The following is a 72,089-nucleotide window of genomic DNA, read 5'->3' on the forward strand; positions in this document are numbered from 1 at the left end:
ATTTATAAAATTTATATTTTAATTAAACTATTTCTTGAAATTTTACATATGGGTCATTCTTTTACAACTCGGACATATTTTGGCAAAAAATGACATCATGATCTCCGATTTGGCTGAAACTTGCCTTACTTTGGCCTTGTTTGGATGCGTTCTCAACTTCAGCGGATTGAAATATTTTAAGTCTTTTAATTGCCGTAGATGCATTTTATTTTTTCCAACTTCTGCCATTATTTAAATGTTCTTACTTGCTTGTTCGCCTTCAAAACAGAAACTGAGGACTTGTCAGAGTTACTTAACATTTATACCTAATTTGATTCCAGTATCTTTATAAGATAGAACTATCTAAACTCTCCATATCGATTTATTTACAGTTTTTTTCCTACAACATTTCTTACCTGTGCAGAATATTTTTCCAACTGATTTAAAATGGAACTAATTTAAAATGGTTATACTTTATGTATAATTTAATATACATTTAATTTAGAAATAAAAAGCTAATATTTTTGTATAGTTTTTTTCGAAAATTGATTTAATGGTACCATGGTGCGTATGAGCAACGTGAAGAACACCTTATAAATTAATTTTTTTTAATTACTTCTAAAAGGAATATCACACTGGAAATATTAATTTTTTGAGTAGAATTTATATATTAATTTGAATCTAAAGTAAAAAAAGAAAATTTGTATGATGTATTCCTTTTGTTTTTTAATGAAAAATGATAATGATAAATAAATTTTTAAAAGTACTTCTAATTACAATATCGTCCAGAAATTTTATTACTAATCGAAATCAAAAATATTTTATAAGAACATATATAGTATATTCTTTGAAAATTCATTCAATGGAAATGTAGTACGCATGTGCTTGATCTGTCTTGAGAGAAAAAACATATTATTAAAAAATATCAAAAAATAATGGTAATGGTAAATAATGGTATTCGCAGTAAAATTTAAAACTAAATCTAAATAAAATATAAAAATGAAAGTTTGGGGTACATGTCTTGAGAAAATTTTTTGTTTGAAATTTAACGGTTAAGTACTTAAATATAAACTATTTTAATTGTTTAAACAATTTCTTAAAAGTTCTATCAATTATCTTTAAAACGCAGTTAATAAGTTTTTACCATTTATAGGACTTGAGATATATCCATTTATAAATGTGTTTACAATGCCAAGTCTCACAATCTCATATCTCCTTGGAAAAAAATCACGAAAGGAGCTCATAAAAAAACTTGAGTCATATCGGAGATAATGAGGTCATTTTTTGCCAAAATCCGTCCGGTTTGTAAAAGAATGACCCATATACTTGTTTCTGTGGCCCTTCAATCTGTACAGTGATTTGTATTTGCCGGCGATCGCATCTGGTCTAGACAACACTGTTGTAGACTATATAAGTGTCACATAAACTGAACTATAGGATTTTGTTTTCTTCAATCAAAATGAAGCTATTAAAATGAAAATATTTGTATAATGTATTCCAATACTTAATACCTAATTTCTTGCGCACTAAGTAAGGTCTACGTATTCATAACTTGATATATAAGCTAATAACTTCTCATATTTGTAGAATGTTAACAGCATGGAGTGGTGTTTATGTAGCATTTTTATTAAATGACCAGTTTTTTGGCGCTGATTATAATCAAATACGCTTTAAAATTTTATTTACAAATTTCTGAATATAAGGAGTTGAAATCAGGCATAGTCTTTTGTGCCCTTCCAAATCAGAATGTGGTCTTCGAAATATTTCAAATTGGATAATATTGTTCTTTTTGTATGCACTGAATACCCAAGAAATTATTTATGATGGAATTAATAAAAATTAATTTATAATTCTTCTTATGTTTATAAATTAATATGATAAATATCAATGTTAAGGCTGGTATTAGGCATATTACTTTAATAATTTCGATACCCATATTCCATAGTAGATAAATTCCATCATAACCTTTGGTATGTGTATATGTTTGTTTTTATAAAAAATTAAACAATGTTATTTTGTTAAATATGTATTAATTTAAAATATCCAAACAGAACGGTGTATATGTTCATATGTATATATCAAATCGGACACTATTCTTTATCGTTTGGTCTTATTAGTTAAACACAAACAAACAATATTGATGGGCAATAATGTATTTATATTTCCGATGAAGTAGAATTTATTTAAATTTGAATATAAAATTCTCACAACTAGTTTTGAATAAAAAAAATGGACGTTTAAGACGATATTCTCTTTTAATATCCTTCGCACGTGGAGTAAAAGACTCCAATGTCGGATCAGATAAGAACATACATAGGTGTATGATTATCTGTTGTAAAGCAAACTTTTTTTTTTGTTTTTGAATACGCGCTACTGTAGACTTTCAATATTGGGAAAGTTTCTAATTTTTTACCAGTTAAGACTATAAAGCCTAGTTAATTAGTGAAAACAATGTAATTTAATAATTGTGTATTAGTAACATAAATACATAATTTTGCTTTACCACATTTGTGGAAACGGTTGAATGGCATGAAGATCTCATGGCTTCTTAAATTATTGGTTATTTTAATAATATATATGTATATACGTACTGTTTTTTTTGAAAATATGGCGTAGCATTACTAGTATTTCGCATTGCCTTTAGCAAAAAATAGAATATTATCATATTATATTATGATATATTATATATGCTCATAAATATGGCTTTTTTTAGATAAGCGGTCAAACTGTAGCACTTTTATATAAATAATTTTGGATTGATGTCCATTATTTCGAAATGTTCATTCAATGGAAGTATTATTAGCTTATGATACACTTGATCGTATGGTGTATAATTTTTGCCAAAATTTACTTTTCTTAGTTCGTCGCGTTTGTAATTTGGACTAAAGATGATCTAGTTCATATAGATTACGGTTAATGTAGCAGTAAATGATAAAAACATTTGAAATATAAATAGAAAATACTTTTTTATTGCAACATTCGTTATTTGAAGATAAAATTTTTGGTATATTCATTGCGTAGAATAATTAATGCAAGCTCTTACAGTGATATATGGAGTATTCGTTGAACCAAGGATCTAGCGTATTGTCCAGACTAACAGGCAAAAATGCAGTATAAGCATTCAAACCCTCTACCACATTTTTTCATTTAAAATTTTTTTTTTTTTTTTTTATTTTTAACTATATATCTTTATTGAATCGCTTTAAATTAAAGCCTAACAATAAGTTTTAGAATCTTAAAGACTAATAACATTACATTACAAATTATTTTATATAAACATACTATAATGATACATATAATGATTTGTAAATTATTTCAAGGGGCCTCTGAATAAGTAGCCAGGGCTTATTTACCAGATATCACGGTGTATAAGTTGAATTAATCAGGATGATCATTAGGAAAGTAGGATGGCGGGTCTATCGTTCCGTTTTAGCCTAGAGGAAGTAGTCATATTAGCAAGAGGTCTAGCCAGCGGATTTATATGGTTTTCAAGATTAGAAATATGTTTCTGCCTTATTCTCTCGAATTCGACTTTAACCATCGGAATTCTTAAATCGAAATGTATGTTTTCATTTCTGATATACCAGGGTGCACCAGTTATCATTCTTAAGATCTTTGCTTGAGCTCTTTGCAGGATTTCTACATTTGACGAACAGGCATTGCCATATAGCTGTAAGCCATACATCCAGATTGGTTTAATAACTTGGTTGTATAACAAGACTTTGTACTCTAAACATAAGGGAGACTGATGACCGATTAACCAGCGAAGGCTTAAAGCTTTGAGCTTCATTTGAGTCCTTTTTGTTTCAATATGCTTCCGCCAAGTTAAGCGTTTGTCAAGGTGAATACCAAGGTATGTCACTGTTTCTGTTTGCGGAATTACTATTCCGTTGAGAGTGATAGTTGGTGATGAGGATCTGTTAAGAGAGAATATTGTATGACGACATTTTTGCTCATTGACTTTAATTCGCCATAGTGATAACCAGCTTTCAATGGAGTACAAATGATTTTGCAGTTGACTGGAAGCGATAGCGGCATTCTTATGTCGGCACAAAATAGCGGAATCGTCAGCAAATGTTGATATTACTAAATTGGTATTTGTAGGGATATCTGAAGTAAAGATAAGGTACAAGAATGGACCAAGAACGCTGCCTTGTGGAACTCCTGCAATTATTGGAAAGTCATTAGTTGTGTGCATATTGTACTTTACCTTAAAAGATCTGCCTATCAAGTATGATTGAAGTACTGCGTGTGAGTTTTGCGGGAGTACTTGTCGTATTTTGTGTAACAGGCCCTCATGCCATACTTTGTCGAACGCTTGTGCCACATCTAAAAAGACACCAGAGCAATATTCTCGATTTTCAAAAGCACTTCTTATTTCGTTAGTTATTCTGTTCACTTGCTAGATAGTACCATGTTTTTGACGAAATCCAAATTGATGGTTTGGGATCAAGTCTCTATCTTGGAGGAAAGGCATAAGTTTTGCAAGGAACACTTTCTCAAATAATTTTGACAGACAAGGCATCAAACTTATAGGTCTATATGATGCGGCTAGTGTTGAATCCTTTCCGGGCTTTTGAACCATTATAATTAACGCTCTTTTCCATTCCGTCGGGATATGTCCAAATTTTATTATGGCGTTAAAAATCTTTGTAATGAATGAGATTGCTACGAAGGGCAGATTTTTTAACATAATTGGAGTTATAGAATCATGTCCAGGTGCTTTTTTGCAGACAAGTTTTTCTTTGATGGTTACCTTGATATCGTTTGCGGAGATTTGTAAGTTGATAATATTATTGTTAATATGTTGAGCTGGTAAATTCAAATTATTGGAGGGATTTGGTTGAAAAATTTGACTGAGATGGTTAGCAAATACATTAGCTTTTTCTTCGTCGCTCCGCGCCCATTCACCGCTGAAGTTTCTTAACGGAGGCACTGCTTCGACAGGTGTTTTTATAGTTTGATCAGCCTTCCAGAGTGATCCTTTGTTAGTCGTGTTTGGGGACAGCTTCTTAATATATTCGTATTGTTTGTTTTCTTTGTCTCTTGCAAGAGCGGTCTTTAGTCGATTTACGGCTTCTTTTAATTTAGATTTGGTTGATGGGGATCTATTTTGTTGCCATTCTCGACGAAGTTTTCTTTTTTCGGCTAGAAGTCTTTCGATTTCACTGTTGCTAAAATGCTGCTTTCTTACCTGAGAAGGCAAATTTTGTGATGTAGAAATTTCGGCAGCTGAGGAAAGAATCATGTTGAATACTTGTACTGCATCATCCACCTGGTATTTGTTTTTAATTTTGTAATTGGTATGAACGTGAGTACTTATGTATTTCTTAAATTTCAGCCAGTTTGTTTTTTGAGTTGTAAGTCTTTGTGAACCTTGAATTAGTTGGGGTTCTTCATGAACTATTAGGAAGATTGGAGAATGATCCGATGATAATTCATAACTTGTGTACACCGAAATAAAGTCACGACGAATACCCTTCGTTACAGCGAAATCAATAAGATCTGGGATTTTGTTGTTGTCTGATGGCCAATACGTAGGATGCCCGGGTGATGCGACATCTAGTTTGTTGTTCTTGTTTGTTACCACGTTAAAGAGTTTTTGACCTTTAGGATTGCAGAGCCGAGAGCCCCAAAAAGTCATTTAAAATTAAATCTAATAAAAACAACAAGAAAACCTATGTAAACACAATTAAAATTATTGAATATCGTGCAGTGTTTCTTTTTTTTCCGACAAATGACTCTTAGGTACATGAATCATGAGTTTTTATAATTTCACAAAAAAAGTCGTTTTATGAGCATATCACATATTTTCGTACCTTTAAATTTTGATTATTGGTCCTAAAACTGCTAAACGCTGAACGATATGTGTTACTGTGTAGTTGAAATAAGGCTTGGTATATAGTCCAAGCGCTATTGTTAGTACCATTGTTAGTAGAGGTGTGCACTTGCAAAAATAGATATATAGATTTATTTTTAAATCACTGTTCAAAAACTTCATCGAAAAGCGACAAAGGGCCCTAGTAGTGATTACATTTCAATGACAACTCGAATGTTTAAACTTTTGTATTATATCTCTGTTAGTAACTCGATTATTTTTTTGACTGTTTACAAATTATTCACTTACGAACAAACAATGGAATATTATTATCATATTCCATTTTTTCAGAAGATTTTCACTCTATCTCATTTGAAGTCTCATCTGTAGTGGTGAAACTACACACAAAACCTACAGTTTTGATTAAAACTCTCTTGGTCAATGAAAAACTATTCAAATCTATTATTATTACGATTTTTGTTTTGTGTCAGGAACATAGGCTAGTTACAAAGAATTTCCAGTTATATCGATTTGAAGCTTTGTATCTAAGTTCCTTAAAGGATTTGTCGGTTTCATACAAGATTCTACGCCACGTGATTTGTGGTCGTCCCCGTCTTCGGAAACCTAGTGGATTCCACTTTAAAGTTGCGTGGCAGATTTCCTTATAAGGCTTCCTGAACGTATGACCTAGCCAATTGTACTTACGCCTTTTTATTTGGATGTTAATATCTTCTTGTTTTGTTAGGTGAAGTAGTTGAAGTAGTCCTTTGAAATTATGCTAGTCCACCAGATCTTAAGTGTATTGCACAGGCATCTATTAGTAAGTACTTGCAGCATTTGTTTGATTTCAGGACTGACTAGTCGTATTTCGGAGACATAGAGTAGTACAGACTTAACGCATGCGTTGTACACGTTGGTTTTTGTCGTAGTAGACAGTTCATTTGGGCGCCAGATATTGTCTAGACTAGCGAAAGCAGCACGGACTGTATTTATACTATGTTGAACTGCTTGTGCAGCGCTGATCGTAAAAGTAATTATGCTACCTAAGTAGCAGAAGTCCTATTATTACGATTCATATTCTATATTTTACAATTACTTTGGATTTTTATGCAGCTCTTGAAAATCCTTCACATATTTCGTTTACAAGACTTAAATATCCGCTTTTAAACAAACAGTTAATATTCCAACTTCAGTTTTTTGAAGAAGGAGATTCAGATCTTTTATTTACTATTTTGGTATGAAATTTACTTATCTCTTGGTACAAAGAATTAAAGTACTGCACTTTGCTAAATTTTCCATTGTTCCATTGTTAGAAATACGCCTCAACTTCAATTGGGTTATGTATAGAATGAATTGAAAGATATTCTTACGAAAGATATTAAATTATTTAAACGGTGTTGAAATGTTTGTTATATTTTTAACAATATAATTTATGAAAAATCATACATACTTACAGATTTTATAATATGCATCAATTTTTTTCGAATCGACCACAACGTTTGGTGCTTCATTAAAGAATATGAATGTTTTTTTACTCTGAACAAAATGAAAACTGTTTAATAATCTTCCATGTATAAAATTTTTAATTTTACGTTGACAATTGAACTTTAATAAAGGAAATTTTTATTGACTCAAGCGAGAAAAATGCATTGAAGCCACTCATGCATACTGCAACTGTTTTTCAAGGTGGAACCATATTAAAATTGTATATGAGATCTTGGGAATATAGCACATCCGCTTTAAAAATTGTATTCATTGTTCATTTTTTCATAAGAAATTGAAATCATTTACTTCGTAAAATGTCAATATAAATATGTATTCGTATTGATTGAGTCGCAATAAAGTCAATTTCCTGCTACTCTGCGCCTTATTGCATTCAACTTTGATGCGAATTGAACCAGGAACTGTTGCTACACCTGCTGCTGCAGCCTTTGCTGCTGGAACAACAGGCATTGTTTATACAAAATTGTATAATTTTACAGTTGCCAGCAAAAATAAGTAAAGCATCGTATTCCTTCAGTAAGGCTGTCGTAGCTGAAATGAGCCCTTTACTCTTTTATACACATACACATTATAAACAATACATATATATTATTTGGGTGAAACTTTCTTCATACATCTCCAAAGGATTTAAGTGGGTATATAGGCAAAAAGTTGCTTCTAATCTATTTATCTATAATTTTAATAACATTGTAGGTATTGGTAAGCATCTGCGGTTTTTTGCCACTAGGTGGTGTTGGTACCCATATATCTAGCAACACTAACCCGGTTATGTTAAAGTAACATGTCTTAGAAATGTAACATTTTTTGTGAAGTTCCATGAAATTCTGTCATTGGTTTATCAGAATCGACATGCAACTGACAAGAAATAGCACTAAACATAAACCCTTTTTTTTTTGTTTTTTTTTTATTTATTTGCGCCTAGTTAAAAACAAAAACTAATTAGCAATATTTTTACATCGAGGACATAAAATAATCGATATTAATTTTTATTTGTGTTAATACAGTAGAATGATTAGTTTATGAATGATTAATTTGTTAAATCAGCCTGTTTGGTTCTCTTAAGCCATCGTATGAGGTCGTCTGTTTGAGGGAGTGATGTGTTGCAGTGAACTTCAAGACTTTTTTATGTGCTTTAGTCTGAAGCGTGATTAGTTCAGGAACTGTCGGAACATCCAAGTCTCGATAAATGTTGTTGTGACGGACATATCATGGAGCATTGGTAAATGCTCTTAGGATGTTGTTTTGATATCGCTGGATTGCCTGCTTATATACCATTAACTTGTTTCCGATTGACAGTACTGAATGTCGTCCAAGTAGCCATTTAATTGAGTTGAACTTAAAATTAAGTTTTTGACAGTTTTTTTTTTGACATATTCACACCATCGAAGTCTCGCATCAAGATTCATGTCCAAGTATTTAGCTGTATTAGCGTATGGAATTTGTTGTTCGTCAATATACAGAGGTATGTATATTATTTGCTTATATGTGAACACAACATGTACAGTTTTCAGGGTATTTAGTTTTATTTTCCATTTATTAGTCCACTCTAGCATGTGGTTGAGAACGGCTTAAAGGTTCTTATTGCAATTGTTTTGATATATTCGAGGGATAGCATCAGTATTAGTGTTGTTTAGCGTGGGTACCTGCCTTGACGGCTTAAGACCCTGGTGTTTTATAAACACATGTATCAAGATAATGCGCCGATAAATACCCTATTGGAAATTCCAAGGAATTTCCGCTGGTACTAATAAAGTTATGTGTTCAAGACATATCTCTACCTCGGTATAGCACAAAGCCTACGAAAACCCGGTGATTGAATGATAAACAAATACTAATTATTCTACCCGCGTTAAATTGGGTATTAATTATAGCCACTATGAGTCCAACCTCAACTGATCAGCACAGCTGAAGTTGCGGGCCACTGACCCCCGTAGTATCAGATTTACAAATTTGGTCGATTTATACACTCCTGAATCGTGTCGGTATAGCGCCGGGATTTTAGTCGCCTCTTATGACACATACACCTACCTCCGGAATGTTCGAACGCCTTACCTGCGGGGGGAATCTTCCGCATGAAAGTAGCACTACATCATCTGCAAAATTTGAAATTGTAGTGTTATTAATTCTCGGAATACCGTGTGTATACAAAAGATGTAATAACGAGCCAAGGATGCTACCCTATCTCTCAGAAAGACACGATTCAAAAAAAAAAATGGCGTACTTCATTGGCAGAATCGTTCTTATTTCATAAAACAGACTTTTGTGCCACACTTTATCGTTTTGTTTTCAAATACTTTTCGATAATATTTGTTATTCTGTGAATCTGGCCAATTGTAGAATGTAGAGTTGGTATAACATTGTTTTCTGATTTGACAGAGTGTATGCTTTTTAAAATTGCTATTTCAAGTATCTTGGATATGATTGGCAATTATGATATAGGTCTACATGACGATATCTCTTGCGTAGGTTTTCCCGGCTTTAGGATTATAATTACTTCCAATATTTTCCACATAATTGGTACATGATTTAATTGAAGTGCAGCGTTTAGTATTTGCGTTAGCTTAAAGATACATGTGACAGATATCTGACGCAATATTTCAGTAGTAACCATATCAAATTCATATCAAATTCTTTAATTGAAGTCCAGAATTATTAATATCAAAACATATTGTCAGATGCGTACATCTAATAGGACCTGATGACTGACGATAGACTGACGTGCTGTCATTAATCATTTTCACCTTCCTAAACAAAGTAACAGTATTGCCAGATGGGTCCATCTAATAGGACCTGATGACTGACGATAGAGTCACGTGTTATCATTAAACATTTTCTCCTTTCTGATCAAAGTTACAGTATTGTCAGATGGGTCCATCTAATATGGCCTATTGGCTGACAATAGACTGACGTGCTATCATTTTTACCTTCCTGATCCATGTTACAGTATTGCCAGATGGGTCAATCTTATATGATCAAACCTGTATATATTAATGTATATATTATATACTAATATTTTATAAACTTATGCGTAATTATTTACTAGAGGACACCTATTTTCGAAGGATTTAATAAAAAATTGCATTTTTGGGCACGATTTGATATGCATGGCTAATATTTTTTTGTATATTTGCGATTATTTTTCTTTTAGAGAAAATATAAAAAAAATATATCAAAATTTAAGAGGAAAAATAATTGCATTTGTGCAATATTTTTAAAAATTGCTACAAAGGTTTAGGAAAATGTTACATGCAACAATTGATATGCGCTATTGTCGTCAGCAGGATAAACAAACAATGGTTGTAATTACTGGCAACTAACATGCACATATTCAATTCAAAAAATGTTGTCAATAAGAATAATAGTAGCATGTGAATCAGAACTATATTCAAAAGTTGCTGGATATGAACTTTGACGGCCTAATAAAGTCTTAAGTTTCGGTTTTATTGTGTTGTCACTAGTTTGCTGCTTTCCATGATTTTGCTTTTTTATTGTTTTTATTGTAAACAGCAAAATTGTTGTAAATTTATATAATAAATTTTTCACCAGTTTAAGTTTTTTTGTATTTAATTTAATTTTTAAATATAATTGTGGTGACAGAAAACTATTTTACTAATGATTTTTAAGTAGCAATGAATGAAAACCACAAAGTTTTATTTTTTAATTAATTGAATTTTTTGTTTTAAATGTAGCCAAATACTCATTATCAATGAACTTCGGCTAATACATATTATCAGTTTAGAACTTCGAACCTGTCTAATTTAAAGCAAGGGACTAGCACTCTTATTACCCAAACAAGCCAAATCCACACCCAACTTTCGTTGTTCAAATTTTAAGTTTGAGATTTCTTCATTCAGAGAAGTGATTTTCATTTAGAATACGCTTATAAGCCACTGTTGCCTTCAGACCGACAGAAAATATTGTGACAGTACTCCTTTTGAAGGAGTTACGGTTCCTCCACCGCCATCTCTTTTACAGACTCCTGTCTAAGCACGCAACTTTATCCGCAACCTACGACCTCAAAATATCTAGTGAGTAGCCTGGGGGTAGGGGTTTGAAGGAAGTAATCTTCTTCCGATTGTTTGGTTCGCGGGAGGTATTTTATTTCCCTCCTGCCACGCGATAACGAGAGGCATCCGCTATCCGCCACTTGCGACGCGTCTTCTGGGGGTTACAGCCTTCACCGAGTGGCTACTATATGTTTAAATAAAATTAGGTATATAATTAAAATAAATTTTCAACACAGAAAACCGTCGGTACTTTTTACATCACCTTATATGTATTGTAAATTTAACTTATACGAAAAAGTTACAAATTGACAATATCTTACGCAGACACATTATTATTATCCTACAAATATGGTATGTAATGTTTTTACATGCGCCTGACTTTATAAGTAAATTACAGAGAGCTATTAGGGTTCTTGACAGCATTATTTAGTAAACTCAATTCCTAATCAAAATTGATTTTAATCAAAAACTTAAATAATTTAAAACAATTTTTTGATATATGAAATAAAACTAAAAAAAAGTATTTGTTTATAGCGTAGATTAAAAATATATATAGGCGACGGGGCTGCGAGAAAAAACATATCCACTGTATATAAAAACTGTCTATTGATATTAAGTATTTATTTCTAAAAAACAGATAAACTATAATATTTAAATAAATATTTACCCATACACATTTTATATATAAGTATAAGTCTCATAAAACTATATGATAATAAAATAAAATGGTATCTGATATCGTATCAAATTGCATAGCCTTCGATGCATCACATTTTTTCTAAGTAACATAATTTTCTTTATAAGTAATGGTCCTTTTTCCAGGTTTCAATGGGTCAATAACTATGCGGTGCGTTTTAGTTTGCTTTATTAAATGACGTCTTTTATTTATATTTACTGTTTCTTGACTTATTTTTGGGGTGATGAATATTTGATGGGTGAGCAGTTTATCATATATGGATGGATGGCATAAGTGTAGTAATTCGTACGCAGAGTAGAGTTAACCAAATCTATGAATATATTTATCACATTTTGGAAATATATTTTTTAAAGTGATTTTTCAATTTATTGTAATACAAAAGAGTTTTTAGTAAGTAATATATTTTTAACTATAGAAATGTATGTGATGCCTATTTTTTCTTATACCCCATATTTAATTACACCACAGGATAAACCAGTCATACACAGCGTTTAGGTGTTGGACGAATTTTCTTTTTTTTTCTTAGTCTATACATATTTTTATCCGAAGCTAGCAGAAGAGTCTCATTTGCGTATAAGCAAATGTTTGACATTGATTTCAAATATATTGGATGAAAAGAGTATGTAAGTTAGGTAATTTACAGTAACTGTTTTTTAAGATATTTGTAGTTCCTGGATTAAAGTGTTTTTCGGAAAATCGATTCCTTGACGGTCCATATTTGGGTAAATATTGAAAATGAATAAAGGAACCCTTACATCCAAACAGTTTATCAGACTTCTAGGGTCAATGAGCTATATCCCGAAATATCATATACATTTTACACTTTCTCTTAATATAATTTGATGTTTTAATTCAAATATTTTTTTTTGAATTATTTTTAATATTAGTAAGCATTGAAAATTTCTAAAAGTTAAAGTTATCAAATTTTATATTTTTCGAATTAGTAAGTTTTTTTTAGCCAATCAGTTTGTTCAGAAATCGTCTTCAGTAAATTAGAAGACATCCGTATAATAAATTCCAAATTTCTTTTTTTTGGCATATATTCTCGTTCTTGTTCAATAAAATTTTCAATTGGATCAATAGAGCTGCTCAAACCTACAAGTTGGAATTATTCTGTATCAAGTAATCTCAATATATTATTACTACTTAGTCTTGTTTTTCAAGAGCAATTTGTCTAGTAAGTAGTTAGCATCTTAGTAAAATAATTAATTACTATTAATCAAAATTTCAGTACCCAACATTTTTTATGGTAAAAATCTGAAATGCAATACAAAGATTGAGTTAAAATTTGATGTTCTGAGTGTTACATCATAAGCAGTTTTTGAAATTTCATGAGAAATCTACAAAGTTATTCAACCTGTGGTTCCGAAATTTAAGGTAAATAAAACACACCTATTGAGATTTAAAAATTTCATATCAATATATTGTTTGGATCTTATTTCACCATTAAGTGTGAAATAATCATTTATTCAAATGTCCTCCAAAGATCATTTGCAATATTGCATCCTTTCAATTACCTATCTATACATAGTTGCCAATATTTTGGCTCTAGCAAGTCGTTGATGGATATTCGTTTTTTAAGTGTCGAGAATTTGAGGATTGTCTGAATAAACACGATCCTTTACATAGTCCTACAAAATAAAATTTTTTAACGTATCATGTTTTTACATCCATAACACCAATTTCACTCCAAAAAAGTGGTAATTAAGTGGTTATAGTGATTAGGATTTGTAGCCTATGTCACGTTTTCTGGTATGGTTTGGAAAACCATACTTATTATGCCACTTGTATATTTTTATTACTTTTAATGCAAATATTTTTCTTTGATGATATGTCTATAAAGTCAAAAATTTTCTTTAATTTTATTGACTCTGTTAAACGATTTATGTTATAAACTGGTAAGCCTTTAACTAAATACACGATGCCGTAAATCAGGGCTGTCCAAGCCAGATGCGATCGTAGGCAAATACAAATCACTATACAGATTAAAGGGTTGCAGAAACAAATATTTATTATAGCGTCATAGTTGTTTTGGAGAAAACTGTAGACATGCTTGTCGCAAGAGGCGACTAAAATCTCGGCGCTATGCTAACAGTTGTGCAAGAAGTGTACATGGTAGTAGGTGTGGTCCCAGTCTGTGACACTTGACCAGAGGTATAAATCTGGTACTACTGAGGTCAGTGGCCCGCAGCCTCGGCTATGCTGACTAGTTGAGGTTGGACTCGTAGTGGCTGTGGTTAATACCCAAACTTATGCGGGAATTTATTATTCATTCGGCGTGGAGTTGCGTATTCATCATCGGGTGTTGAGACCCAAAGATTATAAGAGGTTTTAGGTAAGCCTCACATCAAACCAAGGTGGAAGTTATGTCTTGCACACATTTCTTTATTGGCACAGGCGGAAATTGTTTGAATTTTCAATGGGGCGTTGATTGACGTCTAGTATTAATACGCGTGTTTTTGAACACCATAGTGTAAAGCCTCTACGGCATAGAACATTACGTAAAATAACAGTAATGATCTAGATGTTAAGTCAAAACTGCGAAACTGGACAAATCTTCAAAACTATTTTAAAAATTCGTTTTATTAAACTCACTATTGAAGTATTTATTTCTACCTATTAATTACAGATATCAATCTGAGAGTTGGTTGAACTACTTTTTAATCCATAATTCAAAAATTATTTGTGATAACAGGTAAGTAACAAAGTAAGAATGTTCTGGAGTTGAAAATACAACAAAATTTAATTTTTTTAAATATATATTTAATTTTATCTATCTTACTATTATGATTTTAAGTTGCCTTATAGCTCGTTGATTTCAAGTGAGTACTACTGGAGAATTGAACGTTATTATCCAAGTTTTTTTAAACACTGAATTCTATAGATAACATATATTATTTATGATAACAGGTAAGTAAGAGAGTAAGAATGTTCTGGAGTTGATAATATGTACAACAAAATTTAATTTTTTATATATATATTTAAATTTATCTATCTTACTATTATGATTTTAAGTTGCCTTATAGCTCGTTGATTTCAAGTGAGTACTACTGGAGAATTGAACGTTATCATCCAAGTTTTATTAAACACTGAATTCTAAACTACATATATGCTTTTCACTGTGAGTATTAAAAACATTTAAATTAAGCTCCATTATTTATTAAATTGGTTTTCCTCTTCAATTTATCACAGTAAAATGCTTGGAATCGTGATCACTTGAATTTAATTTTGTGAACTTTTGATTTAGAAATATGTCGGGTAAATTCACTAAAGCATTAGCGCGATTCGTTCTAAGGCTTAGTATTTTGAATAACAATGAAAGTATACCTGTAATCCAATATTTCATTCCATCAATAATTATTGGTATGGGCGTTTTCTTTCTTCTACGTTATATGCAAGCTTGGTTAAAAGAGGATAAAGATAAAGTATAAAGAAATTATTTATATTGTTTATTCATAAAAAAAGGATTCATTTATAGGTGAAGTCGCAAACTGCAGCTGATAATCTTGTAGAAGAAACCAAAACGAAACCCAAAAAACGTGGCTTGAAGAGATATGTTAAAAAAGTTAACAAGAAAGACATGGACGTGTTTAGCTCAAAATATGTTGACCGTAGTTAGTAGTTTTTTTACAATTTTATGTAAGTTAATAAAATACTTATTAGAGTTTTTTATCCAGGTTTATATCACACACGTAGATAAAATGTGGATTAGCACCATTTTTTTGAAAAGCCAAACTCTATTCGTAAGAATGATGTAAAGTAGTTAAAAAATAAAATATAACAAAAAGGAACTACATGGACCCAATTGGTGTTAAAAAAGCTGGGTAATTATAATTATAACAATTATAAAAAAAAAAATATTTATATTTATATAATATTCAAATTTTGTTGATATTTTGTTTTTTTTAGATTTCTTGAATATTGTAGCAAGAAGCTAAGATAATAAGAAACTAAAATGATCCACCGATACAAAAATTATATGTAAGAAGTAATATTATTTGATGTGATTATAAAGTACAAAGTACAATTCGAACATTTACATTTGTTTCAACAAAATTCAAGTCATAGAATGTGTATTACAACAGTTGTAACAAAAAAAAAACAAACAATTAAATAGTCACCAAACAAACAAAACCCAAACTCATTTTTTTACTTACATTAGTTAGACCAAAAATAAGGACCTGGACCAGTTACAGGATCGGGCTTCAAATAGCATTTTATGCTTCGCAAAAGGTTCTAGGTGGTTTTAAACCCTGAGGTTTTTATTATTTATATACGGCATCACAATGGGCCAATAGGCCTAAGTGGATCCACTAGGGATCACCGGTATAACCTAACCTAGACCATAAATAATTATATTTGCTGCAAAATAAATTTACCAAAAAAAAAGATAATTTTCAATACCTAACAAATTCCCACCACAGAGCATTTATCATAAAGAAGTTCGCGATTATATGCACTAATAATTCATTTAAGCAAAGAAGTAAAATATGAAGTCCTGCAGTATCTAGCTCAGGCCCTATGCTCCCCTTAGGAGAGAAGAACAGCAGTAAGTAAGTTAGTAAGTATCTAGCTAGGTGACTAACTAGAATAGTTTAACGAATGCATTCCAAAAATATTGTTTATGATTGCCAATACTTGCTGTCTTCTGCACGCAAAGATCAGGGGACAGGGGACGGAATGATACGTAGATTATTATAAAAAAATCTGATATCAATATTAACTATTAAAAAGTACATGATTATCAATTTAGTGTGAAAGATAGCTTAAGAGTGTAATTATTAAGAAAAAGTCTAATATATAGTAAGGTGAGGAATATGTTGATTAGCAAAATATATAAAAACCAGTTAAGGCCAATGTGAAGGAAGCTTGCCAGCTGAAATAAATGGGGAATATCTTAAATAAATTTCAGACGATTTTGATGCATCAGTTTTGAACCCATAATTTACTGATTTTAGGTCCTAAAGGGATCAATAGTCAATAGTTTTTTGCATACATCGATATAGTGATCATTCGATTGGTCGAAAAACTCCAAAGAGCTCAAACGAAAATCATCCGGAAAATAGTCAGTGTCGTCTAGTATACAAAAAACGCAAATATTCATAGAGTTCTTAGAATAAATACAATCACAGATATAATTGTAAGCAACACACAGAAGTACGCAATCAAACGCAGAGACCACCAAAACCAGTTGCAAGCAGTCTTACCTAAAGTTCTGGAACCCAGCGACTTAAAAGAAGTTATATAAACCGTGTTATTGAAGAATAACGCCCGACGTGGAAACAAAATTGTGCGAAACTTTGGCTAAGGACAACTAATTAACTAATTAACTTTTGGTATTAGGTACTGTTTGTTTACTGCTTCTCGAATCTTTATTCCGTACTTTTAAAGAGGAGTGATAACTATTTAATAGAGTAATGAGTAATTTATTTTACTTTTTTGAAATAGTGTTTTTCTGTACAAAACAGCACATTGTACGTAGCACTATCTAATCTCAGAATAATCTCTAGCCGCACGGGGCGATACGCAGATCTTATATCAGTTATCGAATAATCACGAAGCTTTTGAGGAATACTTAAATTAGTCAGTGAGAAGGGTGGGACTCTGCAGAAACCCCCAGCTGTGAAAGAGTAAAAGTACCCAGATGCATTAACTCGAAAAAGACTCGAATGAATATATATGTTTAATATATGATTTTAAAAAAAATATTTATATTAGTGTATATATATATATATATATTATATATATAATATATATATATATAATATCTGTAATTACAGAGAATTTTGTACAAATTCATTTTTGAACATCGAACAAGTATATCTCAAATTTTGTATATGTTGTGAATAGTTAAAAGTAAATTAGTACTTTATTTGCAAAAATTATTTTATTGAAATTAATAGCAAAAACTAAAGCATTATATATAATAACATTTTTAGAAAATAACCTGAAACGTTTTTACATAATTCTGAGTTTTATATTTTATATAGTTCTTCTCTTATCTATTCTGAACTTTTAGAGAAATACATGTTAATTAAACTCTTATATATTCTTTGAAAGATTATAAAAGAGTTATTATTACAATACACATTCTTAATAAATAATTGCAGATGTGCCTTAAAATGAGTTATCTTGTTCTCCCATAGCCCAACAATAGTAATTACTGTACCTTGCACATTAACAATCTATTTTTCAACTGCACTACACTGCGTATACTTATTTTACTCTCGACTCAATGAAGAAAGTGAATGATTTATTATCTTTAATATAGAATGGACTTATCCACTTCACTGGTACACTTCTATGTCAAAGTGCTAATAAGATTTTTGCTTCCAGTCGCGGTATATATTTGTATTCTAAAATGTGATGGGTTCTCAGTCTTCATCGAGATTCCAACTTTATTGAAGACTTTTTTATGCATATACAGTGTTGTGCATAACAAAAGCAACCAAAATTTGCCCATCAAATAAATAAGTTTTTTGTCTACTTTTTACTTTTCATTCAAAAACTTAAATACAGAGTTTTATTTGTTATTGTATTAGCTATTATAAAAAAACAACAAAATCTACAATTCTAAATAACGGGTTAAATAATTCACAAAAATAATGAGATATTGCGAAATGCGGCTGTGCAGAACAATAGCAACTTTATTTATTATATTAAATTTTTGTATTATTTTTCTAAATTTTGTATAAAGCCCTTTGCTTTTTATTACTTGGGCACTTCTACGGGTCATAGGTGATATTAAATTGTTAATAAAACTATTTGGAATTTCATACCATTCCTCTTTCATGACCTCAAACATTTGGAAACTTTTCCACCTCCAAGGCGACGTTTGAGAATACCAAAATGTTCTCAATTGAATTAATATCAGGTGTTTGGGCTAGCTAATCTAAAATTTGAATTCCATTTTTCAAAATCCATTCTCTTATCAGCTTTAAGGTGTGTTTTGGGTGGTTATCGTACTGATATACCCGTCGGAGTGACATTTCTCATCCGCCATGGGGTACCATATGGCTTTCTAAAATTTTTTTGTACACATGTTGGGCTATTATTTGATGAATTTCATGAAAAGGTCCAAGTCTAAATCCTGAGAAGCACGCCCAAATCATTACTGACCCATCCCCATGCTTCACCGTCGCATGCCAGTTACGCGGCTATTATTTGATGAATTTCATGAAAAGGCCCAAGTCTAAATCCTGAAAGGAACGCTCAAATTATTACTGACCCATCCCCATGCTTCACCGTCGCATGCCAGTTACGCGGATATAAACGTTTTTTTTTCGCGACGTACTGTGCACATCCTATCAGATTTAGAGATATTTAATTTCGATTTATTGCTGAGAAAAACTGTTTTCCATTTAACAAGTATTCAATTTTAGTGATATCGTTCAAAATTAATATTAATATTATTTCATATTAATATTAATTAGAGCAAAACAAAAAATCTAGTTCTATTGCAAATGCTATTTAGGTAACCTTGGTTTTTTGACTGGTCTGTAACTTTTGAAACCTGCTTCAAGAGTACGCTTGCGTACTATATTTGAGTCCACATATAGTTTAAGCTCATCTACGATCTTTTTAAACGCAATGAATGCTTTTTTTTTGTAATTCATATGATGTTTCGATCAATTCTATGAGTACTCTAACAAGGCGCTTCACCCAAATAAACCGTTTTAACGGTATTTTGTCAAATTATATTTTTTTAAAAGCTGCGAAACAATTAACTAATTAATTTTAAATATTTTGGCTATTTCATTTGAGCACTGCCATTTAAATATTTTTCAATTCTTGCTTCTTTAAACTTCAAAGTATACTTGTCTCGAGCCATGATAAAACGTACTTCCATTAACTGATTTAATATTGAACTATTCTGTGTTTATGTTCTAATTTGCTTAAAAACATATATCACAGCATAAAAATGCAAAAAATCAAAAAAATATCTTGCTAGAATGCACTTTGGTCATAGATCTAGCATTGATATTGTCTCAATTGCTATTGTTCTGCACAGCCGCATTTCGCAATATTTTATTATTTGTGTGAATTAATTAACCCGTTATGAAGAATTGTAGATTTTGTTGTTTTTTTATAATAGCTAATACAATAACAAATAAAACTGTGTATTTAGATTTTTGAATGAAAAGTAAAAAGTAGACAAAAAACTTATTTATTTGATGGGCAAATTTTGGTTGCTTTTGTTATGCACAACACTGTATATGTCAATAGAGAAAAATAGTTTATTCTTACTGACGTTGTAGTAGAACTTTAAACCAAGCACAGTTAAAACAAAGGAAGTATATTGAAAATTATATGAAATCATATTTTAATCTTTTGCACAATGAAAGGATGTAAAATAATAGAAGGAAAAAGGTGTAGTGCTTTAGAAATATGTATATCTAAATTTAAGTTGCTTTTAGTAATAGAGCGCAACTTACAATGTATTTGTTTATACAACTACAGAGTTGCTTTTTTATAACTGTTATTGGTGCTAAATACACTGGATTGCTATTTGGAAATTATGCTTGGTATATTAATTTCTGTTGAGATTATACAGATGGATTTCTAATTTTTAAAATTTGAAAAGTTGAACTGTAATTGGGTAAAGAGTTTAAAAATATATGTATGACAATCCACATTATTAACAAAATTATCTTCCATGACATTATCCTTAAGATTGTCGTTGGAGAGCAACGGCATTATTACCGATTATACAAAAAACAGCGCAGATCAACTATATTGCGAATGCTTATTTTTATTCAATCACAGATACTATGCAAGACATCGATGCATCCAATCTGCAAGACATTTACTCAAAATGTCGTCGAAGATAATTCATTTTTTTCCTTCAAAATTGTCTTTAAAGATTGACATATATTTGAATCGTTTAATATCTTTCAGTTATATTTCTATGCCATTGCGGTATAGAAATCTATGACAAAGCCGCTCGTTTAATAAAAAGTACGGTTAAAATGGCTAATATTACATTTGCTATTAGTGGAAGAAAAGGCTCTTGTTCAAGGTTTCTTTTTCGTTTTCATTAAAGTCTTATTTAATATAGTAAGTTTATAGACTGTAACTACATCCGTCTATGTGAGAGGTTTTGGCTACGAAAGGATGACTGCAGCTATCCAAAGCGAAGTGGGCGCATGTAGCCTATATATCAACTTGGAGTAAGAATTGACAAGAATATTTCTGATATCATTTTTATTATTTTTGAACTCAATACTTTTTGAGTTGGTGTATTGGCAAAAAAAAAAAAACGTTCGTTAGCTTGACTTTCTGTTAAATTTTGTACTTTTTTTTAGGTTCATTTTTTTACTTCTCAGCAATATAATTTATTCTCAAAATAATAATTTAATTTATGATTGTCTTTGATTATATCCAGGTATGAATATGGTTTTTTAAGGTCTATGCGAATATGTTCAAAATTTTGACTTGTAAGACTTAGGAAAGTTTATTCAATTATATTGAAGACTAAAACCATTTCATTATTCAAGTAGTATCTATTTTACACTCAATATTAAAAATTATTGTCTTGGAATTATGTGCAAGAATAAAAAATTATTGCTGTGATTTACACTTGAAACTCAATAAACTTTATAAACACTATCAGCATAAGCACATTAGAAGCGTACTTAAGTACCCACGCACTTAAGTTTATGCACGTGTGAATGCGCTTATCTATTTATCAGGAATCTCAGCACAAAACTTATTCTCACACTGAAGGAAGACGAAAGACGAAAGACAAACGCCATATTTCATAGCCTTTTCTAGCATTTCTCTCCCTACTCCTGACAATGCCGTAGACAACTATAATCGTAACGAGTTGAAGTGAAGAAAAACGCGATTTTACTTTTGTCAAGCACGTCACATAAGATTTTCGTAATTTGAAAATTGCACTTTATTCCCAGCTTATTTGTTTTCGATTCATTTTATTGTTTGTTTCATTTTCATACTATATTTAATTCAACTTTTTATCTCCTTATCTGATGGCCCACACACGTGCCCCCACACTTCGTATCTGCGAGTGCTTGGAAGAGGAGCTATTCCATATAAAATCAATTTGAATAGTTGAGATTTTCGCCTTCACTTGCAAGAGCTCCTCTGCATGTGTGTATTTGTACGGATGTGTCACATTTGAATTTCTGAAATGGAAGTGATGCACGAGTCCTTCACATCGGAATTGCACAGCTTTCCAACCAAACATATGGTACTTAAGTTCCCACTATAAGTAAGTAAGAGCAATTTAACGAGGTAAGGAGAAAAAGAACGAAACATTAAATTTAAATATTTGATGTAAAGTTGATTTTTACTTAAGGACGAAAATTACACTTGATAAAAAAATGATTCCATAAAACAATGTTTAATAGTTCATTTAACGAATATTGATGCGTTTAAATATATATAGTTAAGATAGATATTACAAAAATACTTTTAAATGTTTAGCTTGAATAATCTCAACAAATATCATTGAAGTTTATTGAAGTTTATCTGGTGTAGAGAACGAATTAGTTGATAACATGGCCAATGCTGGCTCTGCTAAACATGGCCTTTTTCGATGTTACCTCAGAAGTACTTTGTTGGGTCAATGACTTTGAGGGTTGTGTGCACTAAGAAAGATGATGTAAAATGGAAACTTGTGAGATGACAAAATGCTTTTGTCAAAGAATCTAAAAAAAAACTATCATAATGACTATAGTAGTTAAAGATAAAAACATCAGAAAACCGATAATTGTCACCACAGGTCACAACACGGGTAGAAAATATATAGTCCCAGTAAGAATCAGCGCACATCCGACATGTCAATATTATCTTGAGGACATCAAAAGTGTTCTATACTTTGACTACTGTTGCACAGCATTAGGATGTCCTAAGCATAAGCAATGTTCATGACTTGTCCCACTTAATATTTTTACATTCCTTAAAAAAAACTAAGAAATTTAATGTAAATTAGCTTATTTTCTCCATTTCAATCATTCGTTATTTCTTTCTGGTTCTTTTCTTTCTATTTTTTATAATTTTTTCGTTTTTGTTCAAGTGACTGAATAGTTTTATTTTTATCCAGCACTAAATTCAAGTAGAAGAGAACTAATCTCACACCTACAAATGTATATATATAGAATATATGACCTAACAATCTTCATTAGTGAAGATCAAGTTCATTTTATCAGTAATTGTCACATTTTTTTGACTGGGATCTAGTAGTTTGCTTGTTTATTATGAGATTGAAGAGAGTGGGTCTGCGACTAATAATTCACGGAAATGACATGCAGTCACGTTCGCTTTTACGATATTCCATTGAGGTCAACGTCGTGTATTATTGATTTAATTATCGTCAACTATCGTGCATATAGTAAGGCTGGCGACGCTTTTATATGTACATACTATTCTAAGAACTGTGTCATGTTTCCATTCTTTTAGAACACTGTGACTTATACTGTACTTAGATATATCGGTTTTGCCACCTTTGTAGTACAAAATAACATTTACTATAAATTTGGTATACTGGGATTGACTTATCTGCAGAATTCGAGCATAAATATTTCTATAAACTTGGTAGCCCACCTGGTAAATAACTTGCCAACTGATGGAAGAAAAAACTTCAATATGGATTATTTGCTAAGGCTTTTGATGATGTGGATTTGTCAATACTTGAAACAGTGTTTTGTAGTCAGCCAAATTTTTATTAAATTACTAAAATATTTGTTGTTGTCTTTTCATTTCCATTCGAATCCTTCTTCCCAAAATATTATTTATTATTTTCAATTCAAACATAACTTTCTTCATATACATTAAATTTAATATTAATTAATTCATATATTAACAAGTCCAAGTAAACAAGTCCAAGTATTTTTAGAGTACAATTTGAAAAATCTATTGAATAGTGATACTTATTGCTTTTTCTTAGTAATGATTGGTTCATATTCTGGTTGGGTTGTTTTGGTTTTAGTGTAACAGAATTTTTTTTATTAATTTTGCTTTTTCCTTACCAGATAATTTACGCTGCTCATCATCTTGGTCCTCAAATTTAGCATTATTTATCCTTTGCGCAACATTCGATTCAATTCGCAAAGTTTGGTGAAGTAAGAGCGAAGCCAAAAATCCTTTAGGCGATTTAATTGAATTTAGTCCAATTTAGCCGAACTCGCACGCGCCATAAATATGCTTTTTATGTATCAAAACTATGATTTAATTTATATAAATTTTTTTTTATTGGTGTGTCTTTATTTTATATGATTTTACATTTTACATTAGTTGTTTACTAAATTTATCGGTAATTGTTTTTTCTTCACCTTAAATTTGACCTTTTCTCTTTATATGAAAATCTTGAACGACTGAACTTCTGGTTTCTGTGGATTAAATCAAAAATTATTATGGATTATTTAGAACAATAAGTTTTTAATATAGAATAAAAATAATGAAGTTTATTTTGAAGATGTTAAGTACTATAATAACTTCTTAAATTGAAAATACTTACTCCAGTATGTTTTAACAGTCCAAAAAACCAAAAAACACTTTAGTTGTTTTAAATTTTTCTGATCTAGACATTGAGAATAAAAGCGAAACTCATTGTCTCCATAATATATATGATTTTATTTTAACAATTTCTTATTTAAGAAGGTGGGAATTTGTTCAATATGTAATGATAGTTTCAGATTATTTATTTATTTAAAATATAAACAAATTTTGTACTTACTAACCTACGATTGATGGAGTCTATTTTCATTATTAATTTGAAGCATTTGATTGTATTTGTCTATCTCCCACTCTCGAAAAGTCCTGATTCTCGTATTGGGAGGAGACATATTAGGCGTTTGAATACTTGTGAGATTAAAATCTTCTTCGTTAATAACAGTTGTTTGACCTTCAATTGATCGAAGATCATTTATTTGGTCTACCTGAAAGCATTTAAAAAAGACATCTTTATGACGACATCAGTAACTATTTGCTATATTATTTCATAAAAAGTGTTTTTAAAATTACCTCTTTCCATGCAGTCCATTTCTTTAACAGAATGAAACATAATATTGCAACCAACCAAAGTGCACTCAGAGAGATTATAACAGATTGAATTTTATCAATAGGATTTTCATTCGCATCTTCAAGTGGATCCATTTCCTTCACGTCAATAGTTGGAGCCATGTTTTTTGTTTTTAATTGTGCTGACGTTAATAAAAGAACTAATAAAAAAAAGTAATGACTAAAGTTAAATGCTCAAGGAGGTTTATTGTCTTTAATAGATTAAGTAATATTGGCGAATGTATAAAATCTCTATAGTATCAGGTTTTCAGATGTTAATTTTGTTTTTGGTAATAATGACAGCTGATTTTTTATTGTGTATAAGTATTTATATATTCTGCATTTTGATCTAATACCATTTGTCTTTTTTTTGGCAGTAAATCATACCACATTCATTAAACGTTGTGTTATTGTGATAAAAATCTGAGTGCAGTCTTTCTTGACGTCCAAATTTAAGGTTAAGGTCATAAACCTTTCTATTGTAAAATTCCCGAATTGATGTAATCTTTTAAACAACTCAGTTCTTTGTGCAAATTTTTATGTAAATTGTTTTGTTAAAAAACACACATTTCTGAAGTATATAGGAATGTAGGTGAATTGCAAGAAGTTTAAATGTGAATGAATTAGAAACGTACCCTATTTCTTATATTTAATGAAAGTACTTTGGCGTATAAACAAAGACACAGAAGTACTGTGGCATCCGAAAAACCACACGAAAGATATGATGGCAGAAGAATTTACGTCAATGGTTCAATAAAAGACTAAGATCACTTTTTTGAAAATCTGTAGTTAAAGTCAAAGTCGCAATTATCTTAGCTAACGTTGAAGCGTACAAGGCACCTAGAAGAAGAAGAATGAAAGTAGGTCGGGTATTTAATAATCAGCCGGCCGCATTGATGATTGTAATATGTGGTAGATTTCTTTGTTAGAGATGATGCAGATCATAAGGCTGAATTTGTGTAAGCCGGAACACTGTCACAACACGTCTTTTAGTTTAATTTTTTCGAAACTTAGCGCACACTACCACAAGTTTCAATATATACGATATAATGTATTGTTAAAACCTATCAAGTTCTTCTACCCAGTTGTAGTATATTTTAGTAAAAGTTGTGGAATTTCTTTATTTAGATTATGTAAACCTTCACCTAGTTGCTAAATAATATGTTAATCTCTATTTAGATTAAAATTGGAAGTGACAGAGGTTCCATTAAATACGCGCTGAGTCTCGATAGTTTACCATCATGATCGTGCCCTGTTACATTCTCATGATGAGTATATTTAAAAAAATATATATTACAATAGAGTAAAGTAGACTTACCAAATTTAGCATAAAGATAGTTACTAAGCACTGAAAAATTTCAATCTGTTTTTCCTAATGATTTCTTTTGTTTTTGTGTTAATAAAAAAATAAAATAAAGACCAACATATTGCCCAGATTTAATTCTTAAAACTAAATCCATAATTAATATTTTATAATTTATTATAAAAAATAACTTCATTTCAAATAAATCGATGCATATCTGTTAAAATATGTTAAATTCAACAATAAATAATTTTGAAATAATTGAAATAATTAATTTCAACCACAATAATGCTCCAAATTACAAAAATTTATGGATATAATCAAAATTTAAGAATCTATTCACTTTAGCTCGATGTGGCTACGTTTTGCCTTCACCTTGAGTATGGCTTTAAAACGGGTGAAAAATGAAATGGATGCTGCACGAATATGATCTTCCGGTATTTTGGCTCATTCCTGAACAATGACTGTTTTCAGCGTATCCATACTGACATATTTTTTAATCCTCACCTTGCTTTTCAAAGTGGCCTAGATCGTATAGTCCATCGGATTTGCATCTGACGAACGAAGTATAGAATAAAATTCTCTAACCTTTCTTGGTTCATATGAGCACCGTCTCATAGATACCAAGTCTTGTTGGATGTCCATGGTCTACGACCTAAATGTTTGCCATAGGCACGGCTCTAAAACAACTTCCAAAATATTTTTCCGATAATAAATCAGTTAGTTAATAATAAACAGTTCGAGTTTATGAACTGTTCAATGGAGAAATTTTTTTCATCAGGGAACACAATGTTTGGAATTTCGCCACTTTCATGCTAGCGTAAAAGACGTAAGATCTTGTGTCTTTTGAAACTTGTAAGGCACTAGCTTGTTACCTTGAGTTCATTTTGGAATATGTGTCGGATCCTTCGCTGGGATATATACCGTTATTTTGCCATTTCATTACCACTGCGATGTGGATTTATTATAAGTGAAGCCATTCGCTTCACTTTTCAAACCATTTACGGTGATGTAGCTGTTTTTTTCGTTCGCCTATTCTATTATAATGATTTATAGTACGATACAAAAAAATAGCTGATGCCTCAAGAAGGAATATTCTAACCTGAGATTTAATTAAAATCTGTTTAAATCCACCAAATTATTTTTCTGAACGTATAAATGATAGATAAAAATATTAAAATTAAATAAGATTTGAAAGTGTCTTTGAATATGTGCTTTGACCGGAAGTTTTAAAAAATGAGTTGTGCTTGTTTGTTAGCAAATGACAACATTTCTGATAGACATCGCTTTATACTAAGTAACGGCGACATCATATGGATACATATTTTTCTTAGCTGTTTGCAGTACTCTTTTACTAACCCGTTTGATTCAAACTAAATTATGAGTTCCCTACGGGGGGTAATTGTAAAATGAGGATTAATGTGTTACAAATGATCTGCTACTCTAATCAGTTTTCTGCAGTAACGCCACGCCAAGAAGTTACGTATTCATACGATTGCTTATTAGATAAGTAAAGCAACGATAAGATACTTTGATAGCAACATTTTTAAGTACATTTTTAGGAGTACCATATAGTTTGCGGATTGGACCTTAGTAACCACGGTGATCATTTATGCATTTCAAAATTTATGATGTTATAATATTTTTATGATTATTAGTGTTTCTAATAGTTATAACTCATGTTTGCGCTGTCTTATAGCACTAACATTATCGAGTGCTGTAAATATGACGTTTATATTTCCATTATTTCTCTAATAGTTTAGGTACAACAATTTCAATGAGACCATTTTTAAATCAGAGATGGAAGCAAAGAAAAAGTTGTCAGCGACAGTGGAATCAGATAAGTTTTGAATATTAAACTAATCATGTATTGGCTTAATTGTTTATTAAATACTACATTGAAGAAAATAAACTAATTTTCAAAAATATAGGTTATATAAATATTATTCGAGATAATTTCCAAATAGAAATTATTTTACAATTCTAATTTATAATTTATATCAGATTAAGTAAGGTTATATCGACTATACCAAGGGATCCACATAGATCTACAGGCCCATTGTGTTATCGAATAATTAAAAATTCAGGAGTGAGAATCTCTTAGAACCTTTGGCAAAGCTTATAATACTATTCAAGAGGAATCAAACTTCGATTAAGTGTGCCTAGATGTATTTAAAAGAAAATTATCTGTCGTAAAATTAGATTATATATACACATTTTTCATATGTTATTAAATTTGATATCATTTCATTTTACAAGGATATATTTTTGCGCAATATATAAAAATTTTAAATTTTGATTTAATTGTTGTGAAAATTAAATCTTTTAGTATAAAAGATTTAGAATTACTATCAAATTCTAGAAATAGTTGATTTTAGCCGAATAAATCAGAATTTAAGGATTCGTATTATGGTGAGTTGATGTATTTATTGGTAATCAATCGATAAATTCTTTCTCTTTAATTGTTTATTCGAAAATTGAATGTTATACAATCACATAAATCACAATATGTTAGAAATAATGTTTTTGAAGTTTTCCCTGCCTTTAGCAGTATGTACTAAATCTCTAATCGTTCTTAACCCAGTTCAGTGTCGGATGTTCCTCAGTCAATACATTTGATTTTTTCTCATGCCCCATTTGCCTTCGATTCTGGCTTCCACAATCAATTGCAGCAATTTATATTATATGACCAATTTGGACTCGGATGATATGGCCAAAATACCTTGTTTTTCTTATTTTGATAGGAGTTCTCCATCTTTTCTTAATCTTGTTAGAACTTCTTCATTGGATACTTTGTCAGTCCAAGGAATCTTCAGAGTTTATCTGTAGCACCACATTTTAAAATCTTTGTTTCTGTTCATTGTTAGGATTTTTAAAGTTTAGGAGTCCTAGCCATAGAGTAGAATGTACCAGACATAGCATTTAACGTAGCGTAAATTGATGTTGATGTTGCTGTTGCATACCACTTTTTTGAATTTTGCGGAAAGGGTTTCTAGCGATCTATATTTCTTGGTCTGATGTCCACTCTTAATTTAGCCAGCAACCAAAGTATTTAAACTGAGGTTGTTATGTAGTCGTTTTTTACTGATGACCATGTACTTGGTGGTTTTGATATTCTATAAATTAATCTATAGTAAGTATTGAAATTCATTTTTCATTTTTGAAATGCAATTTTAAAATATTTTCCATTTATTCGACTATTACCATACCAGCATTTCACATTCTTCACTTGTCTTCCAAAAATCTTTGTCTTTGACGTTTTGTATCTGAGAAATGATTGAAAAATTTTTTTTTTAATAAAAGACATATTCGTTTGATTTTCGAATCTCAAAGTTAGCATTGAAAATGAATTTTGATAGATATAAAATTTATTTTATCAAATAGATTTGTATCGAATTCTATCACTAAATTTCTTTAACGAACTAAATATTTCAAATATATTTCTTTTCATCAAGTAGATTTATTTCGGATTCTGTTACTAAATTGCAATAGTCAGAAAAATATATTTATTGAAAGGATTTAGGTATAGAACCAAAAACCGGTGAGTGATTTAATAAATAAATTGTATTTGTGTAATTTAGTTCGTGAAAATTATTTTTCATGTGTATTATAATTAGTCCCATTATCTAATTATAATTAAATAAAATAACATTTAATATCGTATCTGGTTTTATATAGCTTTTCTACATGCGGTGATTGTGAACGCCTAATTTCACGTGACAAATTTCAGGGTTTCTATATGGCAGTAACCTTGTGGTGTGGTATAGATTATCTTTAATGACATATAGTACTTAGGGAGTTTTTAGCTCTCGATGTGTATTATTGTAAACATTATTGATTGTGACCTTCAAATAAGTTATGCTTACTAAGTCTCCATTCCGCATTTCCAGATTGGAATATGAACAGAGACATAAAGAAATTAGTTATCAAATTGAAAGATAATTAATGGAATAATATTAAGTATGTGAGTTACAATATTTAAAGAGACTGTATTTCAAATACTGGTAGTTCGAATCGATTCACTACATTTCTGTTTCATTTCTAAAATGAGATATTATTAGGCTAGTCAACAGCTTTAATTTGTTTGCATTAACTTAAGAAACTTTCCATAAATGTGATTATAAATCTTAAACTTCAATAAATTGGAAGTATTCTCTCTTCAGTAATCTTTATATATATGTTATAGTTAGATTAGTTAGCAATTCGTCTAATTTGAAATTAACAATTTCGTGGTTCTGGAAGTAAACGGCTGCATTGTGCATGAATCATGTGTGTTTGTAGCCTGTTAGGTCACTAGTTGTGAAAAGTGGCCTAACTAGCAATGGCAAAGAATTATAGTATGTAAGAGTGGCACCACTGATAATAAGTGCCAGCCTTATGTCTTCTTTTTATTTATATTATTACTATAACTATTATTATCATTATTATTGTACTATTATTAATATTACTATTACTAGTATTATTTTACTATTACTATATAATCATTAGCACCTCTACCCTATACCTTTATACTTTTACTACATTTACCTGTAGTAGTTGACCTACTGACGAGGCTATGTTTGTTCAGTTTTTTGACCCTATATTTTGATGAGCCAACGGTAGTGCCTATGCGAAAGTGTACGTGGACTGCAAACATAATACCGTTTTCAAATATATGTTGATATTTTCTTTAGTTTCACATAACATGTTTTCCCCTGACACAAATAAACGCGTACGATGGATACTTTATTTATTTATTCATTTAGATATTTATTTTTATAGTTATTTATATATTTATTCATTTATTTGTTGACTTATTTATATAAGTTATTTTAGTAATTTTATTTTTGTCATTTATTTAGTTATATTTACATTAATTGCGTCACGTTATTGTATGGGAATAGCATAAACCATTATATTTTAAAGAGTGGTAGGGCTAAGTATATCTACGATGCTAATTTCCAGTGGCTAGCCACCACTGTTGTTTAGATGTTGTCATTGAACAACTTACAGAGGGCATAACTTTGTAACCATAATATGGTTATGAAACCATGACAGTGATAAAGCTCCAGAAACTGGAGATTTGAGCACAAAGAAAAAGTATACAGAGGGGCATGGCTTTATAACCATGATACGGTCATGAGGCCGTGACAGTGACAAAGCTTCAGAAGCTGGTGTGTTGAGTACAAAGAAAAAGGAATCGGAAGATTTCGTTTGAATTTGTATTTGAATATTTTGTTTCAATATCACCAATAGATGTGAAAAACAATATTTTTTAAATGTTATTGACGAAACAACTTACAGTAGTGAGTCCTTACGAGTTAACTATTCATAAGGAGTTGGAAAATGTTGACAGTAACTGTTATCTTCAATTTCATGCTTACAAAAAATGAAATTATTAACTTTATTGATCAAATATAACAGATAGTATTACGTCTCTGAAATTTTCATAAAAAGATGGGCATATCACATCTCTAAATCAAATGCCACACCGTATATCACCAAAAATATATAATAAAAGTATTATTTTTTAAATATAAATCCCAATTTCCTGTCTTATAATTATAATTCTAAATTGTTACAGTGCTTGCTGAATTTTGGTGTGAAAACCTGTATTAAGTTTTAAAAGATTACGATCTCTGGAAAACAAAATACTGTAGGTCAAGTTCAAATCTATAGTCTCTCAACTGTAAGTATTAAAACCATAAAACTTTTTATACTTCCTAATTAAATAAGTAGAGAATTTTATTGCAGATATAAATTAAACTCAATTGTTAAATCGTCCTCCCTTTTCAGTTTATTAAAGCAGAATGGGCGGATACTTTGTTAACGCCTTAGCAAAATTTGTGTTAAAAAAAATTGAAAGCGAACCGTCAACGCCATTATTCTATTACATTTTTCCATCAGTAATCATTGGTATAGCTATATACATATTCATCACAAGTATAAAATCCTGGACCAGTGATGACAAAGTATAAACAAACTATCTAGATTGTTAATTCATATAAAAAAATATCTTTTTAGGTTAAAACACAAGCAGCTGCTAGTGATCACTCAATGAAAAATAACATCACAAAGACTAGAAAACGTGGTTTAAAGAGGTGTCGGAAAAAAAGTAAAAAAAATAACTCGGAAATAATGAAGTCTAAATATATTGACCGTAGTAAGTAATTTCTTTATAAATTCATAAAAATTGATGAAAAACTGATTAAACTATCTTATGAAGATTTACATAATTCGACCAGATAGAAAGTGGAACTAGTACTGACCTCGGAAAAACGCGCAATGGTTGAATGTATATATTGTGTGAATATTCAGTGCAGTTGTTCTCAATGAATATTTTCCATATGAATAATAAACCAATCTTTTAATTAGCCTTCATGCAAATGATACACCAAAGAAAGTTCTAGACCAATAAGTTAAAGAGATATAGGGAAACAGAAATTGATGTAATTGATTGACATTAATGTTAAAATAAATTTTTGTTAAATAAGCTGGGTAAATTATAATTATAATAATCACTAAAAACTGAAATGTATTTGTTTTTAAATTTGTTTTCTTTTTTAGATTTTGAAACTATGACGAAAAGCCAAGGAATTAAGAAATTTAAATAAGTGATGTGACACGTAATCTAAACGTGGCAAATATTGTAAATAAATCTTAAGTCATTATCTATGACAAAAAAAAAGATGATGTGATGATTCTGCCAGTAATAATAACTGATTTTTTTCTTAATTTTATTTAAATACTAAATTATAACGTTAAATAATTTTAACTAAACAAGGTCACATCATGGGTGGTCCGCGAGATGGTTAATAATGACCCGTGAGTCAAAGTCAACAGGTATGGATACATAACTTGTTGTGTGTCTACTGAAATCTCACCTCTTAGGAAATAAGCACGAAAAATTTCCAAGTAATAATATACCTATTTTATAGCCTATATAATATACTTATGGGTCATTTTTTTACAAAGCGGACACCCTTTCGGCCTTATCATCACCGATTAGATTGAAATTTTTTTTTATGAGCTCTTTTTGTAAAATAGAAAACCCGTTTGTCGGGAATAAGTTTTAAAGTTTTTTTAAAGGAATTATGAACTCGTGGGATCTTAAAAATTGGAATTATAGACATGTTTTTATATAGTCATGTTTAAGTAATATTCGTAAATGGTTCGAAAAGTGAAGCGAATGGCTTGACTTAAACTAAATCCATGTCGTAGTGGTAAATGACAAAATAACGGTATATACCGCAGTGAAGGATCCGACACATATTCCAAAATGAGCTCAAGATAAGAAATAAGTGCCTTACAAGTTCACTAATTTGGCACAAGATCTTATATCAAAGTAACAAAAAGAGCAAAGAAGTTGTTAAGCTTGCTTGAACGTGGCGAATTTCCAAACATTGTATTCTCTAATGAAAAAAATTTCTCCATTGAACAGTTTATAAACTCTCAAAACGGTATTGTTTACTTAACTGAATGCATTGCCCTTTACTGCCATTTGAGACTATGAATGGTCACCCGAAGTAATTTTTCATATCAAATAATGGTATGGGCACCTGTGACCGCCGATAGACGCTCTTCAATCGTTTTCGTCGAGCCTGTTGTCAAAGTCAATGTGATTTATTATCGGGACATTGCTTAAGAGTTGTTGGACGTTCCAACAAGACTCAGCACCGATCTCGGTCTCATAAAGCTCGTGTGAACCAAGAATGGTTAAAAAATCAAAAAACATTTCACATTTTATTTCGTCTACACAATGGCTTTCGAGTTCACCAGATGCAAATCCGATGGACTATACGTTCTATACCTTTTTAAAGAGCAAGGTGAGAACTAAAAAATATGGGCTAAAATACCGAAAGATCACATTCGAGAAAGATGCAATTCATTTTTCAACCATTTAAAGGTCACAGTCAAGACAAAAGGTAGCCACATCGAACTAGACTGAATGGATATTAAAAATATGATTATTTCCAAAATTTTATGTGATATGAATCATTAAAAATAGTTTCACACAAAAAAGGATATGGTCGCTTGAATAGGTAACACTTCAATTCTCTAACCTTGTACTATTGGAATTATTTAAATTTGGGATATAATAAATTATTTATTATTATTCATATGAATAATAGAAGAAAAAACAATTTAAAGATTTTCACATACTAACTAGATAGTAAAGCACGTAATATCATTTTAGATATAAGCCAGAGGCAACATTTTAATTAAATGCCAGTGACCGTGAGCAACACGTGTGCGTTTTCCCAAGTAAGTTGGGTTAAGCCCCGAATTCGGAAATACTAAAAAGTTCATTGCAATAATTTACTGCAGGCCAATGGAAAAGTTTTTTACTGCATACTGGCGCAGTTTAAACCTGAAGCAATTGCTCCAGAGGTTAAACTGTATGCAATGTCATTTAAAGTTGTTGCTAACAAAACTTTGGCAGTAACCCCAATTTGGAATAATCTTGAAACTAAAAATATTTAGAAATATACTTAGGCAAAAAATTTTCTTTATATGCAATGAGTTACAACCTTTTTGTTGTTTGCGAATTATTCAAGATATAATTGCTGAAAACTAAGAAGATATACTGCACACAGTGAAACAATATTTCACTCATTATCCTTTAATAGTCTAAGCATATTTACTAATGATTTCTTCATAACTACATACAATTTAAGGTTTGGCATTGGTTTCTCTTAGCGCAAAAGTGTGTATATTCACACATATTTATTTATAAGGAAGCTGGCGTAAAAAGATGTGTAAATTTATGTATCTAAGTTTGTCTATATCTTGTGTGTAGTGGCTGCATATATTGATAAAGCACAATGATAAAGCACACGAGATATAAAGTTATTTTAGTCGACTGCACCTTCAACTGGTTTAGATGGTGTAACAATATTTGCACTTAACTTTAGGCAATTAGTTAAACGAATGTGCATAAGGACCCACGTAATATTATACATACATCTTCTCCTATATATACTTCTATTCATACATAATAGATGTAATCGGGAATGTTTAGGCGATGTTGATTTGCATAAATTTATATTGTGCGCTTAGTTTAATATTGGGCGACTTAATATTCACAAAGTTTAACAGATATAGTAAGCTGATTAAGTTCTTATCAGCAGTACACACCACATACATATAGTATGTTTATAGTGTAAACATAATACCATACATTTTTCTTACAAAATTAGGAAAAACTAAAAGCTTAATGTCTTATATAGCTCATAAGTTATTTCTTATTTCATCAAAAACTCTTCCGCGTAACTGTGTGGGTATACAGGTCGGCCCAATCAAGTGGAAGGCAACACTCCATACATATTTTATCCAATAACTCCTAATGTTTTTGGCTTAGTTTATTGGAAAACAACTGGTGGTTACTGTTTAAGTCCCAAAAGTGAACCTTCTACGGCTTCTTTTTTGAGTATTTCCTGTATATTTTTTTCCCATATGTTTTACGGAGCAAACATTAAGACCAATATTTTTTAATTCGTGCCAAAATATTCCAAAATGAAGCAGTGCGCCCTTGTCGTTTCTTATTTAATACAAAGCTTTTATACTATTACATTTACACTGTCACCGACAACATATCTTTTCAATAAAACTGATAATTGAAATATTGAGAAACCCTGTTTATTAAGGCAAGGAATGATTTGAGAATGTTATAAGATATAAATATTATAAATATTTTTAATACACATATGTGTCTTACAATTCAGAGGAACTTACTTTAACTTTCTAAAGTGACTTTTTCGAAATATCTATTTGTAGACAATAGACATTTGTCTACTGAGTCGATTGGTAGCTAAATTTCGTATAATGAAACTTGATAAATAAGTGCACTAGTTTGAATGATCTGCTATATGTTAGCACTATTTGTATCAGCAATAATTATGACAACTCAGCAGCACAATTTTTTCAATTAAACGTTTAGCCAAAATCGTTGCAATATTAAATATTTGTTAAAAATATTACTAATTATTGAATAAATAAAAATTATATTAAATTTATATAGTAAATTAACTGTATAAAGCGTTTTAACAGCATTTTCTTATTTGATCGATAAACTTCTACTGCTCAAACGCAATAGACAAATTTATTTATTTATAGTAAAAAATTTTTTATCGGTTTGCAGTTCACAATACCAAAATTTGGTTTTGTCTATCAACGATAGAAAGTTTTTTATTGTCTATCGACAATAGACAAAACACAATAGGCACTCAAGTAAGTTAATAAATTCAAAATGATTACAGGCTAGTTAAAAATTAATACTCTATAGTAAATCTTCACAGAAGATAGTAGGCAGTTTTTTTTATAACATATGTATGTACCTTAAAATGAAACTCAAAAAATAGAGTTGTGTAATTGTCAATTTAAAAAAAAATTTGTTTCGGAAAGCCGATTGTATATTTTTCTGAATCAGGAGATCAAGTGAGTTTTGTCGAAATTATGTAGTAGTATTTTTACAGATTAATTAATTTTTATTCAATATTTTATGATACTACTTATCATATTGTTTGGAATTATTTGGTTATTATAATTTGGATTATCGTTGTTTTCAAACCAACACAATTTTTTCAAATGGGACTTCTTATTGGAACATGTATTTGTGAAATTAGAAAGTATGTGCGGTTTTAGGAATGTTTTTGAATAATTTTTATTTATTAGTTTTAGACATTTTGAGTTTTTCGGGGTGCCTCGTATTTCCATTGGTATATAACTTCTGTGGTTTATGGTGGTAAAAATTTATTCAACTGATTTTAAGCGGCTCATCAGTCAAACAATTTTGCATCAATAATAGTTTTGTAGAGCTTGTAAGTTATCAAGGTCCCAGGATGTAGCATAAGAAGTCAAAGATAAGGATATTATTTTCAGATAGAAAATGTTATTTCAGACGAGAATCAGAATTTCTCATTAGTATGTACAACACAAAGGACCTATCTTTGTCTTTGATTCTAGAGCTCATTTTTTATATTCTTTGTTCATTTACTTTTGTTCCTAAAAGAATATTTACATATTGGATACTACATTCAAATACCTATATAAAATAAAAATTATACTTCTTTAAACTAATATGAATATAACTTGAAGTAATACGATTATAGAAACTAAATATCAGTGGCATTCTTTGACATAAAGTTCAATAAATGGACAAATTTTTGTGTGCTTTGTTTTATAATGCTATATGCTGGAAATTCTGGAGAACTTCCTTTCGATATTTATCTTGAAAGTATTTTAATTTGGGATACTTATCTAAAACATTGTTACTGAGTTCTTTCTGTGCTGAAATTTTTAAAGATGGAAAGACTTAACGATATGCAGGCAATTGTATGCCATCTGGTTACTTTTCACTAAATGAAAATCCATTATTTTTATTGAGATGCCCCGTAGAGATATCAGTCTTGTGGTAGGTTTGTTTACAGGTCACTGCAAACTAAGAAACCATGCTAGAAGATTGAATGTCCCTGTCAATTGCATCTGTCGCAGCTGTGGAGAAGACGCTGCTCTGTCTTTGCTCAGCTCATGCACGGCGGCGACTCAGCACTTCAGGAGCATCGTTTCTTGAGGATCTTGATCAATTACAAGACCTGTCAGTAAACAGCATTTTGAGCTTCGCCGAAGGTTTTAGGTGGTTTTAAACCATAAATTTTCTTTATATGCTGTAATATAGAAGACCAATAGGCCTAAGTGGATCACCTAGGGATCGTCGGTATAACCTCACCTAACCTACTTAAAACATATATTTACATAATTTAATGACTATTGCTAACTTTTGTGGTTTTGAATTTACTTAACTTGCTCCTATAGTACTTAGCATTTACGTTGACACGATGGCTATATCGATGTGAATCGAATTCATCATAGTTATTCACAAGTAGCTCTAATTTCAAATAGTTTGCTTAATTTTTTTTTTAATTTTCTTCTTGATTCTTGATTCTTCTTCTTCTTGAGTTAGTGCTATTACGCACTTTTACTCTATAATGGCTGGGAGGGCTTATCTCTACCCCACACTAGACTTTAACTAAGCTAAAAAAAAAAAATCATATCATTTATTTGTCTTTCAGTTGATGACGGATCTTAAATCAGCATATCTTCCTGAGAGTCCAGAAGTGGACTTGAGGATTGTTAGGGCGGGGTTAATTAGCGTATCAACTTTAGTGAATAATTTTAAAGCTCTGTCTCTGATATATTTTTTCACTGAATCAATCCTAAGATCTCTATGTATATCTGTTGATCTAATATACCATGGAATCTTAAACAGTTTTCTTAAAGCCAGGTTTTGAGCTATCTGTAATTGCTTTAAGGTAGTATTTGAGGCTTTGCAATATGTAACACATCCGTACAGTAGTGCAGGTCTAATTACTTGCGTATAAAGTAACTTTCCGTTTTTAAAGTTGAAGTGATAATTATTAAATAGCGGCTTTAATAAATGTAGAATCTTAGAGCAGCTATTCCGTTTGTATTTCAAATGTTTAAGTCAATTGCACCGTTTGTCAAAAGTGACCCCCAGATATTTTATGTAATCCTCCCACTGTATCTCCGTATCGCAAACACTCACTCTTGGAGGATGCTGTCTTCTTTTTCGAGTTATAAATATAGCCTTGATTTTGTCATTATTAATTTTAATCTTCCATTTTTGGAAGTATTCTACCATAAGGTCTATATTTCCCTGTTAAGTGTTGCTTACATTTATGGCATCCCGATCCGAGTAGATCAAGCACGTGTCATAAGTGCATTTGTCATAAATTAATAATTCTTATATGTAATATAATAATAATAGTTTGAATTTTAACTTAGTTTACATAAAAACTTAAATTTAAAGTACATATTTCAAATAATTTTTTTTAATTAAATTATTTCTTTTCTATAGTAAACACCAGCTTTTGGTTTCATACTTCAACACATTAAAGATACAAGTTGCATATTGTCTAATAATGCTTCGAAGTAGTGTATCACCTGGTCAGCCTCAGGCAATAAATGCAAAATTTTTGAATCGTATTAAAAAGGACTTGGAGGAACTTAAACTTTCACCACTTCAAAACATCACTGTAAATGTGCTCGATGACAACCTTACTACATTAGAAGCCGTTATGAATGGAGAAAAGCGTACTGTTTATGAAGGTGGTATATTTAAACTCAGCATTAATCTGCCTCCGCAATATCCGTCTAAAGCACCGCTGATTCACTTCGAGACGGCTATTTATCATTGTAATGTAAGCAGTACTGGTTACATATGTCTTGACAAGCTTCATAAAGATTGGCAGCCATTATGCACTCTTTCTCAGATACTCTTGGCTATATACGATATGATGCACGATTGTAATCCAGCTACCGCAGTCAACCCCATAATTGCAGATCTGTATTTGTACAGTCGGGACGTTCATGATAAATATGCACGGAAGTGGACTAAGTTATATGCCGGAGAAAAGAGCAAAGCGCTGCAATTATCTGTGCTGTGTCGCAGTGACTTGGGCGGCAAACTTTATGATCGTTGCATATGCAAGTTCTAGTGTGATTAAGCGATTAAAGAGTGTGGTATATATGATGCAACGCTGATCAAGAGGTTCAAAATAATTTATATATTTTCGTTATTTTAAAATTTTGGGCTACAATTGTTTATAAACAACATTTCTTTTTATATAATTTTTTATTTTAAAGTTTATGGTTGATTTTAAATTATGCCTTCAATTGTGTTTTGAATCATATTTAAAATTTTGTATTCTATTTTTTTATGAGCATTATTTGCAATATTATTAAACAAAAAAATTTGCTTCGTTTTATTTGCTTGTTTTATTTAGAAGAATTCATAAAAAATATTAGTTCGTCATTAAACTATACAGAGTTCTGTTGGTTACATATAAAAATTTTTAATCAAAATAGAATCGTAAGATCAAGGGCTACTTGGCCCATCAATTCCAAATATAGAACCTCTGACTTAATTTGTAAAAACAAATCTGAGGTGTCTAGGCTAATATTTGTGTTTACGGGACACTGGTCCATAGGACGACAAGGAGCTAGACTCGGCCTTCCCTGTGGTACCTCTTGCAGTGCGTGTCTACTAGCTCTTGAAGAAATGACACCAGAACACCTGATGTGTTTTTGTCCAGGTCTAGCCAGAATTAGGTTTAAGCTTCTGGGGGCCCCTTCTTCAACTCACTTAGCGATATCTCCAGCATTAGCATTAGCCAGATTCTTACCTTTGTTAATGCCTCTGGCTGGTTCTAGTTTGACCCTCTATCTACTACTCACTATTACAAGGTTTTTTCGTGGATTCAAAACGGCTTTCCTTTTTCTTTTAGCTAATTGGGTAGGATTCGTCCTCCCTCCACCACAACTAACTAACTAGAATCGTAAGATGTTTATATTTGTATTGAGTCTCTACTAATTTCATAAATGTTAATGAGGAAATTTACAAAAATGCTTAAAACACTACAAAAACCTGAAAAGAATAGATGAAGACACTATTACTTGATCAATATTTCTGTTATAGGGTTATTATTAAAATCATTGTGCTTAAAAGTTTTCAGTTAATCTCTTTACCATAATTTGGGCCTTATTGTTTAGGTGATGCAGTCTTATAGCAAAGTAAAATGATGAAATATTATATTTAACACTTCGTTCAACAATGTGTGTGACTGACACATAAATGGCACTAATAGTAAATAAATATTTTTTTTCGAAAGTGGCAACCTTTTTAGGCTTACTGTCAAAATCATATGTTAATACGACCATTTGTTTACAAGTTACAGTTCAAAGCAATTCCGTGTGCTGATTTATCATTGTTTTTTAATGAAAAAAAATACTCTTCAATGCCAGGAATGGCTTGAAAAACATTATTCGGACTCCATCAAAAAGAAGCATTTGTCATTGGTATGCCGAATTCAAACGTGATCGTACAGACACCGATGACATTCCATCTAATGGACGGCCAAATGACGCTGTTATTCCGGAAAACGTTGAAAAAACACTAAAAATGATCACACTATTACGTTTGAATTCCATTTTAAATATCTTTTGTTCTATCAAACGTAAATGCAAACGCTTGTGGTAACTAGTAAACAATATAAGCAGCTATCAAATTTGATACCCTGTCATCGATTTAGATCTCATTAAAAATTTGTACCATCCATTGGACAGTACCCAGTTGCTTGGATGTCAAGAACGTTTAATGATAATGTTATCAAAATATGAGTTAATAAAGAATGAGGAAACATTAATAAGTTGTCGCAGTAAAATTTATATTTTTGACTTAATTTTCCATTAAGTCTGTATGGTCTATAATGTCTATATGGTCTAAAATTGATTCATAATATTTCCTTTATTATAAGGTCGGAAATATAATAATGTATCATAAACATGGTATTGCTTCCAAAATTTTCATTAGATCATGTTCACATACAGTATGTGTCTTATCTATAGTTATAAATCTACACAGACACTGTTTTGGACCACCCGCAAATGTTCACTTATTCGTGAACGGAGAAAAAATACGTCTGAATATATTTCTATACGCAAATACTCCACCAAAAGATAATCACTAGATTGTTGATTTTATTCACCATATATTTTTGAGTTATATACGATACTCTAGAAACCTTACTTAAATAATTCCATACGATTGTGAAGAATCTTCATATTGCTGCTTAAGGCTTCGTATTGATTCAAAATTATTCAAAAAGCTAAGTGGTATAAACTGATAAAAAAATATAAAAATATATATTAATGTCTAAAAATTTAGCTTTTAAATTGCACTTAATTTCTAACTGCAGTTATTATCGACTTTTAAGTATATGAATATAATGATCTCGAAAAATCATATTATTTAGAAGATTTAAAGAATTGAATTAGTGCTGCAGCAGTGTACAGAGCTTAAAGGCGACTACATCGAAAAACACATTTATAAAATGAGTAAAAATTTAACTTCTTTCTTTTACCACTTACTTATCAAATACCCTTCGTAGTTTTTCTAGAGTTACAACATGAAATTGAAGTTCTTAAGATAAATGTGTTGATTTTAAATCAAAAATCTTTATTTAATATTTCGGATAATATATTAAGAAAACAGAGTAAAAGTTATACGGATTAAATAAAATAAATTAATTAATCAAATAAATTAATTTTGTGTATTTAAAGCGAATGCACTGCTCAATAAATGAAGTTCCATTGAGCATAAGTAAAACTTTAATTTATTTATTAATTATTAATTAATGGGCATTATTGAGTTAAGTAAACCGAAGTCAGTAACAAAATTTATTGATTGCGAATGTTCGGAAGGTATTTAAGCAATGGAGCAAAAGTGCTGGAAACTTCGATTAAATATTAAAGTGAATTTATTTGCGAAATGCGTTCAAATTGCGGTTGCTACGAATATTTATAAACTGAGTTTTTACAAAATTGCATAAATTTTCCACAACTCATAATAGGTAATTTTTATAGGTGAAAGCTTAAGCCAAGTGTTGAGTATGGGCTTATGCCTCTGAAACTATATTATCTAACAGATTTGAATGGACCACATCAGATGTGATTCAAGTACAAATGCAGTAGTTTTTTCATTCAACATAAGCACTTGTCATAAATCAATTCGCATTATGCAAAACTGCACGCCAATGTGCAATTAGTCAATTTCCGCTTTGTTCTTCCATTTTTTAAAACAGCCCACTTCCGCCTGTAAATAACAAAAGGATGTAAAACAAATTTAGAACACTGAAAAAGTATTTCAATATTGCGTAGGCCAGGCATTAATAGATTAAATAGAAATCGCAAATATGAGGAAAAAATATTCAAAACATTTTTCAACCTGTTTAAGTGACTTCTACATAAAACCAGATGTTTTGCTAGTACGAATCTAAGTGAATATTCAATATTTTATAGCATCCACTAACAAATAACTAAAGCCATCAAATATCATAAAATTTCTATATTTCTTTCGTTTATCAAGCTTAGTTACAGTATATGAAAAGGATGGAGGGAGTAAACCTAAGAAAAAAGTTTATTATCCCGCTTGTATGCTGAGTTGTCTAAAGACTATGAAAGAAAAACTGAGGAATAAGTCACTACAATGCAGTACATTAAGAAGCTAAACCCTTATCTTGTGCAGAACACCAGTAAAAGTTCTTCTCGTTCGCCGCAAATCAGGTAAATTGGTCAGTAATCCAGTGAGGCATACTTATAACTGTTCTTTTTTTAAACGAAATAAGAGAAGATATATATAACACACAAAAGAAGAAATCGGAAGTTGTATGTAAACTTACTGAACATCCATCTATCCATCTGTCCATCCGTCCATCTATCCACTTATTTGTCTTACTGCCATATTTTTAATTGTAGAATAATTTTTACTTAACAAATTGCCATTGTTTTTTATGATAATTAAAAAATGTGCCAATATTATAGAAATCCTATCAGTGCCTCGAGATGTAATTCACATTAGATTCTTACTTCATATCCTATCAGAGACACAAAGAAATTGATTGCTCGATTAGGAAAGCAAATAAAATCATCTGAGGAAATGACGTAAAATATGCTAATAGTTCTTTTCCACATTTCTTTTTATTTAAAAGGTTAGTAGAAAAAGGGATCATAAATTATTTGTACCACGACGGTTTATTGGTCGAATAATGTATTAATGTGAAACGCAAATTTTTTTATTTTTCTATAATAATAATATTATAGAATATTATTATTATAATATTTTCTTCAACTATCTTACTTTATCCTAACACAAACTATTAAATGAAAATAAGAACAAGGATGTACTTTTTTTTACTTAAATTAACTATAACACATAGCAGTAGAGAAAGAGTCTACAAACTGTGCCTACAAATCTAATTTTTCAACATTTTCTTAAATAAAATTTCATTTTAAATCTATAAACTTTTTCTATTTTTCTATTCAATTAACAAAAAGAAAAAATTCACTAATAAACTGTCTTCCCAATACTTTAACACCTAAATAGAGTAACGTAGCTCGTAGGATGTCTTAATATATTTTTATTGCACGTAATATCATACCTTATGCTGATATAGATGGTAAAAATTTGTAATTCTCACATTAGCTTTCTTTATTTTGAAGTATATTACTACATACGGCAAATAAGAGAAATGTCTGATTTCAATATGAATTGAATTGTTATAATATCAAATAAAGTTTCTTTGTATTAATACCATTTAGAAGTAATTCTATTAGATTTTATTGAACAGAAGTGATTTGTAGTAATCTGTCTTCCTAACATTTGACTATAGCTCTCATGTGGTGCCTTAACATATTTTTAGTGCGTGCAAAAGCATGACTTATGCTATTATTGATGGTAAAAATTTATAATTCTCATTAGCTTTATTTATTTTGAAATATATTATCGCAACTCCGTGAAGTGGAGAGATATCTGATTTTAATATATTGTAATATCAAACGTTGTTCGTGAATTTCCAAACATTTATTTATATTTGTACATATTATTATTTATTTGATTTGTACATATTATTTATGATGTAATTTAGATTTGAAGAAACGATTTTGTATGACTTCGATACATACAGAAAAATCGCCGAGTATATATTATATTTTGTTCTGAATTTTTGGTTTTGTCTGTTATCCTAAGTTATTCTATGTTAGCAAGTTTTTGTAAGCCTAATCAGATTAAGTCGAATAACGGATTTAATTAATTCAGTATATCATAATGAGTTCACTCAATTCAAGTTATTATCGAAATTAGGATTTATATCTGAATTTTTATCTGTATGAGGTGTTATTTAAACTAAGAATAGCCAAATGGAACAGTTTTGATTGATTTATTTAATTTCTTGATTATACCAATCATATTTTTTAACCGTATTTTTAATTGTAGAATAATTTTTATTTAACAAATTATCATTGTTAAAATAACTATATATAACTAACTATTGTAATATCAAACGTTGTTCTCGAAGTTGCAAACATTTATTTAAAAGTGGTTTGTGCATATTATGTATGATGTAACCACGGTTGCCACTTGAAAATTTTTTCTTGTACCAAAATTGGTTTAAAAAGGTACCATTTCTGTAAAAAAAGGTCCAAAATTTTTTTTAACCTTTTTGTTTTTTCGTTCTGTGTTTTTCATAGTGTTATAAATGAATAAAATATAAAATAGTGCAAAGTTGCATTTATAAAAAAAATTAATTGAAAATATCCACAATAAAGTAGGGTCGTCAAAAATTTACCATTTTTTGAACATGAGTTCCAAACGAAAAAAAGTACCAATTTTGGTACTAAAGTACCATAAATGGCAACCGTGGATGTAACGTTAATTTGAAGAAACGATTTTGTACAAGTAGCCTTTTTTATTGAGATAAGAATTTAAATAGTTTAAGTATTATGATGCGCTCGGCAATTTTCCAACAAATAAGTACGTAGTGGAACTCAAAGGAATTGATTATGTTTGAAAGTTATCTTATTCTTTTATGTTGCATTTATTGCACAATATCTGCAGTTATCAAATCGAAACAAATGGACTTTCTTGCTCTGTTTTTTTTTTTTTGATGCCTTTTGTGACTTGGTCTTTATTTATCCAGACGATTGTTACATTCCCATTGTCTCTCATGGGATTTAATTGACACTGAAATAGATTCTCTATCTTCTGGTCTAAGCATATTTGTTTGGTAATTAAGCATGCTGAACTGTCCGCCCTTTAATATTCAGTTATTCTGGATAAACGATTTAGTCCAATTTGTCTAAGGTCAATGTCTTTGTAATTAGTTTTGGTATTCACAATTGAGAAAATCTGTCTCTGTAGTTTTCGGGAGCTTTACTCATTAAAAGCTACAGATGTTCGATACCTTTTTCAATGAAAATTACATACTTCTTTTGGCAACAAAGGATCCCTATTTTATTTTCCCGTAATTGTAACTCTATTTGAAAGAGTTACAAAGAGTTGAATTTTTGAAAGATTTTCGCTTAATCTTCACCTTTCTCCTAGAGTAATTATTGTGGGTATATCTCGTGCACTAGACCAGTATAAAACAAATAATCAGGGAGAGGGAGAATTTTTTGGCGCTGGTGTACTGGAAAGATTTCTCTAAACTCAGACAAAGCAAAACATTGATGAAAGCATACTCCTACAAAAACATTCTTAAATTCTCAAAAGGTAATTTAAGGTTGCTGACGCGTTTCATCACGGGTCATTTTGGCCTGAATTATTACCTATATAAACTTTAATTATCTGCTAATCCAGAATGCAGATTGTGTCTTGAAGATGAGGTGACAACTATGCATATTCTTTGTGATTGTCCAGCTTTAACAGTGCACAGAAGAACTTGTTTTATGTGGAATTTTTGTCGCCAGTACTGATTGATTAAGAGCTCTTCTCCAGATTTAGTTTTGGAAAGCCTAACAGACCTTTGTGTAATGAAGAGTGAATTTGGTACAATAGGTCGCTTTTGTATGCAGTACCGGCTGTTGGGCAATTTCACAAAAGCAGTTTAAAAATAAAAAAATATATAAGTAAGATTTGTTGTATTAGGAGCTGTATCTAATATTCTGACTTGGCTACGGTTAAATGATTAGTCTTTTAAGGCCAAGCCTAGATGATTAGATTACTGATAAGGCCATGTTTAAATGATTGTTCTGTGTTAGTGATTAGATTAGGTGTAGATTGTTATTATGTATAACTGATTGGGTGATTGTTACGGACAAGGGCAGTCTGAAATGATGAAGGATGTTGGGTTAGCAATTATGTAGTTGCTAATTTCTCTAGAGACCTTATTTTGGTTGTTTGAATGCTACTAGTTTTAGCGATTATCTGGTTGATGGATTCTTTATTTTGTTTAATCTGATACTTCACTATCTTTATTTGCTTTCATTTCTCAGCTTAATATACTGATTGAACTTACGGGATATCCTAACCATTTACATTTTCGAAGCTTAAGTTATTGCGTATGATACACCGCTGCTTTGCTTTACTTAAAGGTTGAACGGTGCCCTGAAGTTTTGAGCGAAGACTTTTGTTGAGGCTGTTGTTTTTGTTTAAAGTTCCTATGGTAATTATTTGGATCTGTAAGTGAGCACACTAAAAAATAACTCATGGTTATTTATGCTACTGCAAAGGTGTCATGCGAGGGTTGCCATAAACCTTTATGGAAAGGAGTGGATAAACAACAACAACTCGATATTGCGAGAGTCCCTGAACAATATGAGTATAGCTCTAGTGTCTGGGACTATAGCTCGTTAATGCAAGACGATTAGGTCACCTGATGTACTTTATTCTCATTTGAATTGAATTGCTTAAGTAAAAATTTTTAATTAGTAGAGTATTTCTTTAGAGATTAAATTTAAAATATGGAATTCATAAGCAAGACTAAAAAAAAGGCGAGGTTTGTCCTTAGTAGTTTTATCTCTGACGCAACTCGTCGTCTTTAAGGTTAGCAGCTGGATGATAGACAAAGCTTTAAATACAATTGATAAATATGGAAATTGCATCAGTCAACGTCAAAAGAGCATGTTTTTGTATTGAAGTTGAAAGGTGTGTATGTATATAAATTGAAGTCAATGTATTTTATGGTCTTATGAAATTTAATACTTTCCTACAATCAAATGTTTTTATATCCAGAATAGTCAATTGTGCAATTTTATATTTTTACATTAAAACCAAAATATGCATCCAGAAATAAAACATAAAATTAATGTTTATTTTTAAAGATAAAAATATGTATTCAGAAACATTACATAAAAAAAAATATCTACTTTCTGAATAGAACCTTAATATTTTTTCTTTTTGATTTTGGTTTAACGACACGCTCAGATTTTTCTCTGGACAATTAAGTGCTTAGCAATATCTGAGGGAGTCTGCCTCAATTTTATTAAGTAAAATTTATCTTGTTTAGATTATTCTTGTGATTCACAAAAAGAATGATTTTCGATTAGACTATTAATTCATATAAGCATATCTCTGGACTGTACTGCTATGCACTACTATGAGAGATAAATGTAGGTACCTAATTAGTGAAACACAAAAGCACTCAAATTCGTCAATTGATCAATTGACTCAATGACTAAGCTATTGGGTCCCTTTTTATGAACTCTTCATTGATGAAATAAGCTAACGGCTGTCCTAAATATTTTATAAAGTACTACGGCATAAATGGAAGTAGGTTTATTTCACGTTTCTTGTTAAAAATTTGCACACCTGGAAACTATGATATCATTAATCATTAACAAAATTGTTTTGCTTATGTAGTAAAGTTCTGTAGATACATTTTTAGTTAAAATTACGCATTTTTGATGCTCCTGTGAGCGAGTACACTCAGAAAAATATGCTCTAACCACATACCAGTTAAATTTACCTGATCATTTTGTTAAAGAAATTTTAGCTCATGTGGTAAAGAAGACAAGAAACCCAACATGTGGCATGGTTGAACCAACATGATGCGAGTAAGTAAGAATATTTAAACCTGAAACTTAGTTAAAGTCAGGTCAAATCAACTAAATTATTTTTCTGAGTGTATCAACGACGTAACAAAAACAAAACATTTGCAAATTTCATATCGCATTTAACAGACTAATAGTTGTGAAGCAAATATGACACATATATTCTGAACATAAATATTTACATATATGTGTATCTAAATGCGTATTTCCGTTTTGTGTAAAAGATAACGTCTTTCCATACCTTAAAGTAAAATACTTTCGACAAGCTATGGCATATCACTTGTGCGCATACTTGCGATTTTATATACACAATCCAGTGTATCTATCCGAACATGTATTTTATGTTATAAGATGAAAGGAGTGGAAGTGCTGTAAGTTTGGGTGTAAATGAGGTAAGCACTTTTACATATTTTCTTTTCAGGTTTTATGATTTTCATTTGTTTTCTATTGTAAAACGAAATTTGTTTAAATTTATTAGCGTGTTCAAGATGTTCCGTTGAATCCATACAATTAAGAATATGACAAATGAATATTAATTAATGGTACAAATCCATACAGAGACCTATATATGCATATTATATATGCCCAAGTACAAAAACTTTCGGAGCATTTTAAATGAACGCAATAACATACGTATGTTTCGAAATGTGAGATGTGAATTTCATAGAATAGGTTTCATTAAGTATTTTACATTTTTTCATATTAAACTCTAAAATTATGAAATTTGAGTTAAATAAAGTTTATAATATTACCCAAATGTTCCATATTTCTTACCATTGTTTATATTTAATTCAAAAATTACTATTAAAATTTTCAGAATAAAATTATATATGTACTTTTATCATATATAATTTATTGATTAGCATTGTTCATGGTGATATAAGGTGATATAAAATTTATCTTATTTTCATTTTTGTAGACAAAAAAAAGCGGACAATACTTTAAAGATAGTTACAGATTTAATATATGATGACTTGTTATTAAACCCCAACTATACTTTTCAATGTGTTATACACTACTAACACATAAAAGGTGAGATACCTTCCGTAAATTTATATCTTTTAGATAGAAATCATTATAGCAATCATTAATATAAATTTCGTTTTTGTTTTGCAATAAGGCATATATTTTTTTCATACAGTTATCTTTTTATTTTCATTGGTTAAATATGAACGGATCTGGTGATACTTGCTACAGATATGATATAGTTAGATATTATTGAAAACCAGCGACAACTGAACACTCTTTATAATGTCAGTTCACAGTTCATTTATAAGATGTATGAAATTATAGCTCTTATAGTATCTAGAATTGATGTACATATACACTAATTTGAGTTTATAGTCGTTTTCAAAACTATCTGTATATCTGTATTTATTGTATTATAATTAAAAATTAATTCAATAGGCATTCAGTATTGAACTTAAGTGTAATACACATTTACATATTGCACTGAAAACTAAAAACATGAGGGATGGAGTTTCGGTGAGCAATGGCCCTAATTAATAACGGTCAGTTACAAGAATGTGACTAGACGACGTCTTTTTATACTCCAAGCGAACTAACTATTAAATCAAATACGTTAACATTTATATTTAACTATTATGACTATATTTTTTTTGTTTTTAATACTCAAACTATACATTTAGTTGTAAGAGAAGCACACATATATATTTCAAAAATTGCATATTAAAAATAATTAAAAACTTGCACATCCGAAAAAAAATCTAAGTTACATTAAGAGATTTTACGCTCACAAAAATATTTGTTAGAACTCATTGTGAGTCCTATGATGTGTAATCTACATAAAGGATGTTTCAAGGGATTTCATTCACAATACAAATGATTATGGCTCTCCACCCCATATTAAGCGGTTAAATTTCAAGGAATTTATTTTATAAGTTCAAATTCATAAAAATTTGTGCATTGAATGAAGGAAGTCGAGTAAATTCAATAAAATAACTTTTTATACCTTCTGCTCCATTTTGCTTAAACAAGCATCTATTGTGCGTATTTCAAACTGTACGCCTTTATCCATCAACGCCTAAGCGTATACTTCTTTTTTTCCGCTGCTCATAATGCAAGCCATCCGTTTTCAACCAAAAATATAATTTATGTTGATTTGAATTTAGGTTGAGTGTTGACTTTATTTACCATTTCTATAGCTTCGATTGAATATATGTACATCATATATGCACATATGTCAATTATATACATTTATATCTTAGCAATGCACATTAATAGACATTTAACCACATTGACGCTTTCATTTCAAAAAAAAATTTCAAATAATTTCTGAAAGAAACCTGATTATACTAAAAACTTTTAACGAATATTTGAATAAAACTTTAAATTTTTCTCAGAAATGAAATCATAACTTTTTAAAAATTAGTTCAATTTATATACATGATTTGAGAAGCAATAAGCATAATTCTATTCTGCTTGTAAGATGTTTAATGTTGTATGAGTTGGAAATGATTTCCATATGGAAATAAACCATTAACCTCTCGCACCCATTGGAATATCTCGCACGAAATGGAATATTGAAAGTATCGATGAAAGTATTGGTGCGATAAAACAAAATTATCACTAAAGCTAAACTAGTACAATATCAAACAATGAACACCGAGCGGAGGAGGAAATTGAAAAAACGTTAGAAGCAGTTCTATATCTAATTCAATATCATTTCAATGTAGTTACTGAAAATCAAAAAAGAAATAATCAGTTTTTGGGTGTTCATTTTATATAATTCATACAATATGGTTTTACTCTAAAAAATATTTTTTGACATATGTCACACAAATACTTTTATTATCATTATTATAATGCAATTTAGTTCAGAACCATAAAATTTAGTTTAATTACATCTTAACCAAGAACAACCTATTTATGAAATAGTGCAAATAAAGTTTATAAACAAAATACAGAAAGGGTGTATAGTTATCGAAATCTCTGTAGCTAGTCCAAAATAAAGCAAGATATTGTTTTCGATTTGCATCCGATTTTCGCATCTGCATAAATATCAAACAGTTTTAGTTTTCCATTCAGTTCCAGTTCGAGGCATTAATTGAGAACTGTTTATAAGAATGAAATGGAAAAGCCTAATTAAAACAAATTTTTTTTTTTTAATTTAATTGGGAGTCAGATACCACTGTTCTGTTGACTTTTAGATTGAAATTAATGAGAAAACACTGAACTTGAATATATAAAATCAATTATCATTTAGATATCTACCTCTACATTTAGACATCATTTCCCATCTACCTGCTTCTGGGCAGCCTATTTTTTTTTTTTATAATTCTGTTTTGTATTATAATAAATTAGTATTTTATTTAAATAACATATCTCAACATACGAAAATAAAATGAGAATGCAATAAATGTAGTGTGGAAACTGCGCCATCACAAGAGATTAAAAAAACTACTTTGAGGCACTGAAGGCCATTCTAATACAAACTTTTAAGTAGTAGGCATTCGAGTATGAGACCTTTCGCTTCAAACTTTTGAGAATTTAGGTTTAATTTATTTAAATATCAAGTATCAAAATGTGAAGAGGTGAACAAACGACCTATAGTATTGGTGGAACGTGATTTGACACATAGATGAAGAATGAAGAACTGACACATAGATGGGTTAGGATTTCGTTCAAATATAAATACAGCAAGTGAATTTGTTAAAACTTTCACAGCAAATTAACGAAACTTCAGAAAAATGTGCGAACATAAAAGTCAAGCACGGCTTTGAATCAGTTGGTTAAGGAGCGCGGACTCTGAGCTTCAAATTTGGCAGGGCACGAGCTCGATTCCTAGTACTTGTAGTCTCAAAATAAAAAAAAGTACAAATAATTAAATACTAGACTTATTTCCAAGCCGACTGATGATGGGTATTAGGTAATACTCTAAACAGCTGTATGGTCAGCCAAAAATCAAATCAATTAAAATAATATGAAAAAAAATTTTTGTTGTTGTACTTCACTACTGTTCGAAAGACGTCTTTTAAAAAATTACTATTAAATATTACAGAATTACAACAAAATGAAAATTGTTATCTAAAACTGAACTGTTTTTAATTCATTTCTGTTGGCAAATATAATGAAAGATAATATAAAAAAAAAACAGGATTTCACCAAACAGATTACAATGAAGAATAATCTTATTTCTTTCATCTGAAGTTGCTTGTTTTCTTTGTTTCTTTCTTTTTTGAGTTTTTTTTTATAGTAGCTTATCTCCAACTATTGGATTAGGTCTATAGAAATTATCCTAGTTACCTAGTATTTTAAATTTATAATATTGAAATAAAATTATTTCAATAAATGAAATAATTCTTTAATATAAAAAACATAAACTAAATTTGCACTATTAAAAAGAACTGGGTATAATAATATCTCATTAATAAATAGATACACATATAAATTGAATTAATTTTCAAAAAGTTATGATTTCATTTCTGAGAAAAATTTAAAGTTTTATTCAAATATTCGTTAAAAGTTTTTAGTATAATCAGGTTTCTTTCAGAAATTATTTGAAATTTTTTTTTTGAAATGAAAGCGTCAATGTGGTTAAATGTCTATTAATGTGCATTGCTAAGATATAAATGTATATAATTGACATATGTGCATATATGATGTACATATATTCAATCGAAGCTATAGAAATGGTAAATAAAGTCAACACTCAACCTAAATTCAAATCAACATAAATTATATTTTTGGTTGAAAACGGATGGCTTGCATTATGAGCAGCGGAAAAAAAGAAGTATACGCTTAGGCGTTGATGGATAAAGGCGTACAGTTTGAAATACGCACAATAGATGCTTGTTTAAGCAAAATGGAGCAGAAGGTATAAAAAGTTATTTTATTGAATTTACTCGACTTCCTTCATTCAATGCACAAATTTTTATGAATTTGAACTTATAAAATAAATTCCTTGAAATTTAACCGCTTAATATGGGGTGGAGAGCCATAATCATTTGTATTGTGAATGAAATCCCTTGAAACATCCTTTGTGTAGATTACACATCATAGGACTCACAATGAGTTCTAACAAATATTTTTGTGAGCGTAAAATCTCTTAATGTAACTTAGATTTTTTTTCGGATGTGCAAGTTTTTAATTATTTTTAAAATTCAATTTTTGAAATATATATGTGTGCTTCTCTTACAACTAAATGTCTAGTTTGAGTATTAAAAACAAAAAAAATATAGTCATAATAGTTAAATATAAATGTTAACGTATTTGATTTAATAGTTAGTTCGCTTGGAGTATAAAAAGACGTCGTCTAGTCACATTCTTGTAACTGACCGTTATTAATTAGGGCCATTGCTCACCGAAACTCCATCCCTCATGTTTTTAGTTTTCAGTGCAATATGTAAATGTGTATTACACTTAAGTTCAATACTGAATGCCTATTGAATTAATTTTTAATTATAATACAATAAATACAGATATACAGATAGTTTTGAAAACGACTATAAACTCAAATTAGTGTATATGTACATCAATTCTAGATACTATAAGAGCTATAATTTCATACATCTTATAAATGAACTGTGAACTGACATTATAAAGAGTGTTCAGTTGTCGCTGGTTTTCAATAATATCTAACTATATCATATCTGTAGCAAGTATCACCAGATCCGTTCATATTTAACCAATGAAAATAAAAAGATAACTGTATGAAAAAAATATATGCCTTATTGCAAAACAAAAACGAAATTTATATTAATGATTGCTATAATGATTTCTATCTAAAAGATATAAATTTACGGAAGGTATCTCACCTTTTATGTGTTAGTAGTGTATAACACATTGAAAAGTATAGTTGGGGTTTAATAACAAGTCATCATATATTAAATCTGTAACTATCTTTAAAGTATTGTCCGCTTTTTTTTGTCTACAAAAATGAAAATAAGATAAATTTTATATCACCTTATATCACCATGAACAATGCTAATCAATAAATTATATATGATAAAAGTACATATATAATTTTATTCTGAAAATTTTAATAGTAATTTTTGAATTAAATATAAACAATGGTAAGAAATATGGAACATTTGGGTAATATTATAAACTTTATTTAACTCAAATTTCATAATTTTAGAGTTTAATATGAAAAAATGTAAAATACTTAATGAAACCTATTCTATGAAATTCACATCTCACATTTCGAAACATACGTATGTTATTGCGTTCATTTAAAATGCTCCGAAAGTTTTTGTACTTGGGCATATATAATATGCATATATAGGTCTCTGTATGGATTTGTACCATTAATTAATATTCATTTGTCATATTCTTAATTGTATGGATTCAACGGAACATCTTGAACACGCTAATAAATTTAAACAAATTTCGTTTTACAATAGAAAACAAATGAAAATCATAAAACCTGAAAAGAAAATATGTAAAAGTGCTTACCTCATTTACACCCAAACTTACAGCACTTCCACTCCTTTCATCTTATAACATAAAATACATGTTCGGATAGATACACTGGATTGTGTATATAAAATCGCAAGTATGCGCACAAGTGAGATGCCATAGCTTGTCGAAAGTATTTTACTTTAAGGTATGAAAAGAGGTTATCTTTTACACAAAACGGAAATACGTATTACGTGAAATAAAGGGAGTTCGAGACTTTAATGATATAAATTCAGGAAATAGTTCCGGTTAATAAAGTATGGAGGGCGTTAAAAAAAGTGACCTGAAAAGCAATTTCTGTCTAAATTCACAATACCTCAAAACTATTACATTCAACTATCTAAGAAGGTTGGACATATACTAATTTGATTTGAGCGTGATATTTTTCTTTTTTTAATGAGTTATATAATTATGATGACTTCAAAATTTATTTCTAGTTATTTTACTTATAAAATGTCACAAATTTCTAACGTTTTTGTAAAATTTTTTTTGTTTATTTTTTAGTACCTTTTTATCTTACGAATATTTTTAGAAAAAGAAACTTCTATTTGTTGTACCCTTTTTTTGTGAACGACTTCTAAAGAAATTTCCGCTCCAATTTTTAACAGAAATCCTCAAATTAGACATTTTAAAATATATTCACAACGGTATGCTCTCCATGACATTTAAACTGCACACTAGCGTTAGATACGATTGTATCTTATCATCCTTATTAAGCTATTGCTTGTTTACAAAGAAAACAAAGGTTACCCCATTCGTACATCTAGATTAAAGCTATCCAGATTACCAGATTAGATCGAGGGTCAATTCAAACCAGTGAATCGGTTGGAGGACCCCAGAAATAAATTTTCACAATTTTACCGTAGAATGAAATAAAATTACGGAGATAATGTTAAATTTAGGTTTATTAATTTTACATTAATATATCTTTTATAATTTTATCAATATCACCATTATTAATATCAGTAGTTACCATAAAAAATATATCTTATTTTTAGTATACAGGAGTTTCTTGTCAATTAAGTAAGTTAACTTGAAGGGTAATAAATTATTTAAAGGATTTTAATTTATTCATTTGAAATACAATAAAAATAAAATAGTGTACCTAGGTGCCAAAATATAACAAAGAAAAATTTGCCTAATTGTGGTTGATTAGAAGCACAAAGATTAGCAGAAGACTGGACTTTGGACAGCCCTGACCTACATGATCTTGAATACACCAATCATATGTGTGAATCAAGCTATAAAAATTAAAATATACGCAAAAGCTATTGTATGTTAAATACACTTTATTCTGCTACCCAAAAAGTTGTCCCCAAAACCGAGTTAATTAAAACCAGAAATTTACTTGGAAGAAACTTTGGAAGTAACTTTGTTCGTTACAATGGAGTAGTTGAAGTTGTCGCAATTCATATAAATAAGACAAGAGGTTTATTTCAATATTTGTTTAAATAAAGATATTGTGATAATCGAAATAAAAAAAAAATTAAATAGAACTCGCTCGGTCTTACGCAGTAACAGCTGCCTATCAATACAAGCAGGCAGATTTTCCGATGCAATCCGCTGCTTAGCCGTTGTTGAAATAGATTGGATTAACCGTCATAGTTATGTCACTATATTTCATGTCATTATCTCAGACGATTTTATTTGCTTTCCTAATCGAGCAATCAATTTCTTTGTGTCTCTGCTAGGATATGAAGTAAGAATCTAATGTGAATTACATCTCGAGGCACTGATAGGATTTCTATAATATTAGCACATTTTTTGATTATCATAAAAAACAATGGTTATTTGTTAAGTAAAAATTATTCTGCAATTAAAAACATGCTTAAAAAATATGATTTATAATTGGTATAATCAAAAAATGAAATAAATCAAGCAAAACTGTTCCATTTGGCTATTTTTAGTTTAAATAACACCTCATGCAGATAAAAATTCAGATATAAATCCTAATTTCGATAATAACTTGAATTGAGTGAACTCATTATGATATACTGAATTAATTAAATCCGTTATTCGACTTAATCTGATTAGACTTACAAAAACTTGCTAACATAGAATAACTTAGGATAACAGACAAACCAAAAATTCAGAACAAAAAATAATGTATACTCGGCGATTTTTCTGTATGTATCGAAGTCATACAAAATCGTTTCTTCAAATCTAAATTACATCATAAATAATATGTACAAATCAAATAAATAATAATATGTACAAATATAAATAAATGTTTGGAAATTCACGAACAACGTTTGATATTACAATATATTAAAATCAGATATCTCTCCATTTTACCGAGTTGCGGTAATATATTTCAAAATAAATAAAGCTAATGAGAATTATAAATTTTTACCATCTGTAATAGCATAAGTCATGCTTTTGCACGCACTAAAAATATGTTAAGGCACCACATGAGAGCTATAGTCAAATGTTAGGAAGACAGATTACTACAAATCACTTCTGTTCAATAAAATCTAATAGAATTACTTCTAAATGGTATTAATACAAAGAAACTTTATTTGATATTATAACAATTCAATTCATATTAAAATCAGACATTTCTCTTATTTGCCGTATGTAGTAATATACTTCAAAATAAAGAAAGCTAATGTGAGAATTACAAATTTTTACCATCTATATCAGCATAAGGTATGATATTACGTGCAATAAAAATATATTAAGACATCCTACGAGCTACGTTACTCTATTTAGGTGTTAAAGTATTGGGAAGACAGTTTATTAGTGAATTTTTTGTTTTTGTTAATTGAATAGAAAAATAGAAAAAGTTTATAGATTTAAAATGAAATTTTATTTAAGAAAATGTTGAAAAATTAGATTTGTAGGCACAGTTTGTAGACTCTTTCTCTACTGCTATGTATTAAAGTTAATTTAAGTAAAAACAAGCACATCCTTGTTCTTATTTTCATTTAATAGTTTGTATTAGGTTAAAGTAAGATAGTTGAAGAAAATATTATAGTGCAGAAAAACAAAAAAAAATTTGCGTTTCACATTAATACATTATGCCACCAATAAACCGTCGTGGTACAAATAATTTATGATCCATTTTTCTACTAACCTTTTAAATAAAAAGAAATGTGGAAAAGAACTATTAGCATATTTTACGTCATTTCCTCAGATGATTTTATTTGCTTTCCTAATCGAGCAATCAATTTCTTTGTGTCTCTGATAGGATATGAAGTAAGAATCTAATGTGAATTACATCTCGAGGCACTGATAGAATTTCTATAATATTGGCACATTTTTTAATTATCATAAAAAACAATGGTTATTTATTAAGTAAAAATTATTCTACAATTAAAAACATGGTTAAAAAATATGATTTATATTTGATATAATCAAAAAATGAAATAAATCAAGCAAAACTGTTCCATTCGGTTTTATCAAAACTTCAATGATATTCTATAGTTCTAATCGATCCAGTTTTTTACTATTTATTCAAGTAATTTTTTCAGCTATTCTTAGTTTCAATAACACCTAATGCAGATAAAAATTCAGATATAAATCCTAATTTCGATAATTACTTGAATTGAGTGAACTCATTATGATATACTGAATTAATTAAATCCATTATTCGAATTGATCTGATTAGACTTATAAAAACTTGCTAACACAAAATTTAGAAACTAGTTTGCATACAACAGGGGCAGTAAGACAAATAAATGGATAGATGGACGGATGGACAGATGGATGTTCAGTAAGTTTACATACAACTTCCGATTTCTTCTTTTGTGTGTTATATATATCTTCTCTTATTTCGTTTAAAAAAAGAACAGTTATAAGTATGCCTCACTGGATTACTGACCAATTTACCTGATTTGCGGCGAACGAGAAGAACTTTTACTGGTGTTCTGCACAAGATAAGGGTTTAGCTTCTAAATGTACTGCATTGTAGTGACTTATTCCTCAGTTTTTCTTTCATAGTCTTTAGACAACTCAGCATACAAGCGGGATAATAAACTTTTTTCTTAGGTTTACTCCCTCCATCCTTTTCATATACTGTAACTTAGCTTGATAAGCGAAAGGAAATACACAAATTTTATGATATTTGATGGCTTTAGTTATTTGTTAGTGGATGCTATAAAATATTGAATATTCACTTAGATTCGTACTAGCAAAACATCTGGTTTTATGTAGAAGTCACTTAAACAGGTTGAAAAATGTTTTGAATATTTTTTCCTCATATTTGCGATTTCTATTTAATCTATTAATGCCTGGCCTACGCAATATTGAAATACTTTTTCAGTGTTCTAAATTTGTTTTATATCCTTTTGTTATTGACAGGCGGAAGTGGGCTGTTTTAAAAAATGGAAGAACAAAGCGGAAATTGACTAATTGCACATTGGCGTGCAGTTTTGCATAATGCGAGTTGATTTATGACAAGTGCTGCATTGAGCGATGCGGGGCGTTGTTATATGTTGAATGAAAAAACTACTGCATTTGGACTTGAATCACATCTGATGTGGTCCATTCAAATCTGTTAGATAATATAGTTTCAGAGGCATAAGCCCATACTCAACACTTGGCTTAAGCTTTCACCTATAAAAATTACCTATTATGAGTTGTGGAAAATTTATGCAATTTTGTAAAAACTCAGTTTATAAATATTCGTAGCAACCGCAATTTGAACGCATTTCGCAAATAAATTCACTTTAATATTTAATCGAAGTTTCCAGCACTTTTGCTCCATTGCTTAAATACCTTCCGAACATTCGCAATCAATAAATTTTGTTACTGACTTCGGTTTACTTAACTCAATAATGCCCATTAATTAATAATTAATAAATAAATTAAAGTTTTACTTATGCTCAATGGAACTTCATTTATTGAGCAGTGCATTCGCTTTAAATACACAAAATTAATTTATTTGATTAATTAATTTATTTAATTTAATCCGTATAATTTTAATGCAGTTTCTTCTACTATATACACGTATTAAATATTATTGGTTTAATATTAACACATTTTTATTAAGTACTTTAATTTCATCGTAAGTGCTGGTATGGTATTTTAAAGGGGACTCGTGTTATCGATTGTGTCAAATGGTAACTTTTTTAATCATTATAGGAACTTCGAATATTACGGCTTTTTAGTTCGTACTTGGAGATGAGGTAAACAGCATTCTCCTTTGTTTATTAGACAAAATTCCTATTACAACAAGGATATGAACCTTAATGAAGTTTCAAAAACTTATGTGAATCGATCCATGAAAATGAATTTTTTGAAATTGACTAGCGGTTTACTTCCAACTAAAAAATCATTGCATTTTATTGTTAATATATAAATTTAAGTGCACAATAATACTTTTTTAAGGGTACGTTTATTATATCCCTTTTAAATTAATTACTATTTGAGGTTATGTACATGTGTCGTCATAGTTATCAGCTTGAGAAATATTGTTGGAACTTCGTTTAAACAATAGATTTGAGCCTGCACTGTAGATTAAGTTTTTAGTGCTTTTATCACTTTAATCTTCTATCCCAATGCGTGTGAAATTAGTTAACTCCTTGTAATGATATGTCACTAAGAGACAAAAGCAGATAAAAAAGAATTAAGTATTTAATCATTTGTATTCATATATTTTTATAAATTATTTAATATGAATACTTACATTCTTAGTTCTTATGAAATAAATTTCTTTTAAACTAACCTTGAAGCAATTTCAATACTTGGGCTGGAGAATTAAATAAGATGTTGTCTAGATAGGTAGCAGCCAACACATCTCGGGGACAAGCATATCGTAAGTAAAAAAAGTAAAAATAACGTATAAATGGAATCCTGAAAGATTATTTTGTGAAACAGCTGCGTAAATAGAGTTATATTAATATGTTGAATCTGAGAGATTTTCTGTAAAAAAACTTTTTTCTTTTAATTTTAGCGTATATATTTTCTTTCACATTTTCTTTCTTCTTTGATTTCAGAGTCACAGCAACAGTTCTCATTGTTATTGGAGGATCTGTTCACCGATCCGTTTCCATTTAGCTGACAATTATTTTAATTATGGTAGATGTTGGAGGATGGAGGCATCATTCATTGTTCTTCAAACTTGAAAAAAGTGCCGCGTATTACACTGAAACTATTCCAAACAATGTTGGTAATCATCAAAATCTTGTTTTTAGTCAATTGTAAATAAATCTAAACAAGGTTTCTGCCAGGTGTGACTACTTTAACCTAATGTTGGAAACGATAATTCGAGCAGTAGACTTAAACAGCACTGCACAATATTCTACAAAAGTGTGATACTACTTGCGTATGCCGATGGTATTGATATCATTAGCCTGAACACTCACGCCGTCAGTGCGGCATTTATCAACTTAGAATAACAAGCGAAGCAAATTGGTCTTATGGTTAATAAGATACTTTCTGTCAACAAACAAATCTTCTGAGCATCTTGGGACGCATGTCATTATTGATAATTATAAGCTCAAAGTTGTGAAAGACTCTGGTTATTTAGCGTAAACATCAAAAATAACGTTATCCTAGAGATACAACGAATGATCATTCTTGCCAATAGATGTTACTTCGGGCAAAATAGGTAGTTGAGAAATAAAGTCCTCTATATTTCAGTTTAATAAAAAGTACATGAGGATGTGCTTAAAATTGATATTGCAAAGATTCAGTCAATGCAACGAAAAACTTTCTGGCATCCAAACATGATAGGATTTATAAATTACTTTCAGGAATTTATGCTGCGTAAAAGGCATTCAACATGGAACTTTAAGTTTTAATATAAATTATTAACAAAACATCATACAATATCAATTTGATTTTCTTTGTCTTTAGAAACTGGCCCCTGACATTTTAAAAGTACATTTTTATGTTAATAACCACCTCTAGGTATTTTTGAAAATTCGATATACGAATTCCAATTTATTACCTCTTTACATAAATCTGAGCGTCTTTCACCAGTACTGTTTTGAACATAGATTTCAGGTGCATCTGAGTACTAATTCATCAATTCTCCATTTTTGTTAAAGAAAATCGGTAATTATCGGGCCCACAATATACGTTCCAACACCAAGGTATGCCTATATGGATTGGAAACCTTGCTTACTAACTCCAAAATCGAGACTGCAATCATTTATCAATCGATGCCTGCGCAACATATTAGACATATGGTGATCTAGAACGATTACAAATGAAGAGTTATGGAGAATAACGAACCAAACAAATGTAAACAACGAGATCAGAGGAAAGAAGTATGGTTGGATTGGACATACACCGCCTAAGCCTTATAAAAATATCGCGTATGCTGTACTTACTTGGACTAGGCAGTAAGGCAGACCAGCAATGAACTCTAAAAGAACAGTTCAGCAGTAGACCGGCAAATCGTGTAACGAGTTAAGAGCAATAGCACAAAAAAGAAACCAGTGAAAAACTTTTGTACACTTCTTAAGCTTTTAATGAAGTATGAGAATAATAATAATAGTGAGGGAACGTTTTGGGAAAATTGAAGTCTATCGCAAAAATGATTATATAACATACTTACTTTTCATTATCTATAAATTATATTGCCAAGGGAGTGGACCATATTCTTATCTCTCTCTTAAATATACTACTGCATTGACAGTCTGTAAGTTACTTGTACTGCGAAAATAAGTAATGATATTAATATAATATTATAAATAATGTCAATTTGTCTTATAAAAAACATTCTAATCTAAATAAGATTTTTTAAGAATATCTACCTAGTAAGGTCATACGTTAAAAATATAAAATTAATTTAAAGATATTTGAACTAATAGAAGTTAGCTCATTGTGTCTAAAGTGATATTCCCTAAATTTCGGCATAATCACTTTCTTGGCTTTTTCGTCCACAGAAAGCTTTCCTTTCATCAGTAAATATATTATTTTGCAAATATTCATAAGGTAATTTTTAACAGTTAATTAATTTGTTTGGAATATAATGTGAAAAGTACGACATATTCGGTTAAAATGTTTTAGAAAGGCTAAACTCTTAACATATTGCAAGAATGAAAGTATTGTGGAAAGTCGGATCGAAGGCATATGCACCTGTTCTGACTTCTCTACCGTACAACTTTACAGTTAACATGGACTACTTATGGTATGTCTTGAAAAGAAAATCCAAAAATTCTTTCATATAATCTTTTAACCAATAAGCGAATTAGAAAAATTATTTACAATTCCCATTGGTATCATCATATCTTCGCAGGTAGTTCTAAGTACAAACTTTACGCTATCTAAACTTTTACTAGCTAAACCGAGCACTGAAAACATTAACATAATTACTTCATATAATTCTATTTTATTAAATAATTTTAACATCTCTCTGTTCTTTAAACTTTGCAAAAGTGGAAGTATTTATACTTGGAACAAGTGCAACTATCCATAAGTTAAATTTTGATTATTATTTAACGTAAACTTCTTAAGTTAAGAAATTTTGATATTACCTGCATTTTAATTGATATATAAAATATTATTATATATAGAAGCAGAGCCCTTAACAGTTATTATCACAAAAATTAAAATTATCTAATAAGTCTTATCAATCGCCTTTTAAAATAAAAATAATTAAATTTGCTTCATATAATTTTCAAAAATAATTATTATTATTTGCCTTTTACTTTTCCACGAACAAATGACACATAAGTTTCGTTTTTTATTTTAAGACGAAGAAAGATTTATTTGTAATTTTAAACAAAATGTATGAAAGGGTTGATTCAGATAAATAATATTTCAATAATAGGTTTATAAACGTATTAAGTAGTTTTTTATTTCGTATATGTACGACAATACAGGTTTCCTTATATTTTATTTTAGAAAAAACAATTCTGCCATGCAAAATCCTGAAAAGGTGTTTTAGAAATGCTCAAGTTCTTAGTTACTTGTAGAGATTAATTTTAATCCAATATTGAGTAGTTCTTTGATTTTTCTTTTAAACTATGAAAATTGCTTTTATTCAGAATTACGCAGAACTGTGAAGTTTTTCACTTGTCATAATCCATATTTTACATATTAATCTTGACTTTAGGGAAACCCTTTCTGGTGAGTTTTTTGTACAAAGTTATACGTTCGACATAATTTCATTAAAATACAATGTAATTCATTACCGTATAAAAGTTTTCAATGTTTATGATATCAGGATTATTTGGAGTTTAATGTGGTTTACGTGATAAGGATGCATGCTTGTTTCTTTTAAAAAAAGATTGAAAACGAACCACAACAAAGTTTCCTTACATTTCGTTTCCAAAAGCCTCTATATCACTTGAAAAACTTTAAGTTGAAAGTTGCAAATAAAGTTACTTTAAGTTCTTCAAAGCGTGGACTGTATTTCCACATACATTTAAAGTATATATGCTTTTTAATAAAATAAAATTTATTTATTTTTGTAAGTTACTGGAAGCACGAGAAAGTCCACAGTCTACAAGTGGCATCTTCCTAATCACTTAACTATAAAATAACCGATTTTTGAAAACAATTGTTGACATGATTTCTAAACTCTTTTAACTCAATAAATTCACACCGGTTAGGTTAAGATTATTATACTAGAGCCTATATCCTACTTTAAATAGGTTCATATGAAATCTAATCCAATATAATCTAATAGAAAAATACTTACAGTCATAATTGTAGATTTACATAATTTTGTTATTAGATTAGGTTAGGTTATACCGACGATTTTTAGTGGATACATTTAATCCTATTGGCACATTCTGTTACCGTATAATGAAGAGACTCAGGGTTTAAGACCACCTAGAACCTTTGACGAAGCTTAATATGCTGCTTAGTGGGGGTCTTGTTATTGATCAAGTACCTCAAGGAAGGGGTCGCCGCCGTGCATGAGCTGAGCAAAGACAGAGCATATAAGATACACTTTCATCGTCTTCCCCACTGTCATCGTCGCAACAGGTATGATTGAAGAAGAGATTCAATCTTCTAGCTTGGTTATCTAATCTACAATAGTCTCTAAGTAGACATACTACTAGACTGATTGTACTCTCCTTCGATTAAAGTATACACGTTGAGTAGTATGTAATTACTGAAACTTTATTCATTTTCGTAGATATATTCACACTAATAACTTATCACAAACTTAAGGGTTTAAGTTTACATATTTAAATAACGGGATGTGCAGAAATTTGTCTTTTCACTTCACTACACAAATATAAACTGACACCATTTAATTAAACACTTAATACATCTAAAAATGTGAGCTACGAAATAGGAGTCACCTTGGAAAGTATATATTAAAAAACGACGCAAATCGAAACCGAAGCTTATGATTTTTTTTGGCGACGGAATTGAAATCAACGCAAGTCATGGTATTAGTGTTCTCAGTTTTAGTATTTGTCTAATTCGAATTTTTTGTACCTTACGTCGTTATGCAGTCGACGGATTTCTATAGTAGTGTGATTGAAGGGAGATTCAATCTTACCACACCTGCCTACCACAAGATTGATATCGCTACAGGACATCTCAATGAATGCCTGCATATCTTTGAGTCTTTTCATCTTTCATTGAAAATGTCAGCACAGAAAGAACTCAGTAATAACTTATATGATGTCAACAATATGCCTAGATTGTTTAGGTGTTCCGAGTAAAGTAATGAAACACCCTTACTGGCTAGCTCGTCTGTATTGAAATTCCCTAACCCAGATATTTCTAGATGGAAATACGACATTGAATTTTCTGTTGAAGTCGAGAATGCAAGGAATCTAACCAATTTTGTTAGGAATAGAACTGAAAGGGTTAAGGATGCAGTCGTGTCTACAGTTACTGGCCCTCCATTGTTAGGTAGCTTTAAGTTTAAGAGCAGATAATGCTGCCATTTGTACACTAATGCTGTCTAGTGGTAGTAAATTAAGAATCAGATCTAATGTAATGGATGATGTAGTTCACAAGTCACCATTAACTTAGGTTTCGGTATAGCATACCAAGGTTTATCAACAGATTTCCACCATATGGTGACATACTAGAGCTATTTTTGTTTTCTATTTTTATTTTTTTTCATTTCGGCTAAAATACATTAATTTTCTTCATTCAAATGTTGGACACAGTTCCCTTTTCAACACAGATGTGTGATTACCTCATGTTTAATAGTTATCGAAGGTGTATAAAACGTTTATGAGTAGGTAAGGGTATATTTTTACGCCTTATATAAAGTTAAAATATGATGTGACTAAAATGCATTTAAATTTACTATAAGAAATTTTTATGAATTAGACTGTAAATATTACACAAATATTAACTGCACATTTGCTTGTGCTTTAAAATTTTTCCGTTATAACATATGATCGGATTTAAATTTGACGAAGTGAGAGCTTTAAAGAACGGGTTTCCATTTATTTGTATAATAAATTAAACAAAAAAAATTAGAAACAGAACAGTGCAGAAAATTTAGGCAGTGAGATGTATGATATACCCTGCGAAAGTCATAGAGGATTAAATTATTATATATTCTGCTCAAAAAGTAATCGGATTTTGTAAATAAAACACAAATTAAAGTTTTATTCCAAATTAATTTTATCTCCTTCAAAATATGCTTCTTCTGAAGCGATACACATATGTCAACGCTTAACCCAATCTTCCATACACTTTTCGTAGGCCCGTGCAGGTATGACTTTTAGTTCCTTCAGCAAATTCTCTTTTACCGATTCAATCGACTCAAAAAGCTTACCACGAAGGGGCAATTTGAGTTTCGGGAACAGGAAAAAGTAGCACGGCGCCAGATCTGGCGAATATGGTGCCTTAGCGATGACAGTGGTGACGTGTTTGGTCAAAAAATCGCGTACAACAAGAATTTAATAGAATAGTAAAAATCGCTAAATTCACTTGAGGTAGTCTCACATTAACAGCTGCTGTAAACAAACTAATTGACAGATGACGCTCATATGTCAAGAAAGAGTTCTATTATTTAAGGAGTAGTTAACAAACAACAAAATCCGGATACTCAAAGATATTCAAAGTAATAGCGGAATTAGATAATACGCCTAAATAAAAATCTGTTCTAAACAACATACGAGATATGTCACTATGGTATTAACGATTAATATACTCGTATTTTTAATTTTCAATTACTTTGCTGTTCATTAATCTTCCTTAGTGTAATAATCCTTGAAAAACTCATGCTCGCCGTACGACTGCTTTCCATACTTGCTGATTATGAAACTTTTTTTATCAGTTGCTAAAACCTATAGAGAGCGGAGATGAAATGTGATTCTTTTTTTGACTGATATATCAATTAAGTTTAAATATTTTGCGAAGAGAATATCACTTTTTTTTTAATCAATCAAGCTACAAATAAATTATTGATATGCGGTTCATTGCGGTTCAGACAAACTTACCTAAGAAGATAGGCTGCTCTTCGAAATTCAAATCCTCGGATATTGATATTCTCTTTGCATTTAAATGTTTATCTCCAATATGAAAATATAGCAAACGAAAGTCTTAGCAGATAAAGACTCTTGTCAGTTTCCATGGCTACTATACGTTGGTCCAAATCAAACAAAAACCACAACAATAAACTGGATCAATTGAAATAAACCTTTTCAGTGATATGGTATCAGTGCTGATATGTCGCAACGTGCTAATAAGCTGTACAATGAAACTTTGACTATTTTATAATAAATGTTGTCCACTACATTAGTGATATAGTGGAGTCGTCGCTTATCCACATTATCTATACGCTTTTTGAATCGGTTTTTAACTTTGTTTTGGTACTTGTCTGTTGTATGAACAACGTTTATTCTTTATATCCCAGTAAGCCAATATTTGTTTTCGATTGAGTTATGTGTTCTAATACCGCCATTTTAATCTTAACCTAACTTAAAACTGAGATATTTTGATCTGTAACCTCTAGAGATGTATTTTACTAACGTACTTTTGGGTAATTTTTTATGATATTTGAGTATTCTATTCTTAATTCTTCTGGTTTTCGTGATTCATAAATGGAAATAGTATTGTTTCTATATTACTCTATATACCACTCAAAAAAATGTAGCAATTTATTAATCTAATTATAAGTGTGTTGAGACACAAACAAGGATGAAAAATTCTCATATTTATTCAGGAAGAAATTTTAGAAAACTTTTTAAGATTATTAAAATTTTTATTCATCTACATTCAAAATCTAATTACACATATTCTATATTAATTTGTTTAGTAGTGATATTATAACAATGTCACTGATTTATATTCTAATGAAGTATCTCCTTAAAATTTTCTTAAGGCAAGTTTTGATTTTAAACCAGTTTCATTCGTTCTAATTGCAACAAATACTTTCAATGATATTATCTTATACTATTCTAGAACTCGGTTACCAAATGAAGTAGTTATTACCGAATAAAGTAGTTACATGAACCTTATTAAAACTTCAATGAATTTTGCAAGTAAATTTTAAAATAATTCAGTTCATAAATTTTGTATTGAAATGTTCGTGTCCGTTGCAGCCTACAGCAGGTCACTTTTAACACAAATTTCGAGGATGAGAGCGATATTTCAGACGACCTATAAAACGCCATTTGAACCCTGTATTCACAAACGTTCAAATCAGTAATTCTAAAGCAGTCCGTATTTCAAATATTTTTGCAAATGTTTTGCGGATTGCTTTAGATGGTCAGTAATTCCAAAGGCTTTAGAAATCAAATTTCAGTGTCCAACGTTTAAAATTTTGAAATCAATAGCAATTACTTTAAATAGAGCATTACTTGATAGTGAAAATTCGATACTTGTTCAAAGCTTAATTTACAACAGTTTTTAATACGAAAAACTAATCTCATAAAATGTTTTTTTTTAATAATAATAAAAATATTTATTTATCAGATATAATTGATGTGAATTTCGTTTATTCGGATTTCATGCTGATATCTTCATTTAAATGGTAGTTTCAATATAATTGGAAGTCACTTAGGTATAAGATTCAGGTGGAACTGAGAATAATGTAAAAATCTCCTCAGCTTTGTTCTTGTTAAGGCATGTAGTTCCAATAGACGACCTTACCAATATATAGGTTGAAACCATTGTAGATACTAAATAAAAAACCATTCCACGCTTAATAAGTCTATCCGATTCTTCTAATTGCTTGAAGTTAACATTCCTTGAAGGAACAAAAAGTACATTATTATTTTAACAGACTCAAACCGGACAAGTTCCATAAAATATTTTATTGAAATCACTTAACCTGGTCACTTGACTTTCAAGAGAGAATTGCTACATTAAGACTAGTTCTTGTACTTTATGTTAGATATGATGCAGGTATATTCAGTTGTTCATAACAAATATCACATTTGACGAATTATCTATGCTGTCTATTATGACTATCTACTTTTGTTTTTCTTCGGTTAAATTCAAAATTTTATCGGTGTAGAGTTTTAGTGGCTTATTGCCGAAAGAGGGGAATAATATTATGGCCTGACATCATCATAATGAAACACAACTCCTTTTCTGTTGGCAAATTCTGGTAACAATTAATTGATTACGGCTGGAACATCATAAAGTAGTTATTTTCAATTCAATACTATTGAGCATTCAAAAAACCTTGTTTGCTGTAAATCCAATCGTTGAAGTTGTTTGTCACCAGTCTTCAATCACGTCTTTTTGTTAAATAAACCTCGAATCACAAAAGCTTTAGAAATCACAATATCCAAAGAAAATATATGTTAAAACACAAAAACATACTACTGAAAAAATGGTCTATCATCACCCTCATCAGTGCAAAACAGAAGTGACTACGGAAAGGCTGAGGGTGACTTTTGACATGCACCAGGACTTCCACCTACATCTATAGATGCTGCAATGTTTAAGGAGCAATTCGATATTTCAGAATGAGTTTAATTGTGGTTATTATGACATACATTAAGACTGAAAAGTTTTCGGAAATTCTCATTTAAAATTCGCGCGCTGTATATTTTTCGATATTTTAAGTTTATGTAGTTTGGCAGCACTGTCCTTATTTACTATGCCAAAAATGAGCGCGATCTGTCAGACAGTTCGTTTACGGCAGCTGTTGAAACCAGTTCACCTCAGTAGTGCGTTGCGAAATGTCTTCGACGGTCGTACGACCGTCCTGAAAGGCTTTGTACCACTCATAAACTTGAGTTTTCGATAAAACTGATTCCCCATAAGCCTTTTGTAGCATTCGCAACGATTCTGCACACGAAATTTCGTTCGAAACACAAAATTTGATGCAAACTCTTTGTTCAATATTTTTTTCCTTTGTTTTTTTCGCAACGCACTACTGAGGTGAACTGGTTTCAACGGCTGCCGTAAACGAACTGTCTGACAGATCGCGCTCATTTTTGGCATAGTAATTGTCCTTAATTGCTGCCAAACTACATAAACTTAAAATATCGAAAAATATACAGCGCGCGAATTTTAAATGAGAATTTCCGAAAACTTTTCGGTCTTAATGTATATGCAATTTATATAGAGCGCAACTATTTACAAAATTGTTTTTACATACTCTTTCTATGCATTCCTGTTTTTCGCTATGTATCTTAGCTGTTTCATCGTTTCACTCGTAACCGTTCTCTTCCACGTTAACTTAAGACAACCACTCCTACGTTAGCCCTGTGGGTTGTATTCCAGTATAGCATGATTGGTATAATTGATTGGTCTCCTAAGCTTGTGACCTAGCCATCGAAATTTACGCTTTTTGATTTTTTCTTCCACTGGGAGTTTCACTGCTTTTCACCATAACTCTGAATACGAGATAGTTACTGGCCACCAAATGCACACAACGTGCCTCAAGCTTCTGTTCATTAACGTTTGTATTTTCTGAATATTTGTTTTGGTTATATAAGTCTTAGTCTTAAGTCTTATTATACTTGATCTTCATACTTTTTTAAGTTACACAAATATACTTTTTACTTTTCGTTGACGGGATTCTATGTCTATGATAGGTCCACCATCAGTACCAACAGCACTGCCGATATACAACACCAGTGTACTTCTTCGAAGATATTGTTGTTGAGAGCGAAATAGGCTATCCTGATTACAGGTATTTATTTTTTTTGTTTTCATTACGTTAATGCTTAGGTCAACTTTATTCGATTTATTATTTAGATTCGTAATGCTTGGTTGCATTTCGGAGATCCTGCCAGCAATGAGTACAACGTCATCAGCTTGCTGCAAAGGATTCAATTTTCGGTTCAACCTGTAAGTAAGGCCACGTGAGTTTGCATTCAGTGCTCAAGAACTGTGTCGAGAACGGTGATAAACATTAAGATGATAATGCGCATTCCTGATGTACTCCGCTTGTTGACTGAAAACGATCGCTGAGTTTACCATTATGAAAGACTTTTTTGGCGGTATTCCCCCTGCGTCAAGCGGCTGTCACATGCAATCTTCTTTGAGCGCATTAAACACTTTTTCGTGATTGATAAATGTAAGACACAGTGTTGAGTTAAACTCCGTTGTCTGCTCTAATAATATGTGCATCGTGTTAATTTGATCCGTACATGACCTTCCACGTCGAAATTCAGTCTGGGAGCTACATATAGTATTATTTAAAATCTAAACTATTCTCTCCAAGATAACCTTGTTGAAGATTTTCATTACTATTAGCAGCAATGATATTCCCATCCAATTATTGCACTTTTTTCTATTGCCCTTCTTAGGCAGTTTCACTATAATAGACTCTTTCCATTTAGTTGGAAAACATTCCTCTATCTAAATCTTTTCGAAAAGTGGTTGAAGGATTCTATCCATAGTATCCAAGTCCATTACCTCCTGCTGCTTTAGTTTTCTTCAGTAAAACGATAGCTTTCTTGATTTTTTCTAATGGAGCACTGGTGCTTATTCTTTGATTAGAGTTAATTCATGCATGGCGAAACCGATGAATTTGTAATACGTTACTTTTATAAATTTTATAAAAAAAGTAATAACCTTATTATCTCTTCGAAATTTGAAAATTTGAAAGTCTATAAATATTTTCTTTCTGCTAAATTTATTTTTCACTTCTTACAATCAAGCATGGATGTG

General features: G+C 30.2%; 2 protein-coding genes and 2 long non-coding RNA genes across 12 annotated transcripts; 3 read left to right on the top strand and 1 right to left on the bottom strand.

Moving 5' to 3' along the window:
- Positions 1-12,957: 12,957 nt before the first annotated feature.
- Positions 12,958-16,144, top strand: LOC119689375. Of its 3 annotated transcripts, none has more exons than XR_005253419.1 (9): positions 12,958-13,181; positions 13,236-13,381; positions 14,634-14,699; positions 14,802-14,914; positions 15,020-15,125; positions 15,197-15,429; positions 15,483-15,622; positions 15,682-15,828; positions 15,914-16,144. It is a non-coding gene; the product is annotated as an uncharacterized LOC119689375 (long non-coding RNA). The 3 variants fall into 3 exon arrangements; XR_005253418.1 differs by having other exon boundaries at positions 15,483-15,618; XR_005253420.1 differs by having other exon boundaries at positions 15,252-15,429; positions 15,483-15,618.
- Positions 16,145-24,225: 8,081 nt separating this feature from the next.
- On the bottom strand, positions 24,226-26,460 carry LOC119690115. Of its 5 annotated transcripts, none has more exons than XR_005253551.1 (5): positions 26,343-26,460; positions 24,989-25,185; positions 24,706-24,903; positions 24,483-24,545; positions 24,226-24,354 (listed from the first exon to the last, which is right to left on the bottom strand). XR_005253551.1 is itself a non-coding variant. In XM_038105106.1 (4 exons), the coding sequence occupies exons 2-3, from the start codon at positions 25,145-25,147 to the stop codon at positions 24,706-24,708; spliced, it is 357 nt and encodes a 118-aa protein (XP_037961034.1). In that variant the 5' UTR covers positions 25,148-25,185; positions 26,343-26,460; the 3' UTR covers positions 24,226-24,354. The 5 variants fall into 5 exon arrangements, 2 of the variants coding, with proteins under 2 accessions (XP_037961034.1, XP_037961035.1); XR_005253549.1 differs by having other exon boundaries at positions 24,483-24,612; XR_005253550.1 differs by having other exon boundaries at positions 24,483-24,612; positions 24,702-24,903.
- A 2,203-nt stretch (positions 26,461-28,663) lies between these two features.
- On the top strand, positions 28,664-32,968 carry LOC119689374. Of its 3 annotated transcripts, none has more exons than XR_005253416.1 (6): positions 28,664-28,739; positions 31,891-31,995; positions 32,103-32,278; positions 32,331-32,469; positions 32,533-32,804; positions 32,874-32,968. It is a non-coding gene; the product is annotated as an uncharacterized LOC119689374 (long non-coding RNA). The 3 variants fall into 3 exon arrangements; XR_005253417.1 differs by lacking the exon at positions 28,664-28,739 and adding an exon at positions 29,734-29,868 and having other exon boundaries at positions 32,061-32,278; XR_005253415.1 differs by lacking the exon at positions 28,664-28,739 and adding an exon at positions 29,734-29,868.
- A 3,742-nt stretch (positions 32,969-36,710) lies between these two features.
- Positions 36,711-39,929, top strand: LOC119690071 (ubiquitin-conjugating enzyme E2-24 kDa-like). Its single transcript, XM_038105060.1, has 2 exons — positions 36,711-36,743; positions 39,184-39,929. Exon 2 carries the CDS (start codon positions 39,248-39,250, stop codon positions 39,821-39,823), a length of 576 nt encoding a protein of 191 aa, XP_037960988.1. The 5' UTR covers positions 36,711-36,743; positions 39,184-39,247; the 3' UTR covers positions 39,824-39,929.
- Positions 39,930-72,089: the final 32,160 nt, after the last annotated feature.

This window comes from Teleopsis dalmanni, chromosome X, assembly GCF_002237135.1.
Source record: "Teleopsis dalmanni isolate 2A chromosome X, ASM223713v2, whole genome shotgun sequence".
NCBI lineage: Eukaryota > Metazoa > Arthropoda > Insecta > Diptera > Diopsidae > Teleopsis > Teleopsis dalmanni.

Bases quoted from the DNA above. Each gene is read 5' to 3' on its own strand.
- LOC119690071 (XM_038105060.1), top strand. From the start codon at position 39,248: ATGCTTCGAAGTAGTGTATCACCTGGTCAGCCTCAGGCAATAAATGCA.
- LOC119690115 (XM_038105106.1), bottom strand. From the start codon at position 25,147: ATGGCTCCAACTATTGACGTGAAGGAAATGGATCCACTTGAAGATGCG. The intron at 24,904-24,988 runs GTAATTTTAAAA...AAATGCTTTCAG, and splicing joins AATGGACTGCATGGAAAGAG to GTAGACCAAATAAATGATCT.